The sequence below is a fragment of the Periplaneta americana genome, chromosome 11 (assembly GCF_040183065.1).
Source record: "Periplaneta americana isolate PAMFEO1 chromosome 11, P.americana_PAMFEO1_priV1, whole genome shotgun sequence".
NCBI classification, from domain to species: domain Eukaryota; kingdom Metazoa; phylum Arthropoda; class Insecta; order Blattodea; family Blattidae; genus Periplaneta; species Periplaneta americana.
Window position 1 is genome coordinate 101,032,064 of NC_091127.1, and position 72,089 is coordinate 101,104,152.

At 35.7% G+C, this 72,089-nt stretch overlaps 1 long non-coding RNA gene and 1 other non-coding gene across 2 annotated transcripts; both read left to right on the forward strand.

Moving 5' to 3' along the window:
- Positions 1-26,639: 26,639 nt before the first annotated feature.
- On the forward strand, positions 26,640-26,712 carry TRNAT-CGU (transfer RNA threonine (anticodon CGU)). The gene has a single exon. It is a non-coding gene; the product is annotated as a tRNA-Thr (tRNA).
- Positions 26,713-35,680: 8,968 nt separating this feature from the next.
- Positions 35,681-52,427, forward strand: LOC138709209 (uncharacterized). The gene is made up of 2 exons (XR_011334878.1): positions 35,681-35,824; positions 47,576-52,427. It is a non-coding gene; the product is annotated as an uncharacterized lncRNA (long non-coding RNA).
- Positions 52,428-72,089: the final 19,662 nt, after the last annotated feature.

The following is a 72,089-nucleotide window of genomic DNA, read 5'->3' on the forward strand; positions in this document are numbered from 1 at the left end:
CAAATGGGTTTTTGACCCACAAGTTTTGAAAATTGTTTTCACTTTCCTCTTCTGGAAAGTACTGCTCTACAGTGTGGCGCATATTCTCTAAATGCTTTGCAAATTCTTCATTGATTTCATCAAGTTCTTGGTGAGTTTCTTCGTTCTCCTCAAGGAACTCTTTCAAAGCAGGGAAGCTCTCAAATTCACGGCCGGCTAGACTTCTCATTCAGAACTGCAATTTTCTCTTGAAAGCCCTGATTTTATTTGCTGCATTGAATATATTAGAACAAAAATTGAGCTAAAAATGCAAATATCAAGAGACATTGTTTGTCACTCAAACCATCATCCAACTCGAAATGGTGATCAGTGAAGAAAGCAATCACCTCAGCCTTAAGTTCGAAGAGTCTTCTTAAAGTTTTTCCGCGAGAAAGTTATCTCACGTCTGTATAGAGAAGTAGAGATTTTTGAAGGCTTCCCATGCCGTCACAAATGATTTTGAAGAGTCTTGAATTTAATTTTCTGGACTTGATATAATTAACGATTTTTACTGCTTCATTAAGAACATTTTTGAGGGACAGTGGGATTTTTTATATGGCCAAAGCTTGATGGTGTAAAATACAAGGACTGATTTTGTAATTTTTTGCAACTGACTTTTTGCGCGATACTGCACCAACTGTTTTCCCGACCATTACCTTTGCACCATCCGTGCAGACATGAACACAATTGTCCCAGGGTATTATGATTTTCTTCAAAAGTACTCACTAATAAGTCTGAAAATTTCAGATCCTGTTGCATTAGCTGGCAGCGGTTTACGTATTCGCATATCTTCTTCAATAGCATCTTCATAATGTTAACGAACAAACACTAGTACAACTGCCAGATCTGCTACATCACTTGACTCGTCTATCTCTAGTGCAAATTGACATGATCTCAGCCGACGGTTTAATTCTTCCTTGATGTAAGCTGCCATATCTTGAATGCAACGAGTCACTGTTTCATTTGAAAGCGGCACGGAAAATATTGTTTAGTCTCCTTCTCATTGAGCATGCACTTAGCCATGTCAATCGCGCAGGGTTTTATTAATTTTTCGGTTATTTTGTGGGACTCACCTGCCCGAGCCACTCTGTAGCTTACAGTGAAAGATGCCTCTGTTGCTTTTTTCATTTGTACTATATTAAGATGACTGAGCTAAGAAGTTTTGTGAATTTAGTAACTCACAACGTTTTCTATCAAAGAAATCAATATTCTTGTTATAAAACTGAGATGGTTTGTTTCAAAATGGCGACGTAATTTTGAATGTGCCATCGAATTATTAGGTAAAATTCTGCCACATATTACACACTGAGGACAATTTTTAGCATCCATGAAATCCAAGGCTAAGTAACTCTCATTATTTACATTATTTAATTACAGATTCATGTTATGTTTTTGATATTGGCTCCATCACATTTTCAGGTGACGAGAAGCTATTTTGTACAACTGGTTTCATCACACCCACATACTTGTTTAGGGATAGTTGAAGTTTAGTGGCACAGTTGGATGTTAATTATTTTAATGATCCTGTTTTAAGCCTCAGATCCATGATTCGGTGTCACTTTGTATTAAAAAAGTAGAGTTATGATCGGTATCACTCCGTATTAAAAATACGATGACGTAGCTCGCAATGATCGGTCTTGCTCTCTATTTACACAATTTTGCAGAAGGGATGACAAAACTCGCACAGTTTTTCTTTAAAATATTTGAGCTTTCTCGAATATTATTAAATAAACTTTGAGACACAATTAAACATAACTTACCTCGAACTTCAAAATGATGTTCTTTCTTCTCCAAAAGAAGTGTCATGTGCTTTCTTGAAGGAACGTCAAAACAACTCTGCGAATTATCCTTCACAGAACTTTCAATTAATTTCGTATACAATTTACACCTGTGCATTATTGTTGGAAAATGTGTTAGCTGCAGACACTTAAGTTATTTCAAGCGCACCTATTATTATTATTATTATTATTATTATTATTATTATTATTATTATTATTATTATTATTATTTCAACAATGTGCATTAGTGATCGGATTGCCGTAAACGGTACCCATTTTTGTCCTGATAATTACCAATATAATGGCTGAATAAACAGGTATAGTTCTGTTCTTATTCTTTTTCATGTTTTTATAACATTACATTTTAGAGATTAAAAAGTAAATAATTTCACATCAGGAATTGCGCGGAACCCCTAAGAGTTGCTTACGGAACCCCGGGGTTCCGGGGAACACACTTTGAGAAACGCTGCTCTAGACCATAATGATATGGATGATATGGAAGCACAAAAACTCAAATTTGAACTGTTCCCATTTTGAAACAGCTGTATCTTCTGTACATAGCAGCAGTTTGGTTTCATATAGGTACCATTATTGTTTAAAAGTTTTGGGGGGTTTTCATCTATGCGTCTTTCGTTGCTATGGTAACTGTGTCAATCTTCTGTAAACAGACGGAAGATGTAGGAGAGTAATAATAATTTTAATATTTTTTACAATGGTTTTACCCTTACGAGTTCGAATTGGCCTTCTTCAGTGCTATTACGAATGCAATAGACAATATGCATATGCATTGAAAAGATATACGTGTAGAGCTTTACATGGATTGAGAAGTGGACAGATGAGGCACATTTTGAATTGAACGGAGGTGTTAACAGTCATAATTGGAGAATATGGGCAGAAGATAATCCGAACACAATTATAAAGCAAGGATTACATGATATCAAGGTTACTGTCTGGTGTGGTTTTACGTCACATTCCATAATAGGACAATATTTCTATGAAAAAATTGAAAATGGACAAACAAAAATAGTGGCGGTAACCGGGCAGCGATATTTTCAATTGTTGCAAGACTTTGCAATATCAGCGTTACAGAATCATGAAATCGAAAACATTGTCTTCATGCAAGACGGCGCTCCACCTCACATACACAACAATGTAAAAACACTATTGCGCAACGCATTTGGTAATCGTGTAATTAGTAGGCATTTTCCAAACAATTGGCCTTCTAGGTCACCAGACATGAATCAAGATGACTACTGATTATGGGGTTATGTAAAATAAAATGTATTTCTTAGTATACTACACCTGAGGAACTGAAACAGTCAATATCAGATGTCATTGAAAACATACCTAGCAATGTGCTTACTAATGCCGTTATAGTATAAAAGAAAGACTATTTCTCATTGAACAACACGGTTATATTTAATTTTTTTGTGTTTTAGTAAAATCCTATTTCTTTAAGAAAAAATTCGTGTTTTATTTTTGTGGATTCTAAAAATTTGACAAACTTATTACTAGACTTCGTTGAATTGCCACACGCAGCATGCAATCAGGTTGCCGATGTACAGTAGTATAGAAGAGGTGAGCGACCTCCCGGTCTCGTAGTATAAGCAGTTCATGTTAACAGATGTGACCGGTCCAAATGGATAGAGCAGCTACAGCTAATGTATACCTATGTAACCACTTGTTTTTGCATTGCTGTGGTTGGAATAGTCAAAGCGTAACATTTGTTCAGTGCAGACAAGAATTAAATCAAACATACTACAATGAGAATGTTGCTGTTCCAAACAATTGCCCCTGGAATATCCTTACCCCCGCAGCCAGTTTTGACCCGTTGGAAAACGTGGTTGGATACTGTTAATTATTATGCAAAATATTACAGCAAAATAATGGAGGTAATTGATGCATTGGATAGCACAGACAGTTCCGCTGTTGCAGCTGTAAAATCATTGCCTTCTGAACAGATATTAGAAGATATTCTGTTCATTGATTCTAATTTTAAAATCGTGTCCAAAAGCAGCACCCTGTTAGAATCGTCTAAACTACAACTCTCAGAAGCCCTTAACATAGTGGATAAAGTATCACAAACCGTTATCCAAATTTAACAATTCACTAATTTCAGAAAAAGTGAAATGTAAGTTGAGAAAAAATATTGCTAAAAATTCTGCCTATTCACAACTTCGTATTATAAATGATGTTTACTATCAGGTCACGACAAGATGTCTGAAGTTGGTGTACTAAAAAGTAGTGACTTTCCGTTCTTCAAATATGCACCTATTACATCGTGTGTTGTTAACGTACATTTTCCCAATATAAAAACTGTTTAAGTGACCATCGGAGGAGGTTCACTTTGCAGTCGCTCAAAATGTAAGTAACTCTTCACTGCAATGCACATATTCAAGGATGATGTGAGTATCTTATATTACATTTTAAGAATTAATATATCTCACTACAAAATAATTGTGTATTTACATGTTTAGACGTTTCCTACTTCAATGATCATTCATTATATATCTTGAATGCAGGACACAGGTTTTATTGTAACCGTAATATACTGCTCAGTGTTTACATAAGAGGCATACTCCATCAGTTTCACGTCTCCTTCTCATACAGTCTATACCGCGTGCGTAGTAAACCTTACGATTCTCGTGGAAATTCCACGAAGTCTACTTATTACATACAAACTTACTTACAAATGGCTTTTATGGAACTCGCAGGTTCATTGCTGCCCTCACATAAGCCCGGCATCGGTCCTTATCCTGTGCAAGATTAATCCAATAATTTCGAAGGAAAAATTGTTCCGGGGCCCGGCATCGAACCCGGGACCTTTGGTTAAACGTACCAACGCTCTACCAACTGAGCTACTCGGGAACTCTACCAGACACCGATACAATTTTTCCCTCTGTATTCACAGACCAGTGGACTGACAACTGTCAAGCAACCAACATTGACTGCACACTAACCCTGTGTGACTTAAATTGTGGTTTTTCTGTTAACGAACAGTGACCAAAGGTCCCGGTTTCGATTCCCGGCCCCGGAACAATTTTTCCTTCGAAATTATTCAAATTAACTTTACAAGGTGTTATATCTGAAATATTGATTTGCATAATACACGTCAATGTTCGTTGACAGAAAAACCACAATTTAAGTCACATAGATTTGGTGTGCACTCAATGTTGGTTGCTTGTCGGTTGTCAGACCACTTTGAGGTCTGTGGATACAGATGGACAAATTGGATCGGTGACTGGTAAAGTTCACGGGTAGCTCAGTTGGTAGAGCCTTGGCACGTTTAACCAAAGGTCCCGGATTCGATGCCCGGTCCCGGAACAATTTTTCCTTCGAAATTATTCAAATTAACTTTTCAGGGAGTTATACCTGAAAGTTTGATTTGTAAGATTAATCCAGTCTCTATCATCATATTCCATCTCCCTCAAATCCATTTTAGTATTATCCTCCTATCTACGTCTCGGCCTCCCCAAAGGTCTTTTTCCCTCCGGACTCTCAACTAACACTTTATATGCATTTATGAATTCGCCCATACGTGCTGCATGTCCTGCCCATCTCAAACGTCTGGATTTAATGTTTCTAATTATGTCAGGTAAAGAACACAATGCTTGCAGTTCTGCGTTGTGTAACTTTCTCCATTCTGCTGTAACTTCATATCTCTTAGCCCCAAATATTTTCCTAGGAACCGTATTCTCAAACACCCTTAATCTGTGTTTCTCTCTCGAAGTGCGAGTCCAAGTTTCACAACCATACAGAACAACCGGTAATATAACTGTTTTATAAATGCTAACCTTAAGATTTTTTGACAGGAGACTAGATCATAAAAGCTTCTCAGCCGAATAATAACACGTATTTCCCATATTTATTCTGCGTTTAGTTCCTCCCGAATTTAATTTATATTTGTTACTGCTGCTCCAAGATATTTTAATTTTTTCACCTCTTCGAAGGATAAATATCCAATGTTTAGGCCTATATTTCCATTTCGTATAATATTCTGGTCACGAGACATAATCATATACTTTGTCTTTTCGGGGTTTACTTCCAAACCTATCGCTTTACTTACTTCACGTAAAATTTCCGTGTTTTCCCTAATCGTTTGTGGATTTTCTCCTAACATATTCACGTCATCTGCATAGACAAGAAGCTGATATAACCCGTTCAATTTCAAACCCTCTCTGTTATCCTGAACTTTCTTAATGTCGTATTCTAGAGTGAAGTTAAAAAATAAAGGTGATAGTGCATCTCCTTGCTTTAGCCCACAGTGAATTGGAAAAGCATCAGACGGAATCTGACCTTTGCGGACTCTGCTGTAAGTTTCGTTGAGACACATTTTAATTAATCGAAGTAGTTTCTTGGGATTACCAAATTCAATAAGAATGTTATATAAAACTTCTCTACCATTTCAAAATGGGAACTTACTTTTGAATAACCTGAAATCCATCTAAAGCTTTATCCATAGACAAGTATATGTGTCGGACTCCCCATATACCTGAACTCTAGCTAATGGCTAACGCATTTAAAATGTACGCACAGGAACGGAATGTGGCAGCTTTACACTACGAGATAGAACATAAGGATATAAAACCGAAGTAACAAAACAGAGAGATAAAACTAATTAGTTTGCTTATTTTACAATGCTTTATCGCACGTCCTGAATGTGACGTTTCCGAGTGCCGGCCCACGCAGGCGTAATGGCCCAGCATGTCTGATTAACGACACGGTCGATGCTGCAACAGCTTTTTATTGAAGTTTGTGTATTTGTGCCGGTTATAAAATGAAACAAATTACGATGTATCAGCACAAGCCCTTAATAAAGACCACGTGATACCCACGTTCATGACGCTGTGTACGCGCAATGGGGTTTCAAATCTGCTCTTGCCCGCATTCGCTTTTGGGCTTAAAAAGTAAATTCCAGTGATGTCAAACTATTAAATTGCACATATAAACGTAGTAAAACTTTAGGTTCAAGAGTGGCTCTTTAATGTTGCGTTTAAAATTGAAAACAATGTAGCTAATCTAAATCATTTATATGCCATGTACACTTGTAGGAAGCGTGGCATAAGAATACTTATTCCTTTGCTTCAGTCGCAAGTCTTTATTGAATAACAATAGAGACGGCCAAGAATACAATGACTAGGCGAAAAACGCATTTCCAGTACAGTAGAGGAGGGAAGACCTGTCCTGTGATCGTAACATGTGCCGTGGCTATATCACCAATAGGTATGGAGAAGGAAAATAGGTTTTAGTCTGAGATGAACTTGCGTCTCAGTAGATTCCTATATTATTAGCCATCCAGAAATAAATTATCTTCTTGATATGAATAATTTCCAGGGAAAAATTGTTCCGGAGCCAGGTATCGATCCCCGGATCCTTCGCTTTGCGCACGAATGCTCTACCGACTGAGCTACCCAGGAAATACACCCGACTCCGTCCCAATTTTTCCCTTTATATTGGGACGGGGCCGGGTGTACTTCCTGGGTAGTTCGATCGGTAGAGCATTGGTGCACTAAGCGAAGGGTCCCGGAATCGATACCCGGCCCCGGAACAATTTATCCCTCGAAATTATTCAAGTCTGCTTCACAGGGAGCTTCACCTGAAAGCCAGATCTGTATAATTATCTTTGTGATAGCTCATTTTTTCCCTTCTCGTACAGCTTACATGCCAGATCTCGTCTCTTCTTTTCCTATTCCCTTCTTCAATGAGAAATTAATGACCAGAATAAAAATAAATTTCCACTATCCTTCTCTTCGATGAGAAATTAATCACTAAGAGAAAAACGCATTTCCAGTATTCTTCTCTTCAATGACAAATTATTGACTAGGAGAAAAACGCATTTCCAGTATTCTCCTTCTTGGTGAGAAATTAATGACTGGGAGAAAAACGAATTTCCAAATTTCTTCTCTTCAATGAGAGATTAATGACTACGAGAAAACTCCATTTTCAGTATTCTTCTCCTGTATGAGAATTTAATGACTGAGAAAAAAAGCATTTCCAGTATTCTTCTCTTCAATGACAAATTAATGACTAGGAGATGTTATGTTTTATTTAACGACGCTCGCAACTGCCGAGGTTATATCAGCGTCCCCGATGTGCCAGAATTTTGTCCCGCAGGAGTTCTTTTACATGCCAGTAAATCTACTGACATAAGCCTGTCGCATTTAAGAATATATAAATGCTATCGACCTGACCTGGGATCGAACCCGCAACCTCGGGCATAGAAGGCCAGCGCAATGCCAACTGCGCCAACTAGGCCGCCGACAATGACTAGGAGAAAAAAGTATTTCCAGTATTCATCTCCTCAATGAGAGATTAATGACTAGGAGAAAAACGCATTTCCATTATTCTTCTCCTGTATGAGAAATCAATGACTAAGAAAAAATGCATTTTCAGTATTCTCCTCTTCAATGATTAATTAATGACTGGAAGAAAAACGCATTTCCAGTATTCTTCTCTTCAATGAGAAATTAATGGCTAGGAGAAAAAAGCATTACCAGTAGTCTTCTCTTCAATGAGAAATTAATGACTAGGAGAAAAAAGCATTCTTCTCTTCAATGAGAAATTAATGGCTAGGAGAAAAAAGCATTTCCAGTATTCTTCTCTTCAATGAGAAATTAATGGCTAGGAGAAAAAAGCATTTCCAGTATTCTTCTCTTCAATGACAAATTAATGACTAGGAGAAAAAAGCATTCCCAGTATTCTTCTCTTCAACGAGAAATTAATGACTAGGAGAAAAACGCATTTCCAATATTTTTCTCCTGTATGAGAAATTAATGACTTGGAGAAAAATGCTTTTTCAGTATTCTTCTCTTCAATGAGAAATTAATGACTGGGAGAAAAACGCATTCCCAGTATTCTTCTATTCAATAAGAAATTAATGACTAGGAGAAAAAAACATTTCCAGTATTCTTCTCTTCAATGAGAAATTAATGACTAGGAGAAAAAAAACTTTTCAAGTATTCTTTTCTTCAATGAGAAATTAATGACTAGGAGAAAAACGCATTTCCAATATTCTTCTCTTTAATGAGAAATTAATGACGAGATGAAAAAAGCTTTCCAATATTCTTCTCTTCAATGAGAAATTAATGACTAGGATAAAAACGCATTTCCAATATTCTTCTCTCATATGAGAAATTAATGACTAGGAAAAAATGCATTTCCAGTATTCTTCTTTTCAATGAGAAATTAATGACTAGGAGAAAAATGCATTTCCAATATTCTTCTCCTGTATGAGAAATTAATGACTTGGAGAAAAATGTATTTTCAGTATTCTTCTCTTCAATGAGAAATTAATGAATGGGAGAAAAAAACATTTCCAGTATTCTTCTCTTCAATGAGAAATTAATGACTAGGAGAAAAAAATCTTTTCCAGTATTCTTCTCTTCAATGAGAAATTAATGACTAGGAGAAAAACGTATTTCCAATATTCTTCACCTGTATGAGAAATTAATGACTAGGAGAAAAATACATTTCCAGTATTCTTCTCTTCAATGAGAAATTAATAACTTGGAGAAAAAAGTATTTCCAGTATTTTTCTCTTCAATGACATATCAATGACTAGAAGAAAAACGTATTTCCCACAGCCTTTTGTCCAATGAGAAATTAGTGACTAGGAAAAAAATGCATTTCCAGTATTCTTCTCTTCAATGAGAAATTAGTGATTTGTGGAAAAAAGAATTTCCTGTATTCTTCTCTTCAATTAGAAATTAATGACTAGAGGAAAAAGCATTTCCCGTAGCCTTTTGTCCAATGAGAAATTAATTACTAGAAGAAAAACGCATTTCCGGTATCCCGATCATATCCTCCCGAGTCCTGAGACATTTGCTGTTCTATTTTTAAAGTTCCATATAATTGAAGGGTTTTTCGGAAAAACAATAATTGAAAACATAAATTTTCAGGAGAAACAAAAAGGTATCTGACATGGGTGTTGTTTACACATCAAGTATGAAATTCATTATGCGATTTCTTAAGATGTTATAGAAACGTAGGAAAACTGAAGTAGGGTAAAGGTTGGTAATACTGTGATACGAGTAATATTGTGACAGTTCTCTTTGAGAATCCAATACAATTTTACGGAGCGAGAGAAGGACCGGTTTTGTACAGCAACTTGTCCGCGAACATTACCTTAATATGTTGACGCAAAAAACCGATCTTCCTTTCAGGTTTGATGTGTCTGAACTTTTCGTCTAAAATCGCCTAATTTAATATTAATTGCAATTATTCGTTACTTTTAAAAAGCCACGTATTAATCATAAGCAAATAAATGTAGTAAGGAATTTAAAGAATGAATTTGCTAATGTAGAAAGAGTACCGACGTGATAGTGAGGAAAACAGAATACTACTGACGCAACATAAAAGTTCAGGAAAATAAATTCTTGACTTACCAACATTAATTACAATTTATACGTTTTAATCGGTAATGAAAATAATTAGCAGAATAAATAAAATAGTCTTTGGCAAAATTACAAGCCAGCTCTTCATATGCTTATGCGAATACTTCTTCTAACATGCAAGCGTGTTTTACGTGTTTCATTGTAATAATATTTTCTTAAAGCACATGTACATTCACTTTTTGGGATATTTTTCCCCATGTACGCTGTCTTACTGTATCTACTCAGAACAATTTTTAATGCACCTCACAGGAAGAAAACAGGAGAATCCATAAGTAATATTATAAAATAAGTTTTAGCTTTTCGTTTTATCCGGAATGGAATGAAATTCTATATGTCTAATCCCGACTGTGAAATCCAAAATGTTGTATTGCTTTGAAATATAATGTGAAAAGTAAATTTAATTTACCTCTAATTTATAATATGGAAAGTAAATTTAATTTACTTTCAATTTTTAAAAAGTGAGACTTTTATTATTGCAGGTTAAAAAGCATAATTACAAGAGGCATTAGAATACAGTCCATTATAGCTAACAATAATTACATCTGAGCGCAAGGAAAGGATTTCAAAATGTTTATGTATACTACATATGTCGAAAATCACAAAAAATCACGTTTTCTTTACTCCGTCTTAAAACGTTTTTTTACTTATGAAAGTTGTATTTTGGAACGATTTGCTTCTTGTTTGTGCCTTACTGCTCTCAGATTATGTTGAGAATGTAGGTATTATTGAGATATGTGTCAATTTAAGCCTATTTTAGGATTAGTAATCAATATTTTTAGTTCGTTATCTGACGACGCAATATTGCTTATGGAACTGGAGATAAGAATATAGCATTTGGTTCGATGAGTCCAAGAATCTGCCGTAAATTACTGAAACTTCATTTTATAGTTGGTAAAAACGTCGTAACAACCTATTAATTATCAAAGCGTAAAATCATTTTTCTGGACAATCAATTCCATCGGTTGAGAAACTACACATGTTCTTATCTGCAAGTTCTGAAAAAACTGTAAAAGAAACTGTCTGCAGCTATATAATTATAGGATGTACTTGTACGTTCTTTAAGGCGAATTTTTCATATGAATTTTGCAATATTTGTAAATATTTTAAAGAAACGTTTTATTATATTTCAATGCTCCGGGGTGCCCTAAAGTTCGTAAACATGTGTAGTTTTACAACACTCGAATTATTTGCACTAAAAATAATAATAGTTTGTATTTATTTCTGTTGTGAATATACTATGAAAATATATCTTCACAATGTTTTTCATTTCGTCCTCTTTAGGGATAATACTGTCATGATATCTTCACTTAAAGTAAGGCGGAGATGTATAGTTCCTCGTACAGAAGTGCAAATGTTCGTTTTGGCTAAAAATTGACTTGTGTGGTTTCTCAAATAGCTAATTCAATTGTTCACGAGCAATGGATTTTCCATTTTAGTCGTACGTGGTACAATGAAAATGTTAATGTAGCACATGGAAGACGACAACATGTGCGGTGGATCAACATTTGTTGGCCGGCATAATTGATAACAAGTTAATAGTTCATTATCTGTCTAAAGTGAGCCACAGATGATTAAATCAGACATAATTATTTTTTTTTCTAAAAATTCTCTCTATTTTATTCGACAATGTTCCTCTGGCGATTCGAGATACCATGAAGCATCGACACGATGAAATATCTACTAAATATTTTAATAGATAGAAGAGAACTTATAATCTTTTCCCACTGATGGCCACCGAGATTATCGGATATTATTCTTTTGAATTTTTTTACACATACCAATAGAGTCACTCATGAAAAGAAAAACCGGCCGGCTTAGAAATGTCTTCATAGCAGCCATGCAGTACAGCTGTACCAGCATTTTGCGTCAAACTATGTTTATGATTCCACTTACTGTTTTCCGTATACCGAAATTTTGCATCAAACTATCTTTATGGTTCCACTTACTGTTTTCCCTATACTGAAATTTTGCATCAAACTATCTTTATGATTCCACTTACTGTTTTCCGTATACCGAAATTTTGCATCAAACTATCTTTATGATTCCATTTACTGTTTTCCGTATACCGAAATTTTGCATCAAACTATCTTTATGGTTCCACTTACTGTTTTCCCTATACTGAAATTTTGCATCAAACTATCTTTATGATTCCACTTACTGTTTTCCCTATACTGAAATTTTGCATCAAACTATCTTTATGACTCCACTTACTGTTTTCCCTATACTGAAATTTTGCATCAAACTATCTTTATGGTTCCACTTACTGTTTTCCCTATACTGAAATTTTGCATCAAACTATCTTTATGATTCCACTTACTGTTTTCCCTATACTGAAATTTTGCATCAAACTATCTTTATGACTCCACTTACTGTTTTCCCTATACTGAAATTTTGCATCAAACTATCTTTATGATTCTACTTACTGTTTTCCCTATACTGAAATGTTGCATCAAACTATTTTTATGGTTCCACTTACTGTTTTCCCTATACCGAAATTTTGCATCAAACTATCTTTATGGTTCCACTTACTGTTTTTCCTATACCGAAATTTTGCACCAAACTATCTTTATGATTCCACTTACTGTTTTCCCTATACCGAAATTTTGCATCAAACTATCTTTATGATTCCACTTACTCTTTTCCCTATACTGAAATTTTGCATCAAACTATCTTTATGATTCCACTTACTGTTTTCCCTATACTGAAATTTTGCATCAAACTATCTTTATGGTTCCACTTACTGTTTTCCCTATATCGAAATTTTGCATCAAACTATCTTTATGGTTCCATTTACTGTTTTCCCTATACCGAAATTTTGCATCAAACTATCTTTATGATTCCACTTACTCTTTTCCCTATACCGAAATTTTGCATCAAACTATCTTTATGATTCCAATTACTGTTTTCCCTATGCCGAAATTTTGCATCAAACTATCTTTATGATTCCACTTACTGTTTTCCCTATACCGAAATTTTGCATCAAACTATCTTTGTGATTCCACTTACTGTTTTCCCTCCTACACCTTTAGAACGAATCTAACCATATTCTGTCGCTAGCTGTTTCTAATTTAGGTAATGGTATAACTCGCCAAATATCCTTCCCATGAGGACTCCAAACTGCTCTCATTGCGTAACACGAACCCAGGCAAGATGCCTTAGACCTGTGGTCGGCGTTTCTTGACTCGCTAGTCAACCCTTAACACACAAGCAGGGAGGAGAGTAAGGTATGAACTCCCTCTCCTTAGCCATCACTTGTTCATTCAAAGTTAAACATATTGAGTATCCTCCGGGCTGCATTTTATATGACGTAATATTTGCCGATCACTACCTTAGAAGTTAGACTATGGTGCTTATAGTAGGCTAATAGAATAAATTCGTGTTCAACTGCAACTGGTGACGGTTTAATAATAATGAACAGATGTCCTTATTCGAAATAAAGTGTATTACTTTCTGTGGCAGACTGTCATCTCTCTCTCAGTAGTTAAATTTGGTGGCGTTGCTATTTTCTCGACATGCAGTCGAAAACGCTTGTAATGGCTTATGAAACCCATGAAAATTACTGCATTGTGTTAAGACAGAAAAATACTTTCGACTGAAATAAACATAATCGAAAGGTACACTACACGTGCTATAAGCTGGATACAGTGATCATCATTTCATTCCAGTTTTGAATCTCGATTTATATCGGATGAGATCGATTGACTTAATTGTTGCCGAACTATAGTTAGTAAATCAACTTCTGGTGAATATAAACGGATAGCAATTATACAAAATATCATATAACTGGATCCAGCTGTTAAGAAGCAAAGACCCAAACATCGGGTATAAATTATAAATAAAATATAACCAAAAACTTCCACCAAACCACATTTTAATATTGCTCCCACAGCGGTTTTGTCGAACTACTGATTATGCTTGTTAGTTATAAGTAGATTCCGGATGTTAGGCAAAATGCCTTTTTTAAACTGAGTGTATGTATGAAAGACCTATTAGAGATAAACAAAATTCCACATAATTTGGGGACGATAGGCTCAATTTTTATTTTGCCTTTTTTGCCTGTTTTAGCTCCCGTTGCCTATTTTAAGGTTAAATGTTTTTTTAGCCTTTTTACGTCGTTATTGTACACTGTCTATGCTTTTAAAATAAACTGCACATAAATTATGTAAAAGAAAACAAAAAAGAACGGTTGTACAAATTAAAAATATATATTCACATAACACAAATATTTACTTAGAATCTTATTCTCCAGCAATACATATGTTTCAAAGAAGTCGTAAATATATATTCACATAACACAAATATTTACTTAGAATTTTATTCTCCAGCAATACATATGTTTCAAAGAAGTCGTAAACTTTTCTCCCCTACCGATTCCACCTTTTATGTCACTTAACAAAGATATCTGAACAGTCTAACCCTCAGTTCTCAGGCCACTTCGGGGTTTACCAGCGAAAGAACGGGGATGAGGGAAGTATTAAAAGCAAGTATCCAGGTCCTGTTACTGTTATCGCTTGCACGCACAAGTCACGGGTACTTTTAAGTCTCTAATTCCTTCTCACACCTTTTTTTTTTTTTTTTGAGACAATACACAGTCGGTCTTTCCCAATCTCTGAAAGAAAGGTATAGTCGCTTTTAAGTTTGCTCCAATCACTTCAGTAGAAGCAGAAAGATAATTTTTGACCATGAAAAACGTTCTCTCTGACAGGTGACTGACTATGACTGTTGACAACTTAAAAAAGCATCTTGTTGTGGCATGTAACCAAGTAAAGTGAGTACCGTATGGGATAGTTTATTAAGTATTTGAATTAAATATAAATATTCATTTAGAATTGATTAGGAGGCCGATTATTAAACCCAGGTTGGGACGGCTATCAAGTGCAAAAAATGGTGGCATGAAGACTGCTCATGCTATGAGGGAACTGGTGTATTTATTTGTGACATATGTTAGCGCGTACTCTTGAAGGACTGTATGCGCGCTCTTAGATTCTTGTTCCTACAAGAGTGCGCAATGGCCAGATTTTGATTAAAGGATCAATACTCATCTATAATGTCTTGTGTAACTGATTTGTGTTTTATGTTTAAATAAACAATGTTCAATAACTTCAATGACATAAAAAGTTTTTACTTTATCACCCAACTTTAATGCTGGCAAATTAATTTATGTGCGTACTCTTAGAGTATTAGTAAGTGCCTATTTTACTGCCTATTTTTACTATTTTTAGTTTCTATATGCCTGCCTATTTTAACCAAACTAAAAGCCTAAACATCCGGGCTCTAGTTATAAGGTAGGTACCACTGCTTTCTTTCATCTGGAGCTCGTAAAAAGATCCCTCGCCTGTGGCGATACTATTCCATTTATTGATGACATTTTGGAGTAGCGATGGCAGAGCTCAATCCGTCGCGTCGTACGGCTTTTGCATTCATTAATTCGTATGGATCTTGCCAAGGCCAATTACTCTTTGCACAAACCAAGTGTTGTTGACAGTTCTCGAATACTTGATGGTGGGTCTTCATCTAGTGCAAATCACAGCGCCTCATTATAAATCTCTAATATCCGCCCCCATCGTGGTTTCTCCGTTAAGCAGATATCGCTTTCATCGGAACGCTGAACCATATAGCGTAGATATGATTGGTCTGTGCTCTATTTCCTAATCGTCATTTTTCTTAATTTATTCATCATTTGTTTTATACTTAACATTTTACAGTAATTGCACATAAACAAGCGAATCGTTTGTGTTTTTCCTTATAATATATGTGATGATGCAGAAACGGGAAAGGGAATTCTTGTCGGAAAAATTCAATTGACTTTTTAAATTTTTCTTGTAGAGGATAAAAGTGTAGCCATTTTAACAAAAAAAGACCCAACAATCTAAAAATTTGACAGGAATTGTAACATTCTGAATTGCAATAGGTAAAACAATATTTTAAGAAAAGACAGTTAAAGTTTAACATAATCCAAACTATATTTGTCATTTGAACATGGATTTATTGAAATTTTATTATAGTTATATCTTGATGAAATAATAACAAACTAAAATAGAAAACAAAATAATTTAATTTTGATTAACTTCCTTCTTCAGCTCTCCAGTAAAATTTACTTGGGAGACAAGAGGTTCCTTTTCCCATTCTACATCACATATATTATGTGCTTAGTGACATTTTATGCTTGTGATGTACAAAAAGAGATCGTATAATCGAGACCATTGAAAAAATGAACATACATAATATAACATGTTGGAAACTTTAAAAATCATGTCATTAAAAAAAATGATTTGAATTGCAATAAATTCTTACACGTATCCACTGCATACTTTTATCTCTAACTATTTCGCTAATTTCTTAAATAAACAAATTCCCTGTGTTAGTTGACAAGCCACAGAGGCCATTCTGCCTCAGCCTCTGATAGAGCTATGTCCAGTCCGCATACGACTAGCCTGTTGAGCCCAGGGACTCGGAGCACCAAGCCCTTCCTATATCAGCATCGGAAACCCGTACTGCCCCCAGACGACAACCCAGCCTATTTTTACTATTGTAGATGATACCCATAGATTAAATGAGAGGGAGGTGGAGAGTGTTGGTGGAAAGATAGAAGAAAACGGGAGTACCCGAGAAAAACATCTGCAACGTCATCTTTCTCCATCACAAATTCCAGACGCGGCTCAGAGGTTTTGCCCTGTTTAATCCTGTTTTTACCTGTGAATGTGATGGCACGCAACTGTGATACTCCCTAGAAAATCTCGGCACGCAACTAGGACTTTATTTCCGTAGGCAATTAGTAAACAAGGCGTCCGCTTAGGAGTTGTAAACAGGGAAAAAACAGGCAAATCAGTCGCATTACGTGCCTCAAAAGCCCCGGATATGAAATTCTACTTCGATTAGAGAGCTTCGGATTTTCCTCTTCCGCTTATGGAACCACCAAACGCAATGACATATTCACCTAAAATGTTTCCTTTTTTGTGTCAAAGAACCAAGGAAAAAATCCTCTTTATCGGTGGTATCCCTAAACCAAATACTACTACTTTTAAAGTTATAGCGGTATAAACCAGAAGAATGGTGTTTTGCCCATATTTAATGTAGCTTACTTATGTTTTATTTCCTGGTTGTGAAAACTAAATGTGCAAAAGTATAGGTATCCTACAAGCAAAACTCAGCTCGGACTCCTCGCGGTGCGCATGTTATACCCCTCTTATCCCCCTGCAGTAGGCGTGAGAGCATGCTGGGAACGGGAGCATACGTCATCTGCGCGAGACAGTCACGCCAGTTGGTTTCTGCGCACTGAGTTTTCCTTGTTGGATGCCTATAGGTAAGGCATGTGGATTGGTATAGAGCAGTAGTTCTCAACCTTTGAGATATCGCGGCTCGGTAAATTCTTTTTCTATAAGATGAGGGACCGGTCCCAACAAATTTACTCGTAAATGGGTCTTTCCACGAAAATATCAACCTCCATGTTAATTTTCAAAACTATTCAAACCGCATCAAGTGATATATCTATAAAATTCTCACTCTCTACGTTTTGGATATCAATGTCGTTTTTGCATGGGAAAATCGATATTGAAGAACATTTTAAGTATTGTAGTGTAAGTAATTTTTATTGCGAAAGTTGACAAAAATACATTAAGTTTAATTGATAATATTATTTTTAAGAATTATGATTTAATAACGGGACCGAGTTCACAAGGAATTTTAAAACTTCCTTGTCATTAAAGTGTCCGTTTGATTCGAAAATCCTATGGACTGCAATTTCAGTCGTTGATATCGAAAGGTTAATCTACTGCATCATGTTCGGAACGAAATTGACGTTTTTTTTTTTCTTTTTCTGTACGAAATTAACCGTTGGGTTCCCAGATCCTATGTCCACGGATATTTCGTCCACTATTTCGTAAGTAGGCCTACCTTTAATATTCTGTCCACTATATTTTTTCGTCCTCTGGTGTTTTATGTCCACTATTATTTCGTCCACTATTATTTCGTCCACAGTTTAAATGTCCATTGTGCTATTTTATCCTCTGAAAGTTTGATCCACATTTTATTATGCCCTACATTTATCTTTGTTCTCTTTATTAAGATGTCCATTTTATTATCTCGTCCAGTATACTGTGTCCAATATTCCTGACTGTCCATTTTCATAAGTGGTTTACAAATAATACACTATTACTACTATACCACCTATACCACTACCAATAACACTGATAAACAAGTGGTAGATATCTGACATGATGTTTACTATTTCTAAAGTAGTTTTTCATGCTGATTTCAAATCTGAAAACCGTTTTGCGCTATCACGTCAGGTTTTGAAATTATCGACGAACTTTTATTTTTACATGGAACATGGTTCGTCGAATTTTTTTTTTTTTTTTTTTTTTTTTTTTTTTCCCACCCCCCGATAATGTAGAATTTCACCAGATGTGTTTTGATACATATGTGGCTATGTAACAGACAAATTCCATTGGAAAACTTTCACACAGTGTTTCTTAAGAAAATATAATATGAACTATGCTTTGATTCGAAAGTGGATAGTGGTAAGCCGTGGGCACCACAGTTTATCTGTTTGATCTATGCATGCAACTTGTGCGGTTGGATAAGGAAGGAAGAACAACAACCATCTGACATTTGGAGTTCCTATGATATGGCGTGAGTCAAGCAACTACACCACTGACTGTTATTTCTTTTTGTCAAACGTCACCTGATTCTCCTACAAAACTAGTGCATCTGTAAAGTATCCAGACGTTCCTTCAGTTTCTAAACCAATTTCACATGACTCCGTCACTTGTCCAATACCAACAGCACCTGCAGAATACACAGTTAATGAAGAAACGCAGGAAGAAAGTCCTCTTTCATCACCTACCAACGACTCAGACTCTGACTACTACCAACCTGGAGAAGATATTCATTTAATGAATAATGCTCAACTTTGCGATTCGTACGGGACCTGGCACTAACAAAAGGCCGAGCTGAACTGCTCGGTTCACGTTTTAAACAATTTAATTTTCTTGCACAGGTTACGACTTCACATTTTCGGCACAGACGTAAAGAACTTGTTAAGTTCTTTGCAATGAGTGACACTATTTGCTAATGCATGGACATTCAAGATCTTATGTCAAGCTTCAGAGTAGAAAACAGCATTGAAGCATGGTGACTGTTCATAGAGTCACCTAAGACAAGTTTGAAGGTAGTAAATAATATTATTACACAATGGAAACAGATATGCGTCAGTATTGGTTTCATATTCTACGCACCTGAAAGATACGTACGAAACCATGTCGCTTTTTCTTGAAAAAAAAAATACGCTATCGCGAGGGCAATTGGCGTATCTGTGGTGATTTAAACGTTATTACTATTCTCTTGGGAATGCAGTCAGGGTACACCAAGTACTGCTGCTTCATCTGCAAGTGGGACAGCAGAGATAGAAAGAATCATTACATAAAGAATAATTGACCGTTCAGAGATAGAATGCAGCCTTCGTGTGCCGTGGTTTGAGGATGACAAAGTTATCATATCACCGCTTCATATATAGCTGGGGCTCATGAAGAATTTCGTGAAGGCACTAGACACCGACTCAGATGATTTTTGGTACCTGTGTAACAAGTTTCCAGAGTTGAGTTACGCGAAAGTGAAAGAAGGTGTGTTCATAGGTCCACAAATGAGGAAGATCATTGCAGACAGCCACTTCCAAGACTTACAGGGTGGTACTGAAATATTACTACTATAATTATGTGTCATGTGGCACAATTGCACCGTTTTCTTAGCTAAAGCCATGTTCATTAGTACTCCATGTAGCAATAAATGCTCTACTGAAACTCCTGTCTGTGAGTTGTTATACATAATGTTTAATGTCGTATATCTCAAGAACGGTGGGTAATAGAGACAAATGGTTTGCATATTTGGAATCGGCATGTTTCAGTTGTCTTAGAATGCCTGCTGGGTACTAAGATATCTACCGAAAATGTTTTTTTGTTATTCAGTGTAATATGAAAGTGGTAAATATAGTTGTTGTGGACTAGCATGTTCCGCCCTCTTACGGTTGTCATCATATAAGCCATTTTAAATGTTTTCACTTACTTAAAAATTTAATACTGAACCAATGAACTACATATTTCCATAGAAATGAGCATTATTATACTACAAAAATAATTAAATACATTTCCATAGCAACCCTTCTTTTTTAAATTCTATATTGGAAGTAAATGTTACCCAAAAATGAACAAAATATTTGAGGACAAAATATTTAGTTGACAAAGAAACTAGTGGACAAAGAAAAATTGGGAAAAAAATTATGGACACAATATTCTTGACCGAAATATTAATGGGCAAATTTTTGGGTCGACGAAATGTTCGCTGGATTAATTTCCTTGGGCAAAATAGCTGTGGACTTAAGATAGTGGACAAATTGTCAGATGTACGTACTGCTGCGGACGTATCGTTCTGGAAGCAACCGTTGGATGATTTTTCTTTAAATTTTATTTCTTCTTAGAAAATTTAATTTCTCATCAAAAACTATAGCGCGATTTGTTCGATTTTTTTAGGGTACTTTTTGTGAATCGAAAGTGCGTCATGTCCTGAACGAAAATTCTCCATTGATTTTCGAGACATGGTGATTGTGTCGTACTTGCGTATTTATTTCAATGCAGTAATATAAGCAGGATCATGTTAATGCTGTAATAATATCACGCTTCTTACCTTCCCTTATCCACCACCTGTTCATTCAAAGTCCGCAATGTACATGTAAATGTGGTAGGATGAGTAATGTACTGGTTTATTTCCACCATGTCATTATCGAAACCAATAAACAAATTCAAAGAAACTTGCATTTATAGAGGAATGAGAGGAGATATATTATACTTTTGTTGTGAGTTAATAACACATCCATCGTGAATAATAAGTAACATTTAAACAGAGAGTCAAATAATAGAAAAATAAATCAAATTAAAGACAAATGGAAAGGAAACGAACCAATATACGGTACATGAAAATAAATTAAAGTGAACTTTGCCTTAGATTAGTCCACTGTCCGTCCCTGAGCACTGAAACACTTAGGCCTAACATTTTAGAGCGTAAATATTTCATATACTGTAATAGATACGTACATGAAGTAATAATATATTTATGTGAAAAGTTTGTGATATGCTTGCTTTCTAAATTTTGTAGAAAGATCTCCGCTAATAAGCCAGATAGAGTCTCCCATGACTAAATTTTCCAGCTGAGAATAAAATTTGTTATTGAATCGAAAATAGTTTTGGCTAAGTGAAGTTTGTAATAAATTGAAGATTTGTTCTATTAGTATAGGATGCAATATTGTATTTGTTCGAGATGTGATTGGATTATTTTTAAAGTTTTATCTATGGGTATATTAGTGTATAAGTTGGTTGTATCTATGGAGAGAAGTTTTGTTCGATTGTTTTTAACCATGAAACTATTTGTATAACAACTTTGTAAAGTGTTCATACTTTGTTAACATCACTTCTTAACGATCTGAAGATGACAAATTATTGTCGAAAACGTTTATCAATTTAAATTGTTCTACAAATTATGCTAATTATGTGAATAAATAATCACTTAACATCTTGATAAGCTATCTAAGACTGCTATCTATATTCAGCTTATCGGAACCCATACAACATACTTATAAAATTTACTTAGAAAGAATATTTTCACAGTTTAAAATATTTTTCGGAATATTACCTGGTGGTTTAACAGAGGAAATTCTCAATATGAGTCATTATATTATGCAGCTGCAAATCATAACATAAAAAAGCATTGTTATATTTATGGTATTATAATATTGCATTAATTGGTTTTACATGTTTAAGCATATTTGTATATTTTGAGCATAATTTCGTACGTACTTCCAAACGTTTATGCTTGCTCATTACTGACCTGGTGACGAATTGTCGAGATGACGGCGCTGTTACATGTGCCAACATTAATAATTATCTCATCTCGGACTTTCCGAGATTTTAACCCAGTTCACTAACGTGGGAAACTTGACAAAAAAAAAAGCTACGTTATAGGCCTGCATAACATTTGGCTACATGTCCCATCTCGTTCCCTCCTTTCCCATTGTTGCATCAAGGCCACGCAAGACAGAAGCAAGTAATTATAGATTTTCTTTGATATATCGTGAGAGATACGAATCTCGAGTCGGCAGGGAGTCGTAACCCCTACTTGGCAGAGCCCTTTCCCATGCAATGGGCAGGCAATTAGAGGTGTGTGTACGTGTGGCTGCCCGCTACACGTGAGAAAGGGAGAAATATGGCTTCTAGAAATGGGAAAGTTTACCGAACTGGAAAAGAAAACCAATCACGGCCGGAAATTCTACTGTGGCTTACCATCCGGCTTCTTTCCTTTCTCATGGGGTAAAGGGCGCTCTCTCTCACCCCACTCCCCATATAAAACACTTTTCTACCTACCCCAAAGTGAAATAAAGAGCCAGTAAATTGTCGCTTTGCAGGTCACTGGAAATATATAACGGCTGTTGCAAATGATGTGAGGGGGAGAGGGTGAATGCAATGAAGGGGTGGTTCGGGGTTCTGCAGGTGTGGTTGCGAATCACAAAGAATTGCGGCTCGTGCTTTAGATTTCCGGTGCTTAGTAGTTGAAAAGGATTCTTGCGAACCACGCATTCAGCTAAAATTTCATGCCTTCTGATAATATATTACATAGTATTCTGTAGAATCTGTAATTACAATTCCTAGAGAATCGATTAAGTGTAAATTAAACATCTGAAAGAGAATTCCCAACACCAAAGCAAACTTATAAGAAACATAGGTGTTTTCTTTCCTGTCGTAGATGTTATTTCCCGAAATAGATTTTCAATATAGGGTATCTATAAAGTTGAAAAGGCAAAATGGCATTCTCTATCTGTTAATTTTATGCAAAAAGGATTTCAATCGTATCAGGAATCAAAACTTGTTGTCCCTTGAAACAGGTTTGTTGTTATTTTACTATAGGCACGGGTTTGTTTACTTTCGTGTGAGTAGAGTCATGGTCAGCGGTGAAGAGGGATAGGTAGAGACTACAGATTTTCGTATAGTGGCATGAAGTGTAGAATGAATACTGTATAGCAATTTCTGGTAATGTAGGGGAGTTGGTAGTCAAGTAAAATACGAGTTACATGATTCATATTCATTGTTTGTAAATTTAAATAAATTATTCAACCCAGAAAAAATTGTACAGAAGGAGGCTATCAAAATGACTGCCAACGTAAGTGTTGTAAGAGCCATACCCGGTAGTCTCAGGACAACCACTGCAGGCGATGCCTCAGTGAGATAGAAACTCTTGGACATGTCCTAGGAACCTGCCCTTATGGTGAAACATTGCGTATACATAGGCACCATGCAATTAGAACTAAATTGGCCGATGCCCTTAGAAAACTAAAATACACCGTCTATGAAGAAGTCCACGGAACTGCCGACAATGGCAGTAATAGACGCAATGACATAATCGCCATTAGCGAATCCTTGTCTCAGGGTATTATCATCGACCCCATCATCAGGTTTGAAACATATAAACGACAGCCTGAAGATGTACACGAGGAGAAACGAGCAATCTACGTTCCAACCATCCCGTATTATAAAGATAAATACCAAATTCACGATATCAGTGTCACGGGATTGATGTTTGGAGCAAGAAGAACGATACCTAACTTCTCTTCTCAATTGTGTAAGACCTTAGGATTGCACAAATCTTTTCTAAATGAACTGGTCCTCCTCATAATTAGAGAGTCAAACTCTTACGGAATCACCTATATGGACTCTAATTCAGTGTACTGAAAAAACTGATGCGCCATTATAATTCTTCTTCTTGTTGGCTTATTCTGTTAACTGCCATTGTTTGTTTCTTTGTTTGTTTGTCATTTTTCTCACTCTGTTATCTTTCATCGTCTATTTATTCTTTTTTTGTTTTGTATGCTTTGTCTAATGGCAGCCTCTAATTTGAGGAAGCTCTATAAATAAATAAATAATAATGCACTCACAGAAACGGTTAAAAGAATGAGTTACTTCAAGCATATCAAAAGTACTGTTGCAGTGTGGCATTCTTTACTTTGAAAGAAATGATTTTGAAACAATCATCCAACACTTCTAAATGTAAAGCTGACGTGATTGAGGCATTACGAGCTCTCATGTTGAATTACCCTGCGTTTACATCTGCTTTGTTGAAACGTGTCTGGGTTACTTGAACATCTGTACACGCATAAGTATAATTATAATTGTTAGTGACCATAGGCGTAGGATTACCAAACGTCTGTAGTTAGCAGGACATGTACTTATTTTGAAGGTTTGTCCTGCCGTCCGTTTTTATTTTTGAAGATTTGTTAAATGTCCGTATTTTTATGGAAAAGTTCCCATCATTTCATTTTTTATAATTACATTACAAAACATCTAATTCTGAACTGCGAATAAAACTATATTTTTTTCGTCCATATGTTTTATTCAGAGTCTGAACTCATTGCAACGATAGAATAATGTTCAAAGTATTAGCACCACTGGTCAATAAACTTTCAAGTATTTGCAACAATAGTCAGTATTCTCTTTCGAATACAAGCCACGAATAAACCATGAAAGATCACGCTTTGTCCGTAAAATCGGTCGATCGACATGCATGAATCTGCCCTAGAATTTATAACAAATTATTAAAGAAATAAGCACATCTCTATTTACCTCCAATAGATGTGCGTATTTCTTTATTAATTTATTATAAATTCTAAGGCAGATATTAGTACTACAGATGAAAGCAGTGATCGTTAAACACTTGGGTTCCAACAAACGTATTGTATCCATGCTTTTGATTTTGTTTGTGAGTATATGATCTGAAATATGTGTGGTTTTTATATATAAAATTTAATAATAAATTGATATAAATTTGATGTATTTTCAAGACTTTAAATTCTAAAAACAATTTTTCGGTAGGATAATCAAAGTTTACAAATTTTGGAATCAAGCTCAACCCGACCACCAAAGCCCATATCTTATTGAGAAATTGTGAGATGAAATAGGAGTTGAAATGGATACTAATAAAAGTAAAGATAGCTCCTTCACATGCCATAAAGGCACGTAGAAATAGCCTCCCATGCTTTCTTGATCTCGGCACTAGAATGAGGTGGTGTGAAATGGTAAATAATAAGTAACTTTGTAAATGGATAATTGATATTTTACAGAAAGTGACGATTTTAGAAACAATATAATTACCGGTACAGACCTTTTGGCAATTAATACATATTTTTTTATCAATGCTCTATGTGTATCAGAACGAAATAGAAGGGATTTAATGAAACGGTTTTATTATGAAAGTGGAATTATTTAGCCTACGTGGTTATTTCCGTACTGAAAATGTCCAAATAACTAAGATACGTTTAGGAGGACCTGAAGATCAATACAATCCATCCTGGCACTTTTACAAATTGTTATTGTTTTTTAAAGACAATTTTGACAAAGCAGAGTAAGCTCAGTTACACTGACTTGCAGGTGCAAACAAGCTTCGTTCTGATAAGCCCGACCTTCTGCCCAGCCACCAGCCAGCTTACGAGCGACCAACACGGTAACCAGCCAGGCTCCGTCTTGTACACTCCGACTTTCTTGTTCATCGACCAACTAGGTTACGAGCAACCAACTCGGGAACCAACCAGGCTCCATCTTGTACGTACCCTAAGGCACAGTAGTTCAAAGGGGCACGACCCACGCCGCCTTCTATTGTACACAGTAGAGGGACTCTAGAACACAATTAACCTGAAACCACTTGCCTCTTTGCCAACGGGCACTAAGTTTTGCTCCCTGGTGATGAGCATCAACTTTTTTCTCATAAAATAAAACTACTCTTATGATTCCTTCTCCGCCCTGGGTGAACAATACGCATTTTCTCATCGTGGAAGGACACTTTTTTCAGAATACTAATGCACATACTCATAGAGATAGCACTAAGCCTCGTCCGAGAAGAAATATTAAATATGGTTTTATTTATCCATTCTGTGTAGTATTTAGAATCTACTCACAAAATGTGCCCCTACAAACTAGTTCATCTGGTTGAAGTTATTTATGCGGCCTTAATTTTAACAATATTATAGATACATTAATTTGTCCTACGGAATGTTATCTCTAATATTGACACTTAATATTTGAAGAGAAAAATTTGCTCCGGCGCCGGGGATCGAACCTGGATCCTTGGTTCCACGTACCAAGCGCTCTGACCACTGAGCTACGCCGAATTCAATCCACAGCACCGGATCGAACCTTCCTCCTTCGATGTTTCCCTTTGTGGCCTGACTCCAAGTTAGGCATCTGTATGTTGAAGCGTATCCAATGTCAACTGCCATTATACTGGGAGCGCACTCAGCTGAGTGACTTGTTGGCAGGGAATCCGCAGATATTATGCACTGCTAGCTGAGAGAATATTATAGATATATTAATTTGTCCTACAGAATTTTATCTGTAATATTGACAGTGTGTTGTGGATTGAATTCGGCGTAGCTCAGTGGTCAGAGCGCTTGGCACGTAGAACCACGGACCCGGGTTCGATCCCCGGCGCCGGAGCGATTTTTTCTCCTCAAATATTAAGTGTCAATTTTAACAATTTTGTAACAAAGTCCCGTTTATTGTGAAATACGTCGAAGGATTTCTAAGATAATTTTTCAAGCAATTATCTGTTTTTATCTAATGTTTCTTCGGTGAGAGCCCACCGGTCTTATTTCTTAGCCTGAACATATCTCATCACCTGATATTTATATAAATAGGTAGTAGGCCTAGGTTATAGACTATTGTGCGATCTGGAACTTTTACACCCGAGAATCTTTCTTCAAATCGATTTTGAACTTGATGAGCTCACTGTGTTAACACATATGAATCATAAATAAATGAAAATTGTTTAGATGAAAACATGGGCCTATGCTGAACCATAAACTTAATACACTCTGCAACACTATACTATAACTTGACAACTTCAAGTGAGATCCCGCAAAACATGCCAACTTCTGTCATCTCTCTCTTTATTTCTTCTCTTTCCCTCGCCTCGCGTCTTCCAGACACCAGCCAATAGAAGAAACCACCCTACATTATTACCCAGTTGCGGATTCTGCATTTCTGCCTTGACTGTCGGCTAGGAAGGTTCCATTATATTAGCATTGTAGCCAATTAGTCAACCTCTTAATACTTTTGTTAGCAGGTTTGACGAACTGTGGATGGAACTCCAAGTACAACACAGCTGCAATCACAACATTGCCGATTACATTGTGTTGTGTCCGTGCGTGAATAAAGATCCCTGAATACATGCGTAGCTACATTAGTAGGTCTATCAACTATTTATTTCACACAGATGGACACTGACAATAATAAATTTGTTGGGGTACATAGTGAAGGAAGAAATTTTTTTGCCAAGGGAATTGAGTTCTTTGATGCTGGGAAGGACAATGATTCATTTAATCTACCATAATAATACGAGTGTCATTTCATAAATAATGCACAGGTTGGCAGAACGTGAAGTGGATGAAACAACACAATTGAAAATTATGTCAGTTGCAGTTGAAGGCTTGAGGACGAAGCATGTGTCTCCGTTTCGTCCATAGCATACTCTGTATTTATGTATCCAGAGCTAGAAATGGAGCCTAAACGTGTCTCGGATACTGTAACGATTGAAGATAAAAGATTCAATCTTTGTGTAGAAAACCCCTCACAGAAATCCACACTTCCCACAATGCTTTGGGTGGAGTTTGTGGTAAGTTTACACTGAACCGTACTACAGTTACCCGTTGGACTACTCGTTTTCGTGATGGCACTGTCAGCAAGTTTGCAATGTCCAGGAGTTTCTGTTTCTGTTCGGTAGTCAAGCAGTGAGGAACCCATCGTGCAGAAATTGTTCTCTTCTTCAAATCATTTGTGAAAATACGGAATACTGAAGTTGGTGAAATCTTCGTAGCTTCTAAAAGTTCCTCACATGTCACTCGACGATCTTCTTGAAGAGCATCCGCCACAAGTTTCACACTTTGTCCATGTGTTAATGCTTTTCGCCTTCCTGATCTTGCATCATTGCCTAAGCCAGGGGTTCCCAACCGGTGTGTCGCGCAGCCCCATGGAATGTGTCGCGAAATTTTGGAAATGAAAAATAAATTTTACGCCATCCAGAAAGTCTCTTTACAACGTATTTTTTATTTACAACGAAGTCTTTGATATGGTACATTTTATTTTGAGACAGACTTTACCAATGAAACGTGAACACCTGCAACAATGCTTAGTAATTCGTTTGTTCCCACTTAGTAAAAATAGGCCCTAGAGCTTAGAATCGTCAGAACACAATGGTCAGTTTCAGTATGAGCGGGTGATAGTGTGACTTTTTTTTATGAAAAGTGCTTTATTTAAATTTTATCATAGATAAATTTTTAATTCGAAATCAAGCTCTGGGTTTGAATTAGAAAACAGCAGTGCTAATTCAAAGGATGTGCGTGAAAATTCCCTTCAGGGTTCACAAAAACGTACTGCGTTTCGTGAGTATAGTGATGAATACTTACAATATGGTTTTGCATGGTGTGGAGTTGAATATAAACAAAATCCCGAGTGCCTTATATGCGGAAATGTTTTGCAAATCAGTCGATGGTGCCGAATAAACTAAAAAGACATTTAGAACTGCCGTTTTCAACGTCATATTTGTGTGAATCAGCATTTCTTATCATGAAAATAGTGAACTCTAAACTAACTAACAGACTGCTGCATCTTGAAGATGATTTACGTGTCCTGTGAAAGTTGCTGTTTTTTTTTTTTTTCGATTGCGTGTTAACATCGACCTATCTGTAACACTGGATGTCCGTATGCATGAATAACTAGGTTTTTAATTTAATTTTTCTTTTAATTCCGCTTAGACCTTGAAAATCTTAGTTAGACGAAAAGGAGGATAAAAACGACATATTCCCGTGCAGTGAACAGTAATCATCTCCCCATACGCTATAAAACATTGTACACAGAGTTTCACCACCTTTTCCTCCACAAGAAAATCACTGGTTGTTGTTATTATATTGTTATTAATAAAAATATATGTGTGTCACGTTATCGTGGGCGTTTAATAAAGTGTGTCGTCAGTCACAAAAGGTTGGGAACTACTGGTCTAAGCTGACACGAAAATGAGTCCCAACGAGAAACTGTACTACGGTCCATTGTAAGCGCACCACAAACTCCACTCCGTTGTGGATTCTGAGATTTTACCACGTAAAGATTCCATCTTTGATCTTCAAACGTCACAGTACCCGAGACATGTGTGGACTCCATTTCTAGCTCTCGTTACCTAAACGTAGAGTATGCTATGGACGAAAAGAATACACGTGCTTATTTCTCAAATCTTCAACTGCAACTGATATTGCTTCATCCACTTCATAGTTCTATCAACCTGTGCATTTTTATGAAATGAGCCTCGTAATAATAATAATAATAATAATAATAATAATAAATACTCTTAAAATGTATGCCCGTTTTTTCTATCATTACTACTACTAAATCCAGCAACGCTGAGTTCATAGTGCTCTCTCCCTCCCACCCTTGCTCACTTGCTCTTCCCCAAGACAGCCAGCGCTCACGTCGTACCTCGATCAGAGTTTCAGTTTGATTTGTAAGCTTGTAATTGAAAAACGTGTTAATGCGATAAATGCACCAGTATGACCACAACAGTGAACGCACTGTTGAAATGTGACCTAAAAATGGTGGTTTTCACAAAGTTGCTTTCGCTGTCACAAAATAACCCCAGTTTCCTGTATGTATTAATCAGACTGAATTCCAAAAGCACAACCATTAATTGAGTATTAAAACTGGTTACATAAAATTATACTTCGGCAACCTTACCTTATGAATTTGAGTTAGTCAATCTCTTAGAAATTTCCATTCTCTCGACTTTCTACAAAGGGTTTAGGAAGGATTGGCTCTTTCTTAAGAATCTAAAGTAATCATTACACTACATTACTCTCTAATATCAACCTATAATTTCCGTTTGTTTGATGTAATGATCAAATCTCTCACAATATTTCTCATTAACTAACGTTTAACACATTTGTTAATGAGAGAACACAGCTTTCAAAGTTGTAGTCCTGATCGGAATAGAAAAAATAAGACTTTTACATCCTTATTGCTGGACAGTGGATGCGGGATGACTTATCGTTGAATGTAAGTGCACATTTACTATATGATACATTTTTTTTTTCATTCAGACCATTGGCTGAACAGGTTTTGAATGTAAACAGACGACGTCAACATGCTACTGTATCTCCGTCAGAAGGAAAAGAAAAATAACGTACTGTAGTACATACCTTGCAAGATTCAGTCCTCGTCATCACTGATGCAATTACCAGCGTTGCAGTAAACGACGATATATTCTCGTAAGTTGTCGAAGCTGAATCCTCTTCGCCTATCACTTAAACAGTTTTTGTATCGAGAGAATTACTGAAGAAAACCTCTAAAATGGGGATCACTCAATTTCTTTAGAGGAATATTTGTACTGAGCATCATGTTGCACGTGTCGTTAGACCCGCACAACTAAATGATGATGATGATGATGATGTAGATGGTTTCTCAGATCTCATTTCAACGCATTTCCTGTGCGATGTACTGTTGCAATGTTTCTCTATAGCCTGAGATGTTTTGGTTTTTATTTCAATTTTACATACATGACACACGATATTGTCTTCGTTAATACATAAAATGTCACTCTCATACTTCTTAATTGCATTTCGCATCTCTAAGCAAATTTAACATTTTGACTTCGACAATATGAATGGATCAGCACTACACTATTCAACTCGTACTAAATACTTGAGCAGGGTAACACAACTGCACACATTGCGTTGCAATGTGGACTGGGGTTCCTTCGTTATCTACGCGGCTGTACTCGACAGGTACACAAAAGACGGACGACGCGGCACGTGCCATATACTCCGATACGAAACAACTTCACTTTTCCTTAAGTCAACCCGCATCCACTGTCTACCTATTACAAAGAAAGATGCAATTTCTCCACTATAGTTTCAACGATTTCTTTAAAATTGAGGCAATTTTAGTCTTTCACAATAATGAAATAGCTTTTCTTTAGTTTCTAAACGATTATTTCAATATTTTATAGCCTTGTTTTATGAATAACAAGTATTCATACGAAACAGGCGATAAACGTAATTTCATGTCTGAATAATTATTTTAAACTTATATAGCACATGTATGACAATATATTATAGTCCCCTGATTTGTTCTCTAGGGAAATAATCCGCATTTGGTATAATTATCTCAATCTATTATAGCATTTCAATGAAAATTATATAAATTTATATTCAAATGACACTATCAATCAAATAAACACAGACACTTCAGAGTGTTAACATTTTGGCAGTTTTGCTATACACAATTATGCACATTAGTTTTATGGAGTGAAACTATTTCTATTCCATGTCAGGACATAGATGTAGACTGAGAAAGACCTTTCTACAGCACAAGATGTCATAAGCGCAATTTCATTTACGTCACTGTTTGTAGTCCCCCTCCCTCAGTAATTCAGCTGCGCATGCTGTGCGCATTAAACCAGGTATTTTCTTCGCTGCCAATTTTGTAGCAGAGACGTGGACTCTGGGCGTTGAATTGCAGCTGGTATATACTGGAAGTGGGCCTTTAAAAATGCCAGAAAGCGGCAGTGATTTCATTCCGAAGAGTTAACTCGACTTCAGTAATACGGACTGATTTGTTGGACATTTCATCGTGGTGGTTGGCATAATATAGAGCTGTCAATGGCTTTCGGAAATGAAAGGCCATCTGTCGTAGCCTATGAGAAATTGACGTCATGAGAACAGTTTATGAAGATGAGAGACAAAGACTGCTTAGGATAGAAAGAAAACTATTTTCCGTAGTCCATCTTCCACTTCTGGATAGCACTGGTATCGTTATCATTACCGTCATCATCAACAACAAAACCAGAATATTAAATCAGTAACCTGTAACGCTTTCTATGACACCTCAGATTCTCTTAACAGCATCGTAAGTGGATAATCTAACTCATTTTCCACAATCAATATTATCTAAGTAAACTAAGTTTATTTGTTATATTCTTATTATGAAATATGTCGTTTTTATAATCTAGAAATTGTATTTAAACTGCTCTTCTTATTAATTATTGTACCGAACTTCCACTACCAAATAGCAAGCTAAACTCCGCTAGAACTATATCCCTGTTTACATCCTACTCTTTACTCTTTACCTTCGACGTTCGTGTTATTATGTATGAAAATATACTGTAAATGAAGGATACAAGGAAAGAACAATCAATGACACATTTTTTTAAGTTTTGAGTAAATGAAATTTTTAAGTTTAAAACACTGCCATTTTTTAAATTAATATTTGGAAAAGCTATTTCAATGTAGATATGTTGCACTGGTATCTGCCCTGAATTTATGAACCAAAAATTTGACCTTAGACTAGTTTTTGTTGCTTAATTTTTCAACAATGCACGTTATTGTAACTTCTTACAGTGATATAACAATCAAAGTCCTGAGAAACAAAGAAAGAATAATGATCAAATTCCTATATAACAATTAAACTATAATGATTCACAATGTTATTAACACAATATTTCTTGCTGCACTTTCACAGTAGTTGAATTAATCACCATAATCACAATAGTTGAATTAATCATCATTATCACAATAGTTGAATTAATAATTATAATCACATTCACAATAGTTGAATTAATCATCATAATCACAATAGTTGAAATAATTATCATAATCAAAATATTTTAATTAATCATCATCACAATAGTTCACAATCAAAATAGTTTAATTAATCATAATAATCACAATAGTTTAATTAACCATCATAATCACAATAGTTGAATTAATCATCATAATCAAAATTCTATATGGGAAGATAATATTAAAATGGATTTAAGGGAGGTGAGATATGATAGAGAATGGATTAATCTTGCTCAGGATAGGGACCAATGGCGGGCTTATGTGAGGGCGGCAATGAACCTCCGGGTTCCTTAAAAGCCAGTAAGTAAGTAATCAAAATTCTATTCGCCTCTCTTCACTTCGTTGTATATCTTTCTGCCCCATATAATGCCACACTTCACACAAAGCACTTTACTAGTCTTTTCCTTAGTTATTTTTCCAGAGCTCCGCAGAAAATGCACCTTTTTATATTGAAAGCTGCTATCCTTCTTTTGACTTCTTAGCGGCAGTTTATGTTACTGCTTATACAGGCGAGCTTAAACCTCCTGACGTTTGCAGGTGTCCGCTTATCGGCGATAGCCAAGAGCGGCAGTGCTACGTTGTAATATATAGGCACGCAGACTCCCCGCTTAGAAAGTCTCAAAATCAAATAACAAATGCGCTAGGAAAATTGGTATGTTGCAGAGACCCTGCATATATATATATATATATATATATATATATATATGATGATGATGATGAACGTTTAATGTTTTATAACACACAGAAACAAAAATCACCCCTAGTGCAGTGGTTCCAATTTTATGGGTTAATACAGTAAAACCCCGATAAGACGCTGTTGAAGGGACCGCGTATAAAGCGAGTATAAACCGGGACCGCGTATTAGACGGGTATACTAATTTCGACTTATATATAGTATCTCTTGCATTTTTTTTTTTATTGAAATACATGATTCGCACTTCTGTCAGAAGAAAACTCTCCCGTAAAAAGCTGTCGGGGAAAGAAGAAAGAAAAACCAACGGCGGACTGAAGAGCATTCTCCACCTCTTTCAATATAACATCATTAAATTTATTTTATTACATTGCGCCTTTGTGTTATTCGACAACTTTATTAATAAAAGTAAAACTATTACTTAGCGAGAATGATTATTTACGTTTGACTCAAATAACTTTTCTATATTTTGTGACTTTTAATTTCATTCGATGCAATCTGATGGTAATAATAATAATAATAATAATTATTATTATTATTATTATTATTATTATTATTATTATTATTATTATCATTATCATTATCATTATTATTATTAAGAAGAAGAAGAAGAAGAAGAAGAAGAAGAAGACGAAGCCTTCTACATCTCCCTATCAAACCAATCTCAGGTAAAGAGTCGCGGTCCACGGTTTTAAAACTACTGCCGCTGAGAGACAGAGACGGAGAGTGTAGCTGTGACAACGTCGCGCTCGCATGTTACTGGCGCTCGCGAAACGTCAGGTTTGAGAACGACGATAGTACACCTCAAGTATTTGAAGCTGTCCGCTTGCTTTACTGCCTCATTTAGAATTCGCAAGTTTACCTTCTTTATTTTTCTTTCTATAACCATGGTCGTCCACCGTTGTGGCTGAGGGGTTAGCGAGTCTAATTCCGAGCCTAGCGGTCCCGAATTTGATTCCCGGTCGGGACGAGTTGCCTGGGTATGTTTTTTTTTTTCGGAGTTTTTCCCTCACTTCTATGGATGAATATCAGGTAACTTTATCAGGCGATTGGAACCCCACTCATCTTCGCCACTTCCTTTCCTCCCCCATCATCCTTTCCTCATCATCCCGTTTCTGGTTTTTCAGATCACTCTGCAGGCGGCCTCCTGGAAAATTACTGGCTCTCTCGACCGGCCTCCGTGGAATGTAGCTAAGCGACGTTGGATGGCTTCTGCAATGGCACCCGAGGCGGACCTACTCGGGGGAGGAGTTTCGCCTCGGACGGACAGGGGAGCCTTGAGGGAAGTTGCCGAAGCAGGAATGGTATATGGATTTCTATTGGCTGTAGGGACCGGTCGTTAGAGAATCATGTGGTTGGGTTGGTGCGCGTAGTGGGTTAGCGCAATAGATCTGAACAGGTCGCAGTGCTGGGCCATCCGTGCCCCCCTCATTTAAATTCCATTCCATGACCATGGTCTTCGTCTTGCTTGCATTTATCTTTAACCCATACTGCTCACAGCTGTCATTTAGCTCCAGTAGCATATCCCTTAGTTTATTATCATATCTTCTGTTAACAACGCCATATCAGCAGCAAATCTTATGCACTTTATTCTTCTTCGTCCTAATATCACTCCTCCTATGTTTTTAAAATAGTTATTCACTAAATCCTCCAAGTAGATGTTGAACAGGGTAGGTGATAAAGGACATACGAATAAACCATAGTAATAAGACGGTAATATTTTCTACATATTGTCGAGATACACTGTATTCAGAGAAAATTATTTAATAGTAATGATGTAATTATGAATTGAGAATGGTAAAGGACAAGAAAGTAAAGACTGCTCCTGCAGTCCCGAAGTCTACAACAATTTCCACAAAATATTGGAGCTCAAACCCTGCTCTGTTCAATGGATATTGGTAACTGAGTGAACTGGGTCTGGTTGATATGATGAAAAGAGTACTTCCTAGTATAATGCATGTGTTGTCGGAGACTCTTGCTGCTAGACAGCGAATTAAAGTAACCACCTTGTGATGTTTACACTGTAAGCAGCAGCCTGCTCTTATTTTCCACCTCTTCTGTATGACGAATGCCAACAGCGCGCGGGGAGAGGAGAGGATGTAACTTCGCCGTAAGATTTAACAAATTATCACTGCAGCCAGTAGTGGACTGGAAGGGAAGCGAGTCTTCATGGATGGGTTCTGGTAGAGGTCACATCTGGAGATTTCCAGTGACTGCTTTGGCAACGGTCTTGTCGAACATAACAATGCATAAGGTATGTATCGTCCGCATGTCGAAGATTCTAGCATTATATTCATCTTTTATCATAACATTATTTTGGAGGAGTTAGTCTAATACATAACGTAACCTATTACACCAAAAAGAGATTATTTATTGATAATTCAATACCGCAAAGCAGTGTTTTTTTTTTTCGTTATGCTCTTCTTCTTTCAAAGTCAGATTCAAATGCGATTGAGATCAATTATGTTTTCGACTTCATTGCATGTGATTGGTAGCCTATATTATTTTTTGGCCGATCGTATTTTTTAACAACCTTACCGATGTTGTTGGTAGGTCTTGTAAGTTAAACTTACAACACACGTGAGGTAAGTAAATAAATCAAATCAAATTATATTTATTTACTCAAAAGTAACGAACTGTAAGTGTCGCGTACCACTATGTGCTATGAGGAAATAACTAAATGTCTTATTAAAAAAAATTAAGTTATGGTTTATTTAACGACGCTCGCAACTGCAGAGGTTATATCAGCGTCGCCGCTGTGACGGAATTTTGTCCCGCAGGAGTTCTTTTACATGCCAGTAAATCTACTGACATGAACCTGTCGCATTTAAACACACTTAAATGCCATTGACCTCGGCCGGGATCGAATCCGCAACCTCGAGCATAGAAAGCCAGCGCTATACCAACTACGCTACCGAAGGCGACAAATGTCTTATTATACGGTGTACGCTTTCTAAATTAATTTATTGGAATGGAGATTTGTAAGAAAACAGGATATAATGTAGATAAGACCTAAGCGTGAAAACCATTCCTGATGACTTCCGGTTGTTGCTCTGAGCGCCATTCGTGGAGTCGTGGCTGGACGCGAAAACATCCATGGAATAAAATACGTATTCAATCATTAACCTATCTTATATGCAATTTATTTACACTGATGTATAATAATGTTCACCTAAAAACATTTTCTATATGCTATTTATTTATAATGATGTACAATAAAATTATTGTGTTACCTACCTACTTCTTTGAAGACAAAACTAAATTTTCTATGAATTTTGTTTTATTACAGTATCTTCACAATCACCGTCGAGTAACAAATGAATATCATCTATCGACAAATACGAATAATAAAAAATGAAAGACACATCGATAAATAACAAACGGCGATCACACATGAAAACGTTAGCGTCCAAAAACAGATTATTTATTTAAATTAAAAATGATTAATAATAATTTATTTTTTCATTAAGATAGGCCAAAAATAGTACGCAATACATATGTTAAGTGTATAACGGAATCTTGAAAATAGAGAAGACTCGACTTCGTCTGGTCTTCTCTAACTTTTCCTCGGTTCTGTTATAACGCACTTACCTCGCTTGTATCGCAATATAGACTACTAGAACACATAAATCTTCACTGCCGACTTTGTTCTTAATTTAACATTTTAATATTAACATCTTCAAGCAAAATCTAGTAAGAAATCAAACGTGGTACTTTAAGCACCATTTAATTGTTACTTATTAATTAGACTTCGTTTTAATTTTCTACATTTTAGTCGTCATTATTGTCAACATAAGCATTCACTAGTTCATGTGAAAACGACGGAAACCTTCTGGCCTTATGTAAAATGTCTAATTCTCGTCATCGGTGTTTAATAATTTTTTTCTCAATTCACAAGAGTTCTTTTTTATTTTACTAATGTTTCTTGTCAACACATCTCCATATTAACTTAATCATTTGTTTTCAAATCATCGATTTTACGTGGAACTGGTAAATTTTTGTTATGATTATAAGATCTCAAAAAGAAATTACTGTAATGCAGAATAAAATCTCTTTCACAGAAAAATATGTTTGGAGCGTTAATATTTCATAACAGGGTAAGAGGGGGTGAAGAGAACCACTAAATGGAATATTGTTTGCAATGCGAACCAGTTACGTTACTCAGTTTAAACTATATTCTAGTTAGGTAGCCTGTTTCTTCCTCTATCTCCCATATTAAACTTAAATTCGTTGCTTTCAGATATTAAATACTGTTTTGAACCAAGTCGACATACCGCATGGTCCTATTCGACCGACGCCGTGCGGATGAAAAGGTCCACATAGCTGGGTGAAAGGGACCACTTCGAGGAATGTGGAATTAAGACAAAATAACCTCTATTTATACCTATCAGACATATTTAGTATTTTTTATAACATGTTTCATTAATTTTACAATAATTAACATTATTACAACACTAGGTGTGACATGTAGAAGAAACAAAACATTTGACGCGTAAAAATAATAGATTTTAAATTATACAAAATTTAAGATATTACAAAACTCCGAAATAAATTAGACTTTGGATAGTGTCCATTGCCTGATCTATATTATAAATATATGACGTTTCGAGACTTGAATCTGCCCTCGTTTTTAGCTCTTTTCGCGATACTGATACTTCCTACTTTTGTTTTTGTAATTTTCAAGAGGTTAGCGGACGCTGGGATTTAAGCCTGAAACTCCTTAATACGTTAACCACTAGACCACTGAATTGTTAGCGGACTGGACTAATGTTTAATCACTTCAAAATAAAAATAATAAAAACTATCAGTATCATGAAGAAACACCTGAGTAGACCCAACTCCCGAAACGTCGTGTATTTCTAATATATCAAACAATGGACAATGTCCGAAAAAGGCGAGTCATTAATCATGTAACACTGTTACAGAACTGTAGGCTTTCAGAGATTCACTAGTAATTTATACTTAATTATTTTATTTTCTCAGAGCGGGCCGATTCATCCGAAATGCTTTAGTGACTTATTTCAACAGTTGGCAGCATTGACACATGAGGCAGACGTCCACTCACCACCCAAGCAAGAACCTCTATATCAGTTTTACTTAATATCTCACGCAGAACAAGATTCTAAACAGTATTCACACTATAGAATAATAAGAATATTGTGAAGTATTTTAAAAACAGCTGTATTTATCTAATCTAATTTCTTCCTCCTGCAAACAACGATTTTTTTTAAAGAAAGAAAGACTACTTCTGCGCGATTTCAGTTCTATCAGCTTCTAAGGGATTATAAAGTAAGCCATGAGATGGAGCACCTTACAAATCAGTGTCGATGGCTCTGATATTAAATATTTTCTAAAATTAACTCGATTCGCCCGCTGGGCCTTTTCGCCCACTATTATCCTACAGTTTGATGTCACTGTCTGTCTGTGTAAAACGATTTGTACTAACTACTGAATGTATTTTGTTTATATGGAACATCAGCGGGTAAATTTATCCAAAAAAAATTATATACAATACCTACGTAACAATTTTCCTTAAAATATTAATAAGCTTTTTATTTGAAATTGACAACACATGATGGCGCATCAAATGAAAAGTAATTTATTCACACTAATTATTTTCTATTCTTCGATTCAGATATTCGACTAATCTTAAGCTTTCCTTCTACAGCCCATACAATATAAAATTGCTTGGTTTCGTGGATTACACTTGATAACTAGTATTGGAAAAGGAAAAATAATTAGGTTATAGAAGAATGGTACTCGCTGAAAATTTTATTTCTGGCTGTTTGGGAGGAGAATTATGCACTTATGACACTTAACTGAAAGTATTCCATAAGGTAAAAGGTGATATGTTTCTAGCATTTTAAAGTTATATGAAACATTCCTTTTCGCACTGTCAGCTATCCTCACGAAGCTTTCTTTCTCTGAATACGAAGACTTTGTGTGTCAATGTAAGAAGAATTGAAATATTTTCTTAATTATTTATTTATCCGTCCGTCCGTCTATCTGTCTGTCTAATCTATCTACCTGTCTGTCTGTCTGTCTGTCTGTCTGTCTGTCTGTCTGTCTATCTATCTATCTATCTATCTATCTATCTATCTATCTATCTATCTATCTATCTATCTATCTATCTATCTATCTATCTATCTATCTATCTATCTATCTATCTATCTATCTATCTATCTATCTATCTATCTATCTATCTATCTATCTATCTATCTATCTATCTATCTATCTATCTATCTATCTATCTATCTATCTATCTATCTATCTATCTATCTATCTATCTATCTATCTATCTATCTATCTATCTATCTATCTATCTATCTATCTATCTATCTATCTATCTATCTATCTATCTATCTATCTATCTATCTATCTATCTATCTATCTATCTATCTATCTATCTATCTATCTATCTATCTATCTATCTATCTATCTATCTATCTATCTATCTATCTATCTATCTATCTATCTATCTATCTATCTATCTATCTATCTATCTATCTATCTATCTATCTATCTATCTATCTATCTATCTATCTATCTATCTATCTATCTATCTATCTATCTATCTATCTATCTATCTATCTATCTATCTATCTATCTATCTATCTATCTATCTATCTATCTATCTATCTATCTATCTATCTATCTATCTATCTATCTATCTATCTATCTATCTATCTATCTATCTATCTATCTATCTATCTATCTATCTATCTATCTATCTATCTATCTATCTATCTATCTATCTATCTATCTATCTATCTATCTATCTATCTATCTATCTATCTATCTATCTATCTATCTATCTATCTATCTATCTATCTATCTATCTATCTATCTATCTATCTATCTATCTATCTATCTATCTATCTATCTATCTATCTATCTATCTATCTATCTATCTATCTATCTATCTATCTATCTATCTGTGTTTATTCATTTATTTATTTATTTATTTATTTTTGGTTTCGCACACACTAAAGTCAAGTTCGGCGGCGACCTGCAGCCGACTCTACATTGGAGCAAGCCCGAAACCTAGAAAAGAAACGGAGATGATGGAAAAGTAAAAGTGTAATTATGTTGGCGAAATGAGTCCGAGGTCCACGCCGAAAGTTACCTAGCAATAATTCTTCTTCAATTGGTTGAGGAACCTCAACCAGGTAACTTACCTCAACCAGTATTTGAACCTGGGTGCGCTCGTTTCAAAATCAGACGTGCTAACTGTTACTTCACTTTACACAGCTACACTTAAACGTAATCCGTAGAAAATATTACTGCTCAAACTAAAAAAAAAAAAAAATGGCAATTATAAAATGCATGTGAACATTATTGAGGCATTAAGAGCTAAAGTGGATCAAGTCCATGAGACGCAGCTTTGAGATAATAGGACTTAAAAGTTAATTTGCTCTAGTGGATTATTTAATTTCACTAGCAATAAATTTATTGCTCCATTCTCAAATTCTAGATTTATAAAATATGAACAAAATTATCATGATGTTAAGTGATGCAACGCTTTGGTGACTTGATCCACTATGGCTGAGAACATCGTGAACAAATAAGTTCTGAGCTAAAAGTGACTGGTGTCACCTACCGGCGAATGCTTGGAATTAAGACTTGATCCATTACTGCTCCGAAAAAATCCGGGGACGGCATGTTTGCAGGACGGCTAATCAGGAGGATTAAATCACAGCCAGTTTGCGTTGGTTTTGGAATACCCGATTGCGATATATCAAAAAACATCTTTTAAGCCTGATAAACTGAAAGGATGACCAAAAAGTAACAACACCACCGATATCGTAATGTTCGCTTAACGCAAAAAATAACACTTAAACTAACTATAAAAAAAGTTGATATTTCTGAAATAAGCTATAAATTAAAATTGGGCCCACTGATATCGTAATGTTCGCTTAACCCAAAATATAACACTTAAACTATCGACAAATGGGCCTGAATCCTTTCATTCATTCTACAATTCTCAATTTTATTCGCCACATCCCAACATTTACAAGACCATCGATGTTCTACTGGAAATGCAAACACTTGCCCACACTAAGATAAACTCTGTAAATTCCGGGAAATATAACGTAAGGAAAAAAAGTACGATCGACAAAATTAATTTCATCGTGTCTCTATGGCAAGAATATCAGAATGCAGATTTTGGACTCTTGCAGTACATTAAAGTGTTTGGGATGAAATTCCATGCAACAAAGTTGTAGATTTTTATGAACATCAAACGAGATGGTATTATTGTCACTGAAATATAGCCATATTTTTAACCAAGCCGTGGACAGTTCTAAACCTGTGAGAATTTGGGAGGAAAATGTGGCCATGTGTCATAACAAGAAGTTACACACTCCTAAGTCAGTCACCACGTGTTGCTGAGTCTTGCCGCAAACATGCCCTTGAAACTAGCAGAACCATGCTGCAATCGGGTTGCCTGTTTTGAAGCAAAAAAATTATGTTTCTAGAAAATTACCCCGAACGTGCTTCCCCGAAAGATCCAACTTCAGATAATCAGAAAATGAATTAAACTCAGTTTATGAAAATTTATTACTTGATCCACTTCAGCTCTGAACGCATCATATGTAGGCCTACTTCCTGAAATCACATTCAAATTGATTTCTATTGACTATTAATAATTTTATTGGGGTAGAGAATTAAAAACTTTCATGCATTCTCAATTTAAACACTTTTAAAAACATTAGGGAAGCTGATGGCTTATGAAGATTGCGTTTGTATCTTATATCAGTATTATGAATTTCTTTATTTCTTGACAATTGGCGTCCAAATTGTCCAGTCCTAACACCACACGATTTCCTTGTTTGAGGTTCTGTATATGCATACCCATCCAGGAATATTAATGATCTCAAAGCAAAGATTGCCTAAGATTTTGGAGAAACTATCTCTGAGATGTTACATCTCACAAGGGAGAAATAAGCCTCACGATATAAATTGTGTTGTGTAGGCAATGATGGCACGTTGAGGTGTAATGTGGGTAAAACACCCATCCTGATTACTGCAAAATAAATAGCAATAGGTTTCATGTTACAGGGTTCTTAATTGAAGGGTTCAGAACCATAGTGGGACAAGCGCCATTTACTAAAACCGTAGAAAACAAGGGTTAAAATGAAGTTATTATCATAATTCAATGGAAACATATAGCAAGTAATATAAAGTATACGCATTAAAACTCAATGATATGTCAATCTTCATTAAACTATGGTATTCACTTAACTTTAACTCTTGCTTTCTCCGTTTTTAATAAATGGCGCTTGGCCCAATATGGCTCTGAACCCTTCAATTTATGTCTTCCCAAATGGGTCATGGATCACCCTGTACTTATTCATATTCTATATATATTCACATACATATATAATATGTATACACCACTAAACTATGTGGACTTTCCATCATTGTGAATCATCATTCACTTCGTTATGAAGTGCGAAAACGTGTTTACTCTCCTGTACTTGTGGACAGCCTTGACCTATGAGCGCGTGTTTCTCTCTTTTTAACTCGAATTCGCGCAGTCACGTTGCTTGAATAGCACCAGAAAGGATAACAATTACTTTTTCTCTCTCAGATTTCCGGTTCATGCTCCGATAGTTTGAGGTCTGAGTGCTAATAAGAGACTAAAAGGAACAAGAACTCTTATGTAACGTCATTAAAACAAAACTTCCAGAATCGAGTCAAAACTAGGTGCTTCATTTTAATGTTTCTTCATCCTCGGTACTCCATTTATTTCCGTGCACAACTCTGAACACACTTAGGCCTATTACATGTTCAAACCCAGAAGAGGGCAACGGATCTTCGGAAGAAAAGCAATCCGAAGTGCGGCTTCCATGGGGAAGAAGCACAGTTGAGTTCAGACGAGCTTCCACTTTTAGGGATATTGCATCTTATTCTTCCCTATCTAACCCCCGATGTAAAAGTGATAGGTCTGCCAATAATTATAATCTTCACATGCCATCCTATCATTGGGGATAATGATTTCCGCCTGTTAGCTGCACAGAAATGGAATTCAACTCTGCCAGACTATCGAAAATTTAGAAAAATCACTGACTACATCCGGAGGCTACAAATCAATCATATTTTACGTTTCAGTGCTGTTCTATCAATGATTGTGATCGGAAAAAATGTTCTGTAATTCATCTTTGAGCAGTCAGTTATCTAATGGATCCAGATTCGATCTCAGTGGCATACATACATACATACTTACTTACTTACATACATACATACATACATACATACATACATACATACATACATACATACATACATACATACATACATACATACACACATAAGTATGTACACGTGTACGTATTAAGTATGCAAGAATGTACATACTTATGTGTGTATGTTTGTATGGATGTATGTAGGCCTATGTATGTATGTATATTACCGCTACAAAAGTTACTAATATTACAACTGCAATAAAGACCTATTATTAATTTAATACTAAGTTACAATAAACGGCCACCGCCGTTACCATCACTACTTCTGAGTAGTAAATATATTGATTAGTTATGAATGCAGAATTGTGGGTAATCCGTTGATTAGCGAATAATTCATCATCATCAATGGCCTGACAACCCATTGAGGGTCCTAGCCTTCCACAGAAGTTTACTCCAGTCTTCTCTGCTTCTAGCCTTAACTGTCCACTTCGTGTTCCAATAATTTTTGCATCCTCAATTAAATTGTCCTCCCATTTATCCCTAGGTCTACCACGGGATCTACTTCCTCCTGGGTTAGATATGAAGGCTCTTTTTGCGGGTCGCGAGTCCTCCATTCTTATAAGGTGTCCAGCCCACTGTAAACGACCAATATTTATGAATGCTATGACATCTGGTTCCTTATACAGATCATATAGTTCTTTGTTATATCTGATTCTCCAATCATCGTTTACTTTAACAGGTCCATATATTGCTCTAAGAATCTTTCTTTCAGAAATACTGAGTCTTCTAATATCCTGTTCTTTCATAACCTATGTTTCCGATTCATATGTCAGCACTGGCCTGAGTAAAGTTTTATAAATTCTGACTTTGTTTTAAATCAGCGAATAATTAAATTTACTAAAATTTGTATTTCTTCTATAAAATCATTTCCACGCATTCCGGTATATACATCACATCGTTGTAAACACTCCAAAGGAGCCATTTTTTGTGGTTTAAACTCTAATTACATCTGCATATACTTACCTCTTACCATATTTGAGCAGTATGACTAATGATATTAGCATGCATCTCGCTATCTTCAATTTCACAATTATTATACTCTTTCACGCCCTACATTTCGGTTGCGGCATTTTAGTACCCGTTTCGTATTTTATTTCAACCTCTATTACAGTGAGTCGTCCTAGATGTTTTTATGGATACTAAGTTAGCTGGTTAAAACTGAAGAGAGGGCGACAGATCTAATTAAAACGACGTTAATATCCTTTGCATGGCATATTCTCTGACAGAGGGCTTCAAGTGAATTCTGTTGGCTCATTATGGCCCACGTTAAATTAAAAAAATTAGCATGAATTATCTCTGCGGTTGAAAACGTCGCTAAGTAAAGCACTACATACAGAATCATTTTAACAACCACACTACCAATGTACCGTAATGAAACTAGTTTTCATACTACAGACCTATAGCTATTCCTTTCATTCATAGTGTTCTGTCCAAGGCCAGGTCTTTCACTGCAAACTCAGCATTCTCCAATCTTACCTATTGCTATATTAATCATCATCATCATCATCCTCACAGGTTGTAGTCCTTTGAAGAATTACTACGGTCTACCAAAGTTTTCTTTCTATCGTTTTTGAGGACGTTCCAACGACCTTCTTCCTGTTGAATTAGGCCCATAATTCAGGATTGCTTTTGGTATTCTATTGTTTGACATTCGATTACAATGTTGGAGCCAATTGCTTTGATATTGATGTATATGATCCGAACAGTTATCATTTGGAGCTCGTTCAAGACATCTTCATTTCGTATAACCTGCTGTGCGGCGCATGAATTTCATTTCACTGGCAGTAATGCAAATTTCATCAGGTCTCCGAAGAGTCCAAGCCTCATTGCCATAACATAGAACAGACTCGACTAGGTTTTATAGTGGCGGAGGCGTGTCTTTGGACTAATTATGGTTTCATAATGCTGTTGATGATACCCATAAAGTTATTAAATTTAAAAATTTTGTCTGGTGTATTCGATTCTGTCATAAATGATATCTTATCACCAAGATAACTGAATTCATTTACTCTTTCTAATATTTGATTACTGATAGAAATTTTGCTTGGTATTGGATCTTTTCTGTAAAAAACCAAAACTTTAGATTTGTCTGCAGAAATTTCCATTGAATACATATCTGCTATTGATTTCAAATTATGTACAGATCCTTGTAGGTCATCTTCTGTAGAGGCTAAAAGTACTAAGTCATCTGCAAAGATTAACATATCTAAATGTAGATGTCGATTTACAGTTATATAACCATGTCCCGTCAATTTAAATTCTTTGATAATAGTAATCATATAGATATTAAATAAAAGTGGAGAAAGTCCACAACCTTGTCGAAGGCCCGTTACACACTTGAAGAGATCTCGCTAGCGAGAAATGTGTTGCGAGAAAGAAGCGAAGAGCCTTCCTCCACACACTTAGCGAGTTCTCGCTATCACAGATCACACCTCGCTATGTTCATCTATGCACTGCCTTCATGCAGAGAGCATTTTTCTGATTATAGTAATCACTCGTTGGGAGAAATATTACAGGTTATGTATTTACGTATATTGTACTTAAATATATAACCTGTAAGTATATTGTCGTATTTTACAAATTATATACGAACACTACTATGTTGAATCTGAATCATCAGATGATGAGGAAATGGAGTTATATGAACATATTTTGTTAATGAAAAGAAAAAGTAGGCCTAAAATTAAAGCCAGAAATATCTGGAAGTCACATTGTATCTCACGAAGATAAGGGCAAGTTTCGGTCACTGATTTCGACTTGGATAATGATACGTTTAGGCCTTATTTCAGGTTGAATAGGCCTCAGTTTTTTGCATTCATGATATGATAGAGGATTCTTTGCTATGTTCTGATTAAAATGATATAAACTGTTAGGGGAGAGTCGGGTAGTATCGGACATCGGGTAATATCGGACAGTGAGTTTCTTTCATCTACCACACGATGATAGTACCTGATTGACATGGTTACGTTTCTGTGATGTCGCATAGAGAAAAGTAACCATGTCATTCAGGCACTACCATATGGTGGTAGATGAAAGAAACGCACTGTCCGATACTACCCGATGTCCGATACTACCTGACTTTCCCCTAAGACATATGTAGATACATTATTTCAAATGTTACAATTAATACTATTAAATCTCATCAAAATAAAATACAGCACTATTTATTTTCAGACCATCTGATATTTGTCTCCAGATTTCTTCTTTAAGTTTAGTGTTTTTATAATTTTCATCCCGTGTGTCAAATAAATGGAGCTACGGGTGACATCGTACAAGTTCGATAAGTTTCTGACTGCAATTATCAGTCATCTTTCCTCACTGTCAATAAAAACAATACAATTCACCGCCTCCTGTGTGTGATATTACTTCATCTTTTTCTACATTAAATCGTCATAAAGAGTATAATAATGTCAAACATCTTTGATAAATGTGTCAAGAAAATTCGCTGAGCTACCGATTTCAGCGAGAAACTCGCTCGAGGTTTTCGCCTCGAACGAGAATCTCTTCCAGTGTGTGGACGTCCATTTGAATCCATGTTTATCAATCTTTGAATTTTCTCGCAACACATTTCTCGCTAGCGAGAACTCTTCAAGTGTGTAACGGACCTAACACCTGAATTTATTTCTCTCCAAGGTGATAAAGTATCTCCAGTTTTTACTGCAATTGAAGTTTCATTGTATAAGTGAAATATGTTTTGGATAATTTGATGTGGTACATTATCATTTAATTGCTGTTATAAAAATTAACCTTTGTTTCAGATGTTCCTTACTATTTCGTTGTTCCTGTTTACGACATTACTTCAAGAAGTTATCTCAAATAACTCCATCGGTGATCTTCACGACGATCCTGCTCTAGACGACTGCAATTCAACCACCTTAAAGGAATACTGTGATCTTAAATTGTTTAATGAAACATTATGTACGATATGTGTGGTTAATTCAAGGAAGCCATTTAGCACCAGTTACAGAAACAAAATTATAAAAGAAACTCATATTTATGAAACACTAATGAACTTAAGTAGTTTAGAGAAAGAGGTTGAGAGCGTTCTCAAAGTCAATGAAGAAGGTGATGTATCTGCAAATGTAGATTTTTTAATTGTTTGTAATTTTCATAGCAAAAATGAGCGTGAGTTTCGGGATATGAAATGTTTGTTTCAGCATTTATATCTAGTTCTCAAGGAATATGCTATTGCTAAAAATAATTCTGAAACGACATACATGGTAGAATTAGAAACCGACATCGAGTCAAAGAGGAAAGTTACAGAAATGTTACGTGAATTCATTTGCGAAATAGAAGTGGCACAGAAGACGTATTCCCAGCTTTACAACACAAACTTCACTTTTGGATCGTTATTTGATGTTGGACTATGGAAAAGGTACTACAGAAACGAACCCGAAAATTTATTGAGACTGCAAAACAGACTAGACAATACAAAATATTGGGAAATGGTAGAAGAATACATTGTGTATGTGTGTCAGGGAACTGCTCTGGTAGTCGGTTGTCTAGGCAATAGCCTCTTGCTTTTAATATTCCTATGTTACAAAGAAGTTCGTACAGCGCCAAATATTATGATTCTTAATCTCGCAATTGGTGACATGCTGTGCATAATTTCTGACACCACTTCATCTCTATTCTATAAACTATCATCGGATGAGACCGTAAAAATGGTTCTTTGTTTCTTCTTTAAATTTGTGAGACCTCTTAGCACAGGAATTTGTGTATTTTCCATTGTGACTCTAAGCATTCAGAGGCATCTGTCAGTTTTTGGAGTAACAAAATATGGTTGCGATCTTCCAAAACATTTCAGCTCAGTTTTATTTATTTGTCTTGTGTGGGTTGGAGCATGCGCGATGTCCCTTCCTCAGATTTTGAAGACTAAGTTTAAAGCCAGCAGATGCAGTGTACAATACACAAAGACATTAACGCTTGTTAACTTCGTAGTATATTGCGTTGCTTCCATGGTTATCGTCGCTGTTTGTTCTATTTCTACTTCCAGGCGACTGTCTCAAAGTATCCGGCATATCCCTGGAGAGCATCACGGACAAGACACTCTTCGCAGGAATCGAGCAAGAAGCGCTAGGCTCCTCATCGTCCTATCAGTGATCTTTACCCTCAGTTACGCCCCTTTTTATTTATCTACACTTATTTACACTTGGAATCCATATCTTCTAGACTCTATCGTTGATGATTACATCATTAAAATAGCACATTCCCTCACTTTTGTCAATTCATGCTTTAATCCTATCGCTCTTTATGCATCCAGTAGATCGTTCAGAACTCGATTCAATAATGTAATCTTATTTTTTTGTCGACGAATGTCCAAAGCGCTCAAAAGAGAATTGAAAAGTGCACAAAATTCGATAGAAGAAAGAAACACAGTGTCAAGCTCCTTCTGATGTATCTTTTTTTGTCTTGGCAGTAAAAACAATGAGTTCACACATTCTAATTCGACTCATGAACGATGGAACTCACTAAATCTCCGTATCTATTCCCAATTAAACAATTGAAGAGCGTTTTTTGCAAAAGTCGATAGATGCAGAAATCAAGATTTTACGGAAATTACATGTTTTAATTTAAACACATAAATATTTATTTTACAACAACAATTTTTGCTGGAAGTATTCTTTGTTCTGAGGCAATGAAAATAGGTTTGAGAAATGTAAGCACTTTTTTCATTACTTGTCAGTTTTAGGCGTAAAAAATAGAATTTTTTCAAAAGTCGATAGATGCAGTCTATCTTCATATGAACCTCATTACAACACTAATAATATTGAAGAAAATTATTAGTCTTAACACAAAAATACAATTTCATCACAAAAATATAATGAGACTCATCTGCTAGAACGGTTGTGTAGAAGTCCTTTGTCTAATCTGTTACTTCTAAATACTGCACGAGTTTCTTAACGTTATTCTTTTTTTCTTTTAACACCATGTTGTCCTCTGTAAGAAGGGGATCTTAACATATTACCGCAAGTTTTAATTCTTGGGTTTAGCGCACACACACACACACACTGCACTTGACGCGCTGGATATGTGTTCTGCAATGTAACAGAAACATTACAATATTTGCCAAAGTTTTCCTGTAAGTGATCACTTGCTGCGGAGCCATTTTATAGGGCAATGTCGATCTTAATACCTTTTGAGCACTCGATTTTAAGTCCATGACTTTCCAGTCCTTGTTGAGATTCTTGACTATGCCATGATTTTCTAGTATCTTGTGGTAGCCAAGTGTGGTCAATATGTCTTCCATTCTCCTGTGCTCTTTTTCTATTCTTTCGAAAACAAGATTTGAAGCCGTATAGCTACGACCGCGTGTCAGAAAGAAATGAAGAATGAGAGTAAAAATAATGTTTTACTCAAAAAAAGTGATTAGAGTTGTCGTCATAATGCTATTCTTGTTCTGACTGTCACAAGGATCAGAAAACAGATAGAATATCACAACATAGCAAAACGCTCTTAAGCCCGGTTCAGACGGTGCGTGTTTCTGTGATGGATTCCAAGGTGGATGCGCTGATGGGTAGCCTGCGCTCTGGTGGGTCCTTGGATGGCTACCTTGCTGGATTTCGAGGGTAGGTTCCTTGCTATTTTTCGTGATGGTTTACAGGCTGGATCCAAAGATGATGATATAGTATCATTACTGAAACCATGTCGCCATGTTCGTTGTTTTCCAACTAAACCTGTTTTTTTTTTCTATATTCTTTAGTTTCTAAGAAACAACAATTTAATATCGGAGTTTAGCTGTTTTGCACTTATGGCACAATTACTTTATTGCGACATTTACTATTGTTAATGTAGGACTTTAGTTGTTTTCTACTCATGGTTTAGTTTCTTTTTGACCATGAGTGTTGGCAACAGATGAAACAGCAGATGATTTTCCAATTTTAACTGTGAAAAGAGCCAGCTCCGTGTGAACAACTACCATCACCGTAGCCAACACGGGAGCCAGCAAGTGAGCACGCAGTGCAGCCATCAGCGCAGCCACCTTTGAATCCATCACAGAAACTAGCACCGTCTGAACCAGGCTTTACTTAAAACTCACCTGAAGTCACTGGTGAATACCGTTTTGAAAAGTATTTCACTTCATATTCGCTCCTTTATTGTCAAGTTGGGTGGAAGAAATATATAAATAGTTTTCGCCGCAGTAATTTACAGTTACGCGAGAAATCCTAAGTGAATCTTTAGTTTGGGGAGGGAGGAAGAGCAAGTAGCTTATGTCTCAGCGATTTACTGCTGGACGACAAAATAATAGCATTCCACTTCTGCCGACAATCCCTAAGTAAAGTAAATTGTATCAAATACTATGCTGATAATTATTTTATTTGTCCTTGCATGTACAATTTCAACTAAGGACTCGAGCATCTATCGAGTTTTGCTTTAACTAAGTGACAGCATCTATCTAGTTTAAAAAAAAACCTGGAAGGTTTGGCAGTCTCTAGACGGCATGACTCAAGTTTTGCCAAATCCGATTTCATAGGTCGATTCAGAAGCTATAAAACATACGATATCCATATATAACTCATTTTCGGAAATTTCTGCATCTATCAACTTTTGCAAAAACGCTCCTCAATTGCGCTACTGGACGTGCCACTCAAGACGATAATCTTCATTATTTGTGCTCAATGAAAGCCTTCCTCCTTCCCTTCCTTCCTTCTTCCTTAATGTATCCTAAGAAATTATGCTATATTTTCAACTCTCTTTCCTTAAAAATTTCCCATTTCCTTCTGCGGGACGGCGAATACTGGAGTGAGATAAGTGGTCAAAAGTTTGGGGCCAGCCAAAATAGCGCAAACAGCCCTAAGAGCTTTTTCAAGGAAATGAAACTGAGCATATATACCTTTTAGTTTCATACCTCTTAATTCATGCTCTTTGTCTATATCATTTCCATAGTCATTCTTTACAAATTAAATGTCTTAGCCCTAATCACAGCTCACCAATGAGAGCGGAATTCTATCCCGGAAATGCCATGGCAGTTTTCTGGTGAACATATAGATAAGAAGAAAGGCTTTAAAGAGTACTTCGACTTCTACTGAAGTTTTCATTTTGCCACATTATCTACATAACATCTACAAGTCTTCTTAGAATTCCAAGTTTCGGAATGGGTATAATTTAATAACAAGTAGATCTACTGTTTTACTATATAGGTATATCGTGAAGGAATTGAAAAACTATTTTAAAGAAATATGTTTTCAATTTGTTCATATAAATCTCTTTTCCTTACGAAGTAACAAAATTTTCACCTTTTATATTTTTCTTCTTTAGAGACATGAAGTATAGAATGGAGCATAGACAATCGAATCTTTTGAATTGTAATTCATGCTAGAATGGAATAATGTTTACAAAATCAAGGTGAGTATCCCATGAGCAGGGTTTGAAAAAAAACACTCATCTGTGACGAGTGAAAATTTTTACATTATGAGTGACAAAAGTTGTGATTTTTTTAATTGTGCTTCTGATGTTCGACCATGCTTACTAGTGAAATTTTTGCCTGAATGGTGAGTCACCAAAAAATTTTTAAGTCCTGTACATGAGTATTCTTTTTAAACTGTAATTAAGAAAACTCCATAAAATGTGTTATTTTTCTGCGTCAATAAACTATTTGAGTAAACTCGTTGTTTGGATATTATTTTTAAACCATCATTATAAGAAGGAGAGGGGTAATTGCACGCATTTAACTTCCTATTATTATAAATTCCAAGATAATTTTTATGTAATTCTAACACTTTCATAGATAAAAATTAGGTTCTAATAATATTTACAAGTTACAAAATATATTTATAACAACATTCTTCTCTCTTGATGACATATGGAAAAGTTGTAATGCGTACCATTACCCTAGCAAGTGAAAAATGGGACGCAGGCAATTCGGGTTGTAGTACGCAGATATAAATGCAATTGAAATATGTATTAATATAGTATCAACATTTAGCAACAATATAAAAAATAGAGAAACCTAACATTAAATTTTCCTTCATGTGGATTAACAAATGTCACAATGAAATTTGAGGAGTTTCAGCAACATTGCAATTTGAGTGAACCCATCCTGAACATAGAACACAACGATACCAGAGTTCACTGTCTTTACCGAATTCACCACAAATAAGAACTTGCTGTTAGAATTATGTTTTTTTTTTTATTGAATGTTGTAACGCAGGAGAAGTATTGGAAAGGACAACCGCATGCGAATACCCCAACTGTCGCCAATAGAATAATCTAGCTGTGAATGGTCATGAAAGCAGAGTAACAGAAGATCTTTATATACTAGTTAGTAGGTAACTAGTTGTACTTTTACGACACTTTACACAATTCAGACCACTCAGATACATGTATTACTACTTATCTCAAACACAATGAAGCCACAGAATCGTAACAAAACTGCAAAAAAATCGACTGATATAATGGAAGCGCTTGTATCAACAGTACAGCGCTAACACTCGACTAGATTGACGTTACCGATGCTGCCGTTAGACTAAATTACGGAACACATCCTTAGAGTGATGACTAGAGCCCGAATGTTTAGGCATTTATAACAGTTAAAATAGGCAGGCAAAAAAGGCAATAAAACGCAAAAAAGGCACAAAAATATTTGAAACAGACATTATAAAATTTAAATTATATCAACATCACTCTCATATTTACTTCGTACTTTACATGTGTTGACTCATAAAATATATATATATTTTTTTTTTTTCGTGATTAACTATCTTTTCACAAACCTTACATAACAAAACTGTTCCATCGGTTGAAAACACATGGGCACCAAATTCACTAACGTAAGCATGAAGTATACCTTTCAATGGTTTACTGAATTTAGGCATTCTAGCTAACAGATCTTATGCTAGGTTTACACGGCGACAGTTTAGAGCGAGAGAAGATCTGAAGTATCAGGAGAGCTCTCTAACGGAGTGTTTACACGGTGACAGATTATAGCTTCTCTAAACCCATTAGCGAGCTCTCATGAGATTTATATAACTCTAAACTCTACTGTTACTCTCCGGACCGTTTACATAGTGCAGACAGTTTAGAGTGAGAGAAGGTGTTACGAGCATATAGAAAAGAATAGGCTGGTCAATGCGTTTACAACTATGGCAGAAACACAACGTTTTTCGGCCGCTGTAGTGTGCAATTCTACTGAATTGAAGAAAGCAGAGGAGAAATATATCTACGTGGGAAAAACCCTGGATATCTCGCAGGAACACGCATGGAGCTTACACATCGGACCTATAATTGGCAAAAAAGACACAACTATGAGAATTGTCATTAGTATAAAGGAAAGGCTGTTGGTCACATTACGCTTCCTAGCAACAGGTTTATACCCTAAACACATTATTTTATTGTTCTTAACAGAATAAATTATGAATAATAATAATAATAATAATAACAATAATAATAAATAAACATATGAAAATGGTAGACTACATTGCTCATATAAAATGTATAAAGTTTCTTTCATTATGTTCGAAAGGGTATGGTGCATGAATTGAACAACCGGAAGGTAGTGCCTGAGTTTATGTCATACCTTTTCATATCAAAAATACAACCATTTATTTTAATATAATTGATACAGAGAAGTTTTGAAATTACGTCTATTGACCATAAAATATTGTACGAAGCATTTAATACGCAACGATGAGTCCTTTAAATGCCCCAAATGTCAATGTCAATAAGTGTTCTGCTACAAATATCTAGAACCGAACAGCGCTCTGAGCGGCGGAATTGCGTCTCTACATTTACACGGCGAGAGTTTAGAGAAGAGAGGGCTAGAGATTATAGCTGAGTAGGCCTATAGCTCGTGCGGAACATGGTGAAACTTGGAGGGAGAGAAGAGTATTGTGGTGTGGGATCGACTACCGACCGATGTTATGTGACGAGATGCAAGCGAGACTGAACAAGCGTTACCCCCTCCACTCTTAACCGCCCGTAGAACTGGTTTCTCCATCAAGGTCAAGCTTCACCAGGTTCCGTTCGAGCTATATCACCGTGTAAACGGTTTTGAAAGTAGGTATCTCGTTGACTCTAATTAGATATTAGAGAGACTAAATAGAGCGGCCTTGAAAACTGCTCTCGCTGTGTAAACACCCTTAACAGAGAACTCGCATATGCTCTCAACTCTCATTATAGCTACTCTAAATTATTCAACTCAGTTGAACTTTTTCATAAACTCTCGCGACAGAAGCAGTATAAATGACGGTCAAAAACAATGGAGTGTCGAAGACACGAAGATTGTTTGAAGCATATGAATTAGAAAGTTGTTTGTGGAATGTGTTTAACAAGAATTACAAGAATAAGGACCATGAGAAATCAGGCATTGCCAAAATTAGCTGAGACTGTTGAGGCGTCTGAATTTGGCTTTTAGTTTTGTTAATTTACTGTAATTTGGCCGTAATTTTAGCAAGGTTCATTGTTTTAGTTGTTAATTATTTTGTGGGTTTTATTCTTGCTTATCTATTTGTTGGAGGAGGTACAGCGAAAGCTCCATAACTGTAAGTGCGAACTGTAATAATAATAATAATAATAAATATTATTATCACTGTTTTATTATTATTATTATTATCACTATTATGTTATTATCACTACTGTTTTATTATCATTATTATTATTATTATTATTATTATTATTATTATTATTATTATTACTGTGCATTTATCACCATTCACTTGATGTGGAATATTTTCTATAGTCCTTTAATACTACTGATAATGTAGCCTATCATATTAATAATAATAATAATAATAACGCTCACCTAGTGCATTGCAAACAAATCACATAACTGGTACAGTGGGGTCTGTACCGGTATGTGTTAACAAGAATATAGTTATAATTTAACAAAACGAAATAGGCACAACTATTACACTGCATTAGTAGAACCATTATAAACACAATAGCTATAATGAAAGAAGATGAACAATGTTATGTGAAAAATTATTGTTTTTCTTTGAACACTCGGTCTCTTTTGAGGAGCTAAAAGGCAATCAGTCATTTTCATCGCAAATTCTGCACACTTTTTTTTAACATTGGAGGTAAATTGGACTTTGGCCCTTGTAGCAAGAATTTTTTTTCCTCTTTAATTTTGGGGGGCACAAAGCACATCTTCTTCTTCTTTTTCGTCTTCTTCTCAAGAACCACTTCTTCAGCTGCATCCGTTGCCTTTCTTTCATCAGCAAACCTGAAAATTTTCTTTATACAGGGTTCCTACAAAAGACCTTTCCGGTTTTGAACACATGTAATTTACGTGCTATGAATCTGAGGTGCATGAAAATAGTACCAATGGAAAGAGAAACTCCAAACGTTTAGTTTCTTGACTTAAAGATGTTCAATGTGTCCCCCCCCTTAGTAACACGGCACACATCAAGCCTATAGTCAAGTTCCACGTAGGTACGCGGATTTTCCGATCTTCAGATTCTGAGGTTATGTCTTTTCACCTTACCAGAAAGTTGAATAGTGACGTCGTCAGAAAACACCACGGAACGAATAAATTCATCATCGTTTTCAATTAAAGTCTACATACTTGTGCAAAAATTTCTTCGTAGTACTTTGTCCTCTGGTATTAGGGCTTGCAGCAACTGTAGTAAGTATGGATGGAGTCGCAACCGCTTGCGAAGAATCGTGCCTTTAAATCTGTGTATCATTTACAGATTTTAGGCCCACTGGGTGGATCTGCACCAAACTTTGTTCGGTAATGCTTTTGCACATTAATAACCGACTGGTTCACATGAAAATTAAGCTCTTCTGTCGTCTATAGCAGCCATTTCGCCTCAACAATGAACAAATTTGTTTATATGTACTATTATGAGGCGTGTTATCAAGTAGGGAAACAATGTTAACACAACTAAACTTTTTGAGTTTCTCTTACCATTGGTACTATTTTCATGCATCTCTGATTCATAGAATGTAAATTACATGTGTGCCGACTTGAGCTATAATTTGCACATTTTTATCAAGACTATCAACTCCGTCCTTCGTGCAATTACAGTATTCTATACGATTAAATAAATAATGACTCAACCAACAATATTAGTAACGCAAGTACTATGCGCGGTCAGGTTACACAACTGCTGACACACTGCTCAGAAGTTAGATGGGTGATGATGTCATAAAAACGCACTGACCAGTCTATTCTTCTCTAAATGCTCTCTCTCAACACTTTCTCTCACTCTAAACTGTCTGCACAATGTAAACGGTCCGGAGAGTAACTTAGAGTTTAGAATTATATAAATCTCATGAGAGCTCGCTAATGGGTTTAGAGAAGCTATATTCTGTCACCGTGTAAACACTCCGTTAGAGAGCTGTCATGATTCTTCAGAACTTCGCTCTGAACTGTCGCCGTGCAAACGTAGCATGATTATTACTTTAGACCTGTATTTCAAGAGTTATACGCAAGCTTGTATAATCTCGTACGCAACAGTCGCGAGAGTTAATGAAAAAGTTCAACTTAGCTGACTAATTTAGAGTAGCTATAATGAGAGCTGACAGTATATGCGATATTGTTTAGACGGCGACAGCAGTTTTCAAGGCCGCTCTATTTAGACTCTCTATTTAGATATTAGAGTCAACGAGATACCTGCTCTCACAACCGTTTACACGGTGATACTCAGCTATAATCTCTAGCTCTCTTCTCTAAACCGTCGCCGTGTAAACGTAGCATTATAATATTGCCGCGGCCTCATGCTTAACATGTCGGCATCATACAATAACGTGCGATGTGCTTTTAAAACATAATTTTGCCGACCGATTGTTGCTCTGTAGGTTTCACCCTAAGCGTCACGTTGTCACGTCTACTTCCTCGATAAGAATAAGCACTAGTTTGTTATATTGTTAAATGGTTATTATTTCATATACAAGTACGTTGACATTTTTAACTCTTAATAATAACTCTTTAATAATAATTTTTAATCACATACCTTAATGTTCGTCCTCAGCACAAGACATTGCAACCTCGGTATTAGTCCACGTGGATTGGACAAGTAGGCGTCATTTAATAAAGGAAGCAGCTTATTGGTTACAATATTGAAATTAAGGCGAGTGATTGGAGCGGCGACATAGGAAATTGAAAATAATAATACAATTAAATTTCAAAGACCTGCCGAATGTTATGCACGAGGCCGCTTAAAGACCTGCTGAATGTTAACCATGAGAGCGCGGCGATAATACCTTCTGTCACCCGACAATAACTGGCTGTTCGTCACTTAAATTTCTTTCTCCTATTATAATAAATACATGTAGCACAAAATTGTAATAGTAAGATTTGAAAACATGAAGGCAAACAATTGAGAATACTACGTAACAACTTCTATGAGAACGAGCTTAATATTGTGACAGCGACATGAGATTCGAACTCACGACCAGCGTCCCGCAAGAAAGCAGATCGCGCGTAGCACGGAGGAATGGCGCGCGGCGGAGAGGGGAAAGGGCCAACGCGGCGAGAGAGTGGAGCGAGATATGCGCGCGCAACTGCTGCGTACGCAGTGAATGGGGAACGGACCTTCCCGACTCTTCGAGAAGTCCGTCGAAGTGGAGATATCCAGATAATTCTCTACACACCTGTAGAAATTTCTCGCAACTATGATTTTGCTATAAAAGAAGAAGCGCCAGCAAACTAGAGCAGAGTTTTTTCAGTTATTCAGTCAGTGAGAAAGCCAGAGCAAGGAAGCCAGTCTTGTGTACCGGAGTTCGACTCGAGTGTGCGTCCGCAACTGCGTCAGCAGCCGAAGGCCTGAGTTCGAGTGCAGTGGACCGCAGTTGGAGGGACCTGAGTTCGAGTGCAGTGGACCGCAGTTGGAGGGACCCGAGTTCGAGTACAGTGAACTGTCTCTGAAGGACTGTGGTTCGAGATACTGTGAACTCGAGTGACTGAGATAGAAGAACTGTGAACTGAGAACTGGTAGTTCTGATTTGTTAATAGTGCTTTGTAAATATTAGTTAAGATTAACAGTTCATTATTGTGCGTAATAGTCCAAGTAAATTGTCATTGTCGTCAGTGGAGTGCTATAACGAATACTGTGTTGAGTGAAGATCCAATTGTTGACGAGAGCGTTTAAGGTGAATTGTAGAAAGGAATTATTGTTGTGACGAATAAATTCCATTGTTGTTACTAATAAAATTCACAATATTTAAAATTATAAAGCTGATTGTTGGTATCGTGAAGACATGACAATAATTATATTTGTAACTGTAGATTGTCGATCATTATTCGTATTACATCAATAGTATTAAAGCAGACTGAGCACCGAAATAAATTACTTTTATTTAATACTGTTAGTAAAGTTAGTCATTGTTTCAAATATTTAAATTTCATACACATTACACTTAATTAGAAAATTGCAAATAAACAAGAAATATTGCTTTAAAATTACAAAAAAAAGGCATTTATTAGTAAGAAACAACTTAAAAAGGCAAAATAAAAAATGGCCCTATCATTTTGATTTACTCCAAATCACATTTATATCTCTGCAACTAATGATTTATTTCCACCCAGTAAAAAAGGCATTTTGCCAAACATCCGGTCTCTAGTGATGACATATCCTAAAACTTAGGTGCGTAGCATAACCCACTGCGTACGAAAACCCCACTCTTCCCTAATAACAATATTATGTTACTCTAAATAGCTGATGCAGTTTCAATTCTTGTCCAGACTTATAAGCCTGTTGGCGCCAGAAGATAGAGATTTTTATAAATCTTGTTCATTAATCGGTCTCAGGTGCTGAGAATTAAGTAAATCTGTAAACTCTCTAAATTATGCATTTTCGTACATATGCGATCTACACTGTTTTATTTCCAATGTATGAAATTCTATGTAAAAAAAATCGTTGTAGACTAATTACAGTAAATTACAGTTTCTATAAAGTTTTGCATAAGATTCAGACAAATTCAAGTTATGTAAATAAAAGTTATTTTACACGTACTTTGAATTTATATCCATGTGGTGGTTTAGGAAAAAAAAACTGCATACAGATGTCTGGATGTATGATATGACAGATGCAATTTTCTCTATCAAGAAAGCTGAAAACATTTATTTCCGACAATCCGTTTTACAGTACCTATTACAATTCCTTGTCTACATCTACTATGAAGAATAAATACACGCAGTCCTAGATTTAAACAATACAAACAAGTGCCAACACAATTGCAACAGGACTAAGCCTTTTTTCTATTCAAATTACTTACAAATTGCTTTTAGAGAACCCGGAGTTTCATTGCCGCTCTCACATAAGCCCGCCATCGGTCCCTATCCTGAGCAAGATTAATCCAATATGAGATTTTCATCATATGTTATATATCATGATAAACAGTTTTGCACATTTTTATATAATTGATTTTAGACATCATATTTTAGTATTGTTTTACCTGATGATGATACTCCTAGGAGGGTAAAAACGTTCGTAAAAATGTAAATATACAAAAAAGTGATATGTAACTTGGTTTTGTTTAATGTGTTAAGCCATAAAGATGAAGAAAACTCTAATATATTGATATATGTAACAATAAGATCGGCTTATATGATTATTAGAAATGAATTGTAAGGATTAATCCAGTCTCTACCATCATATCCCATCTACCTTAAATCCATTTTAATATTATCCTCCCATATCATCTCGGCATCCCCAAAGATCTTTTTTCATTCCGACCTCCCTACTAACACTCTATACGCATTTCTGGATTTGCCCATACGTGCTACATGTCCTCCCCATCTCAAACGTCTGGATTTAATGTTCCTAATTATGGTTATTAATGGTTATAACAGATCTATTATGTAGGACCAAAAAATCAATCTTTAAGTAGTTCCTAATTCTTGTTAGAGGAGAAAAATTCGCTCCGGAGCCGGGGACCGAACCAGGGTCCTCGGTTCTACGTACCAAGCGCTCTAACCACTGACTTACGTCGAAGTTCAATCCACAGCACCCTTTCTTCTAGTGTTTTTTCCCTTTGTGGCATTACTCCATGTTCGACATATACTGTATGTTGATATAATATATTATATTAAATCAACTGCCATCATACAAGGAACACACTCAATTTATGTGACTTGGTGGCCAGGATTCTACAGTATATGCACTGTTCGGCGAAGAATCTAGGTAAAGATTAATTTTAGTCCTATAGAATTTATCTGTTATGGTTATTAGAGGAAAAAAATTTGCTCCGACGGGAAATCGGAGTCGATCGAATCATTGTTACCATAAGAGATAAATTATGTAGGACCAAAATTGATATTTACCTACAGTAGTTCCTAATTATGTTAGGTGAAGAATACAATGCGCGCAGTTCTACATTCAGTATCACATGACGTTATTGGTGCATGAGAATAATACAAGATAGCCTATACCTATTATTGTCCTCTTCGTGTTTAAGCAGGCTATTGCGTATGTGACTTGTCACTGAAAATCCACTATTTTTATGTACTTTTCTAGAAATTCCCTAAATTGTTGATTATTTAATTTAGTAATTGGGATGTTGGCACTCATCGTAGTACACAAATCCATGCTAAATGTCGAGTTAATACTTGATAATTTGAAGATTTTAATGGTAGGCCTACTGGTCCTTTGAATTACGTTCAACACATTTTCTGTTCTTTTTGGTATTGCAATGGCTCCCAATGCACTGTTTTTGTCACTTTTATGTTTATTTTACACAACTCATTAATAGGCAAAGGCGAGTAGAGACGAGGAGGAACATGAAACTACGTAATACTGGGATGCAGAACTGTGGAAGAGAGGGGTGAAAGGATGGGGAATGAATTTGTTCCCCGTCCACAATCCCCCGGCCTTGAATTACGTATCCGTGACGTCCGCAAGCACACTGAATACATATTTCCTCTCCCCCTACCATATCAAATGACGTGTGGGGATGAAAGGAAGGGATGAGTCACGTGTTCCGGATAGTGACGTGTGCCACAACTGAAGCACAGTTTTGCATCCCTGGCGTAATACTACAACTGTTACCCCTCTGCTACGTACGGCAGCTCGACTAATGTTGTGTACAGTCGTGTTTCCTTTCAGATGTGCATCGGAAGCCCACTAATAAAATTCACGGCAAACTCTTGGTGTTATTTACAATGTTATCAAATGTGCAGATGTGAGAAAGAACAAGTCTTGAAAATACTCATTGAGAAATAACAGAACGAGCTGTGGCGTTGACTGGTTACAGTAGTTTAACAACTGTTTTGTAGAATATGAAAGGAATACCATCACGAGGAAAGTGGTGAAACATCTCCCCGATAGGTAGACCCATTTTCTGCTAATAAGATTGAGATAGACCATATGGACAAAAGTATCATACGAAGGAAATTCCAGGAATATTACAAATTTCATTAAATAAATTCCACCTTTTGATTAACTGCACTCGTTTTGCATTACAATACTTGGTTCTTCTGGAAGCAGAGAAAAACTTCGAAAAAATATAAACTTCACGGGATCTACATTTAAAAAAAAAACGCCATAATTACGGAAGTTTTCTAATGAGCGCCCCGACATTTCTATCTTCAAACACCGAGAAAAAAATTAAAACGGAGATCTACTGTACATATAGGTCTGCCTGATTGAAAGGAGGATTCACACCCACTATTGACTATACAGTATTTAAATGTTGACAAAGTTATACAGTTTCAAGGGCGTATACAAATAATAGTCCTGGACAGCGACTAATATTGGTCCATGCAGGAGGTCAAATGCGATTGTTTCCAGGTGCGTATAATACTATTTCATTAAAATAAATTTTATTAGATTCCGTCTCACTCATGCCAAAACAATGAATGTGCATTTTCTTTGTTCTAGGAAAAACGAGCTTAAAGTTTCAAATGCCCTTATAAATTCAGGAAAACTTCATTTTAATCAACTTTCTATATCATATTATATTATAATTATGACTTATGTTAAACGTTATTTCACGAAAGTCGAATATAATAATAATAATAATAATAATAATAATAATAATAATAATAATAAAAATGAATAATAATAATAATAATATAATAATTATATTATTATATAATGGTTAATAATAATAATAATTATTATAATATAATAATTATATTATTATTATTATTATTATTATTATTATTATTATTATTATTATTATTATTATTATTATTAACCATTCGCACGTATGGGCGAATCCAGAAATGCTTATAGAATGTTAGTTGGGAGGCCAGAGGGAAAAAGACCTTTGGGGAGCTGAGACGTAGATGGGAGGATAATATTAAAATGGATTTGAGGGAGGTAGCATATGATGATAGAGACTGGATAAATCTTGCACAGGATAGGGACCAATAGCGGGCTTATATGAGGGTGGTAATGAACCTCCTGGTTCCTTAAAAGCCATTTGTAAGTAAGGTAACCATTCTATTCCTGGCAATAAAATGGGCCAACTTAAGCGGACTACGTGCGAGGGCAGTCCCAGCCCGTGCCCCTTCCCTTAAAGCGCCAGCGGGGCCCGCCCCAATTTTCAGATTTTTTAATTAGAAGAAGACAAACAAAATATTCACAATTTGTTTGTTTTTTTTTTTTTAGATGGAAGAAGAATTCTGATATAACGCATATTGAGATAGAAATTGTATTTCCAGCCAGTTTTAAGAAGTAGGCTACTATTGAAGGGTTATTTCATTCTTTTAAATAAAATTTCCTTAGCTTATTGTCTTAGTACTGCATTTAAATTACAGAATTTCAAAATTCATTAAAATATTGGCTAGGGGAGACGGCCTTCACAAACGTTCCTGGGAGGTGTAAACAATTTCTCTCTGTATGTGGTGTGTAATGACCAGGGCTTGGAAGTTGATGAAATATCATCTTTTTTCTGAGACATCACAGAAATTCAGGATGCAATACAAACTCTTTTCACTTCAACTCGAACTAATATAGCCTACTTTTATTTAGCATTTTTCGGTCTTTTATTGTCTATTGGTCATTTTTTAGGAAATGTTCTACTTTTTGTTGCATTTTGCCCTTTTTTTGCTTGTGAACGGACTTTTTTTTACGGCGTAGTTGTAGTCTATATTCGAGAACTGCTGCAGATTTCGTCTTAAAAGAATTGTCCATATTATCAGGCTTTGTTGCATTTCTGCCCCCCCTTTTTTTGAACGGACATTTTTATACGGTGTACGTTGTAGTCTATATTCGAGAACCTGCTGCAGATTGCATCGTAAAAGAATTTTCCATATTATCAGGCTTTGTTGCATTTCTGCCTCCCCTCTTTTTTTTTGGAACGGACATTTTTATACGGTGTAAGTTATAGTCTATATTCGAGATCCTGCTGCAGATTGCGTCTTAAAAGAATTTTCCATATTATCAGGCTTTGTTGCATTTCTGCCCCCCCTTTTTTTAACGGACATTTTTATACGGTGTAAGTTGTAGTCTATATTCGAGAACCTGCTGCAGATTGCATCTTAAAAGAATTTCCCATATTATCAGCCTTGACTCCTGATCACGTATGTTACGTGCTTCCTCTCATTTCAAATCAACAGAACAAATACTGCAGCAGCAGTGCCCGCAGTCAGCATATTGTATCACACAAGTGAAGCGCAAATATGCCGAAAGCAAACAAAGCAAGGTTTTTTTGCCACAGGTAGTGACTGAGTTTGCGAACAATGTATTTTCCACATATACTATTTTGTTTGCATTTTACTATTAAATCATGGTCTTATTTTAATGTCATATTTTCATAAATTTAAGATCACTTTGCATGTCATTTTTCTCTGATTTTTAGGTCATCAACTTCCGAGCCCTAGTAATGACATTCTTCACATCTGCCAATCTTCATGCATTGGAAATATTCAGAGACGTAGCGCCAAACAATGCATTGCCTATACTAGTGATTCATTACTTGATAAAAAAAAAATTTGTATTGAAATCTTACATCTACCCTAACATCCTGTAGATTTGGTCTAATATCCTGTATCTTCCAGTAAGATCCCAGCCTCCATGACATCATCATTTTTTCACATTTCTATGGTCATGATCACGTGTTATTCTTTAGGAGCAGAGAAAAGATACAAAGGTGCATAGTCAGCATATTTTCAGTCTATTTTCCCCTTTGCTTAAGGCAGGTGAGTCGCAAATTTCATTGTAATTCCTTTGTTACTCCTTATTGTAGTAAATAAATGAGAGATTAAATAAATTCGTTACGTAAACTATGATGTCATCATGTAAGAAATAAAGATAATTTAGGAGAATATTACATGGATTCCATATGTTATAGCCTAAGTAAGGTACTGGGTAGTGAATCGGCCTGGAGAGCGAATATGTTTACAGTTTAAAATGTTGTATAAATTTTCCAAATGAAACACAAGAATGTACTACACTACGCAGACAAAGAATAACATTTGTATCAATGGATCAACTTAACGGGATTTTGGTGTCAATTCTCAACTGAAGAATCGGTGCTTACTTGGATGGAGTAAATACTGTTATGTTCTTGCTTCACTTTTATTATTATTTGTTTCACGAGTTAAGGCGGCCTTACTGCCAATATTTTGAAAGAATAGTACTTGGGTCACTTTTGCAGAGAAGCCTGCTACAGGACGTTTCACAAATACGTATTGTGAAGTACGCCACAATTATGTGATACTACAGATGAACTGCAGAATATGTTACTTTCTAGAAAACACATTACGGTACTTTATATAAGAAATAAAAAATACTAATTACTAAGTAATTACTAAGTAACTCCTGGATATTCAGTACCATGGTGTTGTCATCATCATTATCTCCTGAATGACCACTTCCATTTACGACGCTAATTACGAAGCTGTTACACTGTCCATTATGTTTCTACCTTTCCCTATAAAAATTTTGCCTCTTTTCATTTTTACGCGAGTTCGATGAGGATGTCTTCACAATTTCCCATTATCAATAACAATGATCACATTTTCAGGGATATTGGGAATGAGTGATTCCTGGAATCATTTCGTAAGCCTCGTGCTGTCTACATGCTATTTCCTCGTGGTTAACAATCTTTGGTCGAATTTGACTTGAAAACCAACAACGGATTAGGTACAAATCTTTTCACTTCGTGAATGTATCACAATTATCCTAGAACCGTTCTCGATTGGAACTTTCAAGACGTCATTATCGGCTATCGTCCGAAAATTTGTTTTTTGAGTGTTGTAGGGTTTAATCGATTAATCGAGAAGATTAAAATTAATCGGTTGTAGTTGATATTAATTATTATTTTGTTAATACAAACTCATACTAAAAACTCTGACAATATTTTTCTCTCGGAAATTGCTTACTTAAAACCACAATAGTGCTGTTACTTTCTAACTGTAAACTAGGTAGCATAGGGAAAATCTTTGCACAAACAATTCAGAAAAAGATGAAGATATGAGGACAGTGACCTAGTTTATCTCTATTGAAAGTTGAAACACAATGCGAAAACCTTATTAAGTTTTATGGTTTTCCAAGAAAACTTCCACCTTGTTGTTAGCTCATCTTCCTAGCATATGAAACACATAATTTTCTAGGATTCGTCCTCTTCATCCCTTATAAAATAGCCATGTCTATATTGTGTGCAAGTGAGAGCATAACTACCTTCTTCTCTTTAAATTTGGTAATTCGATTACTATAGGGTCCAGTCTTCTGTTTCGACCGCTGTAGTTTTGCAGTTGCAGTTTCTGTACTGGGTTTATATGTGAAGGTTGTGTGTTTAGTTTGATAAGGGAAAAAATCAGTTTTCTGTGGTTTGTGAAAAGTGTAAACTCCATTATGTCATTTGAGAATTTGAGAGGTAAATTCGGTGAAACGTTTGGATTTAAATTGAACGATTGTGGAGAAGTGCTTGATAGAAAAAAGTTTTTTTCGTGTTTAGTGATGAGGAAACATTGTTACTAAACGTAGAGCGGCACTTAATTCGGAGCATGTGAATGCACTCACATGTTTAAAATCATGGATGAAGAGATATTAACTAGGTGAGTCTTCATACTTTTTGTTATTTATGTTTGTCTCAAAAATTCCTGGAGAAATTGGCACAATAAATTATATGCCTCATAATAAATATGTTAGTAATTAAAATAGTTGTTTTGTAATATAACGATACAATATATACAGATATACAACATTTAATACTTATGCTTATCACGGAACACAAGTTAAATTTAACAGTAATTGTGTATTACGGTATATTAAAACATTTTTTCAATTCGATCAAAACTCGATTAATCTATCGATTAATCGATTAAATTCAAATAGTTAATCCATTAAATATTTTCATCGATCAACAGCACTAGTTTTTTGTCATATTAACATTTATCTTGATCTCGTCCAGAAAATAATGTTCTGTGTTTTCTAGACTTCCCTGATGACCGAAAGAAATTTATTACGCTGAGCTACTAAGATGTTGGATAGTTCCACTAAATATTTTCGCGAATCGTTATTTTTTTATACTGAAAGTCTATCGATTATTATTCGTCACAAAGACGAACGTGATGACAAAATATCCAATTTATTCTTTACACTTGACATGATATCTGTTAAACTTCATCTGAAGCCGTAGTTTTGTGAACTTAAAATATGTTTGAGTAGTGGATCTTTACCAAAATGTGTCTCAGTGAAACGTGCAGCAGAAACCATATAAGCTAGTTTCTGTCTGACGCTTTTCCAATTCACTGTGGGCTAAAGCAAGGAGATGCACTATCACCTTTACTTCTTAACTTTGCTCTAGAATATGCCATTAGGAAAGTCCAGGAAAACAGGGAGAGTTTGGAATAGAACGGGTTATCTCTGCTGCTTGTTTATGCGAATAACATGAAAATGTAGGAGAAAATCCACAAATGATGAGGGAAAACACGGAAATTTTACTACAAGGAAGTAAAGAGATAGGTTTGGAAGTAAATCCCGAAAAGACTAAATATAGCCTATGATTATGTCTCGTGGAAGTATAAAAATTGGAAATTTATTCTTGACAAGGTAAGAAAAATCAAGTACCTTTGAGAAACAGTAACAAATACAGATGACACTCGAGAGGAAATTAAACGCGGAATAAATATCTGACATGCCTGTTATTATTCGGTTGAGAAGCTTTTATCCACTCTGCTCTCGAAAAAGCTGAAAGATAGAATTTATGAAACTGTTGTATTACCGGTTGTTCTGTATGGTTGTGAAACTTAGACTCTCACTTTGAGAGAGGAACATAGGTTAAGGGTGTTCTAGAAGAAAGTGTTTAGGAAAATATTTGGGGCTAAGAGGGATGAAGTTACAGGAGAATGGAGAAAGTTACACAATGCAGAACTGCACGGATTGTATTCTTCACCTATCATAATTAGAAACATTAAATTCAGACGTTTGAGATGGGCAGAGCATGTAGCACGTATGGGTAAATCTATAAATGCATATAGAGTGTTATTTGGAAGACCTGAGGAGAAAATACCTTTGGAGAGACTAAGGCGTAGATGGGAGGATAATATTAATATTAATTTGAGAGAGGTAGGATATGATGGTATGGAATGAATTAATCTAGCCCAGGATAGGGACTGATGGCGGGTTTATGTGATGGCGGGCAATGAACGTCCGGGTTCCTTAAAAGCCATAAGTAAGTAAATGGATCTTTATCAAAATAATCGATTCTTGTTTTCGGACACTCACGAGGTCGCTTTTTTTGCAGGGCTTTTCAACTCTCTGGATTTTTTTTTTTTTTTATAATTTAGGACAGAGTTTTGACAAACAGAAGACAAGCAGGGAGGGAGAAGGATAGGTTGAAAAGATTTTGTGCATTCCTATACCTGTAAACCCTTGCTAATGACAGGTTTTTTTTTCAGGAATTATTACCCTTCATCTCTGTCATCATTCGCAAAACTGGAGGAAAGGCCGTCTTAACTCGTGAAACAAATAATACTACCTAATTTATTACTTCCTTACTTACTTTCTGGCTTTTAAGGAACCCGGAGGTTCATTGCCGCCCTCACATAAGCCCGCCATTGGTCCCTATCTTGAGCAAGATTAATCTAGTTTCTACCATCATATCCCACCTCCCTTAAATCCATTTTAATATTATCTTCCCAACTACGTCTCGGCCTCCCCAAAGGTCTTTTTCCCTCCGGCCTCCCAACTAACACTCTATAAGCATTTCTGGATTCGCCCATACGTGCTACATGCCCTGCCCATCTCAAACGTCTAGATTTAATGTTCCTAATTATGTCAGGTGCGGGATACAATGCGTGCAGTTCTATGTTTGTAAAGCTAATTTAATTTTCAGGTACGTGTAGGGAGAAATCTATAAAATAATTAATATTATAGAAATGTACAGATTAAAGTGCTTCATCTTAATTTTTTGATGTACAAATTCATCCTGTTCGTTTCCCCAATCAAGCTTCTTCCTCTGAAGACATACATACACACTCCGTCTATTTTTCAACAGGCCATCCTCATCCTTTCTTCCCATCTGTCCGTTTTTCTTGGATTTTCTCACCACCCGACCTACGTCCATTCTATGTTTCTTTCAATAATTTCTTCTGTGTAATAAATTTAGTGATGTCTTGAATTTCACTGTTTCCTCTAATTTCTGTATTAGGCATTTTTCAAACAGTATTTTCCCTTGCACAGAGTCCTCAAAATTTTCAATTCACAGGTGCTCAATTTTTATTTATTGTTCATTGTATCAGTTCTGGTTTCTGCTTCGTATGCCAAAATTGGTCTAACTGCTGATTTCTAAATGTTTACTTTACTTTCGGCTATCAAATATTTGTATGCCAAATGATAGTACGCTTTTGTTCTTGCGCACATATGTGGTACATGCATGATGGTGCTTTCATGCATCCTGCTAATATTTGTGATGCCTTGTCTGCTTGCTTCTCTACTTTTTTTTTTCGCTGTTCGATATTGTTATTTACCCTATGTTGTGTTTATCGGTGCTACCAACTTGAGATATAGCCTATATTTTATAACCAAAGCGGTCGAAGCAGATCGGTGAACAGCGGAGGATTCATATTAGCTCCTTAAATATTGAAATATAAATCTTGATTTAACCTCTTGTCGTTTGTGTGTGTGTGTGTGTGTGTGTGTGTGTGTGTGTATGTGTTTACCTCTGTACGACGTTAGAACCATCTTCGAAACATAGTTACTTCCTTTTTTCATCACCAGCAATAGAATTGCCAAAACAAAAAATATCTTCAAAAGTGGAAATAAAAATACAAATATTCGTAGCAGATGAAACAATTAAACAAATACACATTTTAATTAATAAGATTGCTATAACTCTTTGTACTAAGACATTGAAATAAAAAATGATATTTCAAATTATCAGTGAAGATATAAAAGAGACATTCAACAAAGAAGATGCAATTAAAATTTCATAAACCATTAGCTATACCAGTGTTGCTTTTCTTTAAAAAAATTTTAAGTCCTAAGGAAAGTGGAAATAGAACAAAGCAAAATCACAACATTGAAGTGAATTTCTACGATCAGTGAAATGTAGGACGAGATAAAATGAAATTAAAAATTTGAAACAAAAGAAGATTTTAATATATCTTCCATTCCCATTTTCAGTATTCTATGTGCAAAGTATTAATTTCGCAGACGCTGAAAGGAATGTTCGTTTAAAATACATAGAATTAAAAATAAATTTATTCTAAGAGATAAAAATTCCATAATATAGAGCTACAAAAAAAATGTGTGTAAATCTTTGTGCGTAAAATACATCTACGCCTAGATTCGAATCCCTCTTTGTCTGATTATTTGGTTGAATTTCTCGAGATTTACTCCAACTGTAAAGCAAATTTCAAGTTATTCTATGGAGAATTCTCGGATACATTTCACCAATAAATCTAATCTCTACACCCAGTAGTCTTTCCAGCTCATACTAAGCCGGAAGGTCTTTGGTTCGATTCCCGATATATTCATGAATCCAATCTTTTCGGCAGCCTCTTCTCCAAATTACTTGCCCTGGAAGTAGCGTTCTTGACGCCTGTCAAGCACCTTCTGCTATTCGCATTGGATCTCCTCTACAGTGCCAAAACGGCGACCCTGTAGCTTGAATTTCATCTTCGAAAACAAAAAAAAAAAAAAAAAAAAAAAAAAAAAGCAGGAGGCACTATACTATATACCATACCGAACCGCACCGGATCGTAAAGTTCCGAACTACATACTCGGTTCAAAAAGTTTCCGAAATATATCTTTTTTTCGCCGAAAGAACAATGTTATATGGTATATTTTTATATCCGGTATTGACATCATTCATGACGTCATTTCTGCAGACGTTTCATGATCATAGTCACTGTTGTTGTTGTGTGACAACTGGCTGTTGTTTGTGTATTTCAGAATGTGGGATACAGAGCAACGCGTAAATATCAATTTTTCTTTTGCACAAATGTCTTTCAGAGACATTAAGAATGCTTGAAGAAACATATGGTGAAGCAGCAATGAAAAAAAAAACGTATTTTCATTCTGAAATGCGACGAACGTATATCACACAAACAACAACAGTCAGTTGCCACATAATAACAATGACTATGATAATGAAACTTCTACGAAAGTGTCGTCATGAATGATACCAATATCAGAAACAGAAATATACCACATAACATTACTGATTTCGGTGAAAAAATATATACCGGAAACTTTTTGAACACTGCACTGCACTGCAATGCACTGCACTAATACTCTATTGTATCATATCACATTATTCTATCGCATAACATATATTATATTATATTATATTATATTATATTATATTATATTATATTATATTATATTATATTATATTATATTATATTATATTATATTATATTATATTATATTATATTAGGGTAAACATTGGTAATTTCGTGGCAGTGGTTATTTCGTGATACTTTTTCTTTGCTCTTTCGTGAACTAACCAATGGCGTTACGAGGTTCAAATTTCCGCTAAGGGATTGCATATGTTGTCCGGTTTCCAGAAACATACAGCTTAGCTTTGTGTGACTATTGTAGCTGCTTCAGTGAGCTTTTATGTTTGGAGAGAGCAAGTTAGCGTCGACTTCTCAGGCGTACAAATTTTGTGGATGTTTGTAACTACATTAAAGGCTTATTACTAAAGGTAAGCATATGATATTTGGTACAATGATTTATTGTATCTTAATGAAATTTTAGGAAATGTTGTTGGAATTTTAGATACAGCTGTAGATTTACGGATAGAAATCTTAGCTGTTTGAGGCGAAATTTTGTTGAGCATTAAGCGTTACATTTTATACTATTTTAAAAATTGTATTACAATACGAATTTTAGAAATCTGAAGATAAGATGTGATAACAAAATAGAAAAGGGGGACGCAATGGGTTCAGTGTAGCTTCTGTTTGATTTCTTATCATGCTAAGTGCCA